Raw genomic sequence first — 72,089 nt, 5'->3', positions numbered from 1 at the left:
AAGGTTGTTTCAAGCTCATTAGTTACTCCTACTCTCAAGGAAGGTATAATCTCTTAACCTAGCATTATTATTGAATTTTAAGAGCTTATTATGAGTAGTATAGTTCATGAGAGGCATGATTATTGTGTATTTAGAGATTGGTTGGTTTTGTGATGTTTTTGGAGAAGTAAATCTTGATTATTAGTTAATGAACTTAAGTAAGCTTTTAGTTCATGATTGAGAAGTAGTATAAATTGGAAATATTGAGATGTTGGGGCTGTTGTAGTAGTGTATGGATGGAGTTTGGTTGTAGTAATGATTGTCGGTTGATTGTGGATTGATTTGGAGTAGTATAAAATTTGATAATCGCGTAAACATAGCCGTCGTAATACCCGATTTACCTTAGATTGCTTTTGTTCTTAACATTAGGACCCGTGAACTCACTGTTAGGTTTTGACCATTACCTGGATTAGATAGTTCATGTTACGAGCTTCATTTTTATATGTGGTTCGCTTGAATCCGATGTACGGTTTAGGAGAAACGACCGTTTAAGTAACGGCATTTCGCGACTGAACCATTACCCCTCGCCTTACTTTGAAACCTTGGTTAAGGCCCTTAAATGACTAATTGGAGTATAAAACAATTATGTAAAGTGGATTAGGCAGTTGGTAGGGTACTCGCGAACGAATCGCCTTAAAACCCTTAATGGTTAATTTATTAAAAATGGTGGAGCTAAGGGTACTCGAGCGACTTAAGTGAATCGTTAAGCGCAAAAGCGAACGTTAGGGTCTAATTGGTTAAAGTATAGATTCATATGCGAATTTGGTTTAATTCCAACCTATATGTTGTTTATAGGTTACCAGACTCATCCCAAGCTGTAACACCCCCGGATCCGGGTCAGGTATCCGGGTCATCACAGTCTTTCTTTCCACAATATCACTTCACTTAATTAATAATAAATAACCTTATGCTGTGACCCCATACTAACACACACCACAACCCGTTATAGTCTCAGAGATGAAATTGAAATAAGTACAAGTCCTTGAATCCACAATTAAAAGTTATTACAACCCAAAATGATTACTTGATAAATTTACAGTTAATTGCCATTATCTGCCACAAGTTATAATTATACATAATTTTGATTCTCAAAAGTAGAATGCCTGATCTACCAATAGATCTACCTCTGCAGCTATAGCAGCTACAACATCAACAGGAAGACGCGGGACGCTTCCCACGCGCTTGCGCTGGGTCTGCTGGAGTCTGGCCATCTTTCCTAACTGTTGTTGTGTGATAAAGAAATAAAGCAAGAGTGAGCCTTACAGCTCGCAAGATAATATATAGCGATAACAATAATACAAGTATCTAAATGGATACTTACTAGAATCTTTTATCATGTGTAAGATAATTACTTACTAGATATAAGTAAAAAGAAGGGATGAAGTTACCAAATACTTCACTATACTTATATCAATTATAAAGTTACTTGAACTACCACTGTTCAAAGTATAACGAGCTTTCAACAATTCATCATATAGATGAGACTACAAGACAGATTTGAATAGATTAAATCTTTGAAGTAGTATTGAAGGAAATAAAGTTATGATATACTTCATTAAGTTCCGATATATATATCCACATATACATCTTCTTTATACAGTCCCTGAAAACCTCTGTCATGTAAAGTATGAACAGAGTTTGTAACATTAAATGAATTTTTGGAAGGGAAAAAGAATTGTGGCATAAACCCGATATCTTGCTGATCAGGCAAAGATACCAATAAGTAACCTTTTCTACTAGTAGATGGACGAATTCCCCACTGGTCATCACCCTGGTCGCAATAGGACCTTATGCTGGACTGCCACTCAGCCACTTATACATTTGATGGACTCCCACTGAGCCACTTACACTATCATGGACGCCCACTGAGCCCATGTTGCTTATGCCGACTCGATAGATGGACTTACTTCCCGAACGTTGGGTAAGTAATCAATTCATTTACCAAAACTGCAACCTTGTTGCGAATGTAAAATACACCATAGAGCCGGATCCCTCAGGTTTTGATCGAGTATTTAAATCCCCTTTTTAAAAGGAAGATCTTAAATATAAAAATGAGTTTTGGGATCCGCTCTAACTTTTAAAAATCATTTTGAAGACTCAGAAACACTTTAAAGAGTGTTTGGAGTAATGCTGATTTAATGAAGTAAATCAGTCCCAATATATTTAGAAAATGTCTGAATATTATTATTTAAATAATATTCCCATAAAGAATAATCTTTATACAAATAATTGATGTAGAAGTTGTAAGACTTATACTTGAATGAGTATTAAATAACCAAAGATATACTTATACGAAAGTACTATCTTTATTTGAATAATCGAAAATAAGTTTGATTATCGAAACATTATTCTTTAAAAAAATAAAGAATATTATTAAATAACAAGCGGAGTCATAATACCTCGAATGAATATTATAAATAATATTCATTAAATAAAATAACGGAGTCATACATCCTCAAATGAATATTCAATAATAATCATTAATAATATAACTAAGTCATAAGCCCTCGAATGAATATTCAAAATAATATTCAATAATAAAATAAAGGAGTCATAAGTCCTCGGATGAATATTTGAAATAATATTCAATAATAAAATAAAGGAGTCATAAGTCCTCGGATGAATATTTGAAATAATATTCAATAATAAAATAAAGTTAAAGTTATCGAATAAACCTTATTCGATTAATAGTTTTGAAAACTATAACCATATATATAAAAATATATGTATTATACTCGGGAACATCGACTCCCGGTTTAGAAATATGTTCACCTTTTGATCCCCTATACTTATCTCTAGCATAGGTATTATGCAACTGTAAGCATTTTAACCAACAGATATATAATCCAAGAATATGAAACAGGCATGCATATATACCATATCACATGCTACAATATATCGCAAGAATTTGCTAATAACAAGTATGCATTTATCGCAAGATCATGCATATACACATATACATCACAACAACAGTATAACGGGTAGAAAACTTGCATGAGCGACTGGGGGTGATAAAAGGCTCGGGACGAGTCTTGTAACCTATAAACAACAAGTAAGTTGGAATTAAACCAAAGTCACTTGTAAATCTATACTTTAACCAACTTAGACTCTAACGCTCGTTTTGCGCTCACTAATTCTCTTAAGTCACTCGAGTAACCTCGGCTCCACCATTTTTAATAAATTAACCATTACGAATTTTAAGGCGATTCTTTCGCGGGTGTCTTACCAACTGCCTAACACACTTACCATAATTGTTTCATACACTAATTAACCCTTTTTGGTCTTTAACCTATGTTTCAAAGTAAGGCGAGGGGAAAAGTTTCGTTCACGAAACGCCGTTACTTGAAACGATCGTTTCTCCTAAACCGTACATCGGAATCAAACGAACTACATATCAAAACGAAGTCGTAACATGAATTATCTAAACATGGCAATGGTCATAATCTAGAAGGGAGTTCTCGGGTCCAAATGTTATGAACAAAAACAGTCTAAAGTAAATCGGACATTATGACGGCTATGTTTACGCGATTTCCCAATTTTAAACCATTCAAAAACCATCACAATTCAACCTCAATCCATTCATACAACCAAAGTCCATCCTTATCACATCATAACAGCCCCAATCAATTCAATATTAACATTTATACTTATGCTTAAGTTTGAGTTTAACTATACTTAAGTTCTTTTAACCAAAACAACAAGATTCACCATTCCATTTCACTACCACTCCAACCCAAACTCTAAACCACAAGCATTAAGCTACTATATCATCATAACAATCAAAATCATCTTATTATACAAAGGAATCTAGGGTTTGGAGATGATATACCTTCCTTGAAGTGGTGGGAGTAGCTAGGAAGCCTTAGGAAGCCTTGAGGAGTCTTAGGAAAGCTTGGATCTTAAAGGAAAAACAAGAAAATCAAGTTAAAATTCTTGAAGTCACTATTCATTGTCTTCTTCATTGATTTCTTGAAGAAGATTGAGAAAGAATTGAAGGCTTAAACTCATAATATAGCCATAACTATGCATAAGGATGACTAGGGAATTATCTTACCAATTTAGGAAGCCTTGATCTTGAGTTTTGAAAATTCTAGCTTCTTGAAAATGAAAAAGCCGAGAGCATGAAGAAAATAAAATGCCTTGTGTTCTTGTTTTGATGAAAAATGAATTGTTTGGCTTGGTTGGTTGAATATTTGATTTTTTTTGGTTAATTACCAATTTAACCTTGATTTTGTGTGGTTAATATTCCACCACATTTCCTTCCTTCCCATGTCATGCTTATGTCATGCTATGATGTCATCCTTCCCTCCTTGTCCTCTTCTCATTGGTTGGGTGATATCATCCCCACTAATCTCTTTGATTAACTTCCTAATTGTTTGCCTAATGACCGCTGATCTGTTATACGGTTCGCTTAACTTTCGTTTTCGTTTATCGTTTGAGGGATCACACCCGGGATCTTATTACTTAGGTTCCCTTAACCTTTCTCAATATATTATATTCCTTTTATGATCCTCTCTTATAATCTTTTAATTTAAATCCTTTTTATCCTGTTACCTTATACTCAATTCTTTCCGTATCTAGTGGATTTTCGGGAAAAATCAAAGTGTTCGGAATTGGATTCTGACGATCTTTACATACACTTATATACCATATAGAGTACTAATAAAATCTCAGAATATCCATAACAGAACCCCTACATAGTGTGACATGAAAAGTTTTTTCATTCAGCAAAAACACTATTCATAAGGGTTACAAAAAGTTGAAAATTTTGGGGGTTATTACAGTCTCCCCTCCTTAAAAAGATTCCGTCCCGAAATCAAATAGAAAATAAATGGGGGTACTTTTCTAGCATTGCGCTCTCTAGTTCCCAAGTTGATTCTTCCACATTATGATTCTGCCATAGTACTCTGACTAGCTTGATAACTTTGTTCCGAAGCACCTGCTCCTTCTTATCTATAATCCTTACTGGCTTCTCCCCGTAAGTCAGATCTGGTTGCATATCCACCTGCTCGTACTCCACTATGTGTCTGGCATCCCGATGATACTTCCTTGGCATTGACACATGGAACACATTATGAACTTGTTGCAAGTTAGGGGGTAAGGCTAGCTCGTAAGCTAACTTTCCAATCCGTCTTAATATCTCAAAAGGTCCAATGTATCTTGGGCTTAGTTTTCCTTTCTTTCCGAACCTCATTAATCCCTTCCAAGGGGATACTTTCAGCAGTACTAAGTCCCCTACTTCATATTCCTTGTCCTTTCGGGCTAGGTCTGCATATTTCTTCTGTCTGTCTTGGGCTGCTACAAGTCGCCCTCTGATAAGATCCACTATATCTTTGGTCCTTTGGACCACTTCGGGTCCGAGCATCTTCCGCTCCCCCACTTCATCCCAGTATAAGGGAGATCGACACCTTCTTCCGTACAGGGCCTCATAAGGCGGCATTCCGATGCTAGCATGAAAGCTATTGTTATAAGAAAACTCGATCAACGGCAAGTGATCATCCCAACTTCCTTTAAGGTCTATTGCACAGACTCTCAACATATCCTCTAGTGTCTGGATGGTCCTTTCACTCTGCCCATCCGTCTGGGGATGGTACGCGGTACTCATATTTAACTTGGTCCCCGCACATTCCTGAAAGCTCTTCCAAAATCTGGAGTTGAACCTTGGGTCTCGGTCTGAGACAATGGACGCTGGGACTCCATGTCGCGTCACTATTTCCTTAAGGTAAATGTCCACCAGTCTATCGACTGTGTATCTCTCATTGATAGGAATGAAATGGGCTGACTTTGTCAGTCGGTCTATAATTACCCATATGGCGTCATGATTGGTTTTCGTCCTTGGCAAGCCTACAACAAAATCCATCGCTATCTGTTCCCATTTCCACTCGGGAATCTCCAGGGGTCGTAAAAGTCCACTGGGTCTCTGGTGCTCTGCCTTTACTCTTTGGCAAGTCAAACATTTGTTTACCCATTCTGCTACGTCCCTCTTCATGTTGGGCCACCAGTAATATTCCTTCAAATCCCTATAAATCTTGGTACTTCCCGGGTGAATGGAATACCTTGAACTATGGCTTTCATCCAAAATCTCATTTTTAAGTTCTTGAACATTCGTAACCCAAATCCGGTAGGAGTACCTCATTATCCCTTTATCATCTTTCTCAGTATGGATCTCCTCTCCAGTCATTGACTCTCTGCCTTCATTCATTATTTTCTTTTGGCACAATCTGATCTTTTCCAATAACTCTGGCTGCATTGAGATCTCAAAAAGCTTTTCAGTTCCGGTTCCGGTTACCTTTACTTCTATTTCCATTCTCTTAAAATCCATTATCAATTCTTCCGAAGTCGTTATCATTCTGAGTCTTTCCTTTCTACTAAGGGCGTCAGCGACCACATTGGCTTTCCCCGGATGATAGAGAATCTCACAATCATAGTCCTTGATTAGTTCTAACCATCTCCTCTGGCGCATGCTGAGCTCTTTCTGCGTAAATATGTACTTGAGGCTCTTATGGTCTGTGAAAATCTCGCACTTCTCTCCATACAAGTAGTGCCTCCAAATTTTTAAGGCAAATACTATCGCCACGAGCTCAAGGTCATGAGTAGGATATCTAATCTCGTATTCCTTCAGTTGTCTCGATGCATACGCAATCACTCTACCGTGCTGCATAAGCACACACCCTAATCCTTTATGCGACGCGTCACTATATATCACAAAATCTCCTTTTCCGTCCGGAAATGCCAACACCGGGGCCGTTACCAACCTTTTCATTAATTCCTGAAAACTGTTCTCACATTTCTCCGTCCATTCAAACTTCTCTGTCTTACGAGTAAGTCGTGTCAAAGGGGCTGCGATCTTTGCAAAGTCCTGTACAAATCTACGATAGTAGCCGGCCAATCCTATGAAACTCCTTACCTCTGTGGGTGTGGTTCGCCTTTCCCAATTTGAGACCGCCTCTATCTTGGAGGGGTCGACCGATACTCCTTCTTTATTGATCACATGTCCTAAAAACTGTACTTCATTCCGCCAGAATTCACACTTCGAGAATTTGGCATATAACTGTTCCTCTCTGTGTATTCCTAGAGCTATCCTCAAATGCTCTGCATGTTCTGCCTCAGTCCTGGAGTAGATCAAAATATCATCAATAAAAACTATCACACACTTGTCCAAGTACTTCTTAAATACTCTATTCATTAAATCCATGAAAGCCGCTGGGGCGTTGGTTAATCCAAAGGACATTACCAAGAACTCATAATGCCCATACCTGGTACGGAACGCTGTCTTGGAAATATCTTCGGGTTTAATCTTTAGTTGGTGATATCCAGTTCTCAGGTCGATCTTGGAAAAATAAACAGCATCCTTTAGCTGGTCGAACAGATCGTCTATTCTAGGTAATGGATACCTGTTCTTTATGGTTAGCTTGTTCAACTCTCGATAGTCGATGCACAGCCTCATGCTCCCATCTTTCTTCTTAACAAATAAAACTGGTGCTCCCCACGGAGGCACACTGAGTCTTATCATACCCTTATCCAAGAGTTCCTGCAATTGGATAGCTAATTCCTTCATTTCTAATGGGGCTAACCGGTAAGGTGCTTTTGAAACTGGCGCCGTCCCAGGGGCCACTTCAATAGCAAATTCAATCACTCTATCGGGTGGTAATCCCGGAAGGTCTTATGGGAATACATCTTCAAATTCGTTGACTACTGGAATATCTTGTAAGTTGGGCACCTCCTTCTGCGTGTCCACCACATAGGCTAGGTAGGCCTCATTTCCTTTTCGTAGCATCCTTCTGGCCTGGGCCATAGTCAAAAATTTCTGCGTCTGCCTCTTTCCTCTAAATATAACTTCTTTCTTCCCTGAGATATTTAACTTAACTTTCTTCCCTTTACAGTCTATCTGAGCATCATTGCTAGATAGCCAGTCCATTCCCAAAATTACATCAAACTCCCCTAATTTAAAAGGAATCAGATCAACACTAAAAGATTGCTCCCCTATGCCTATCTCACAGGCGGGGTGAATCTGGTTAACAGGAATAATCTCATGATTGACTATTTCTACTTGTAAGGGTTCTATCAAGGGTTCAGCCTTAAGTCTTAACTTACGCGCAAGGTCCTTTGATATAAAAGATTTAGTTGCTCCCGAATCAAATAAAACGTTTGCACTGACTGAATTTAGAGAAAGGGTACCTGCTATCACATCTGAATCTTTCATAGCATCCTGGACTATCATGTTGAAAGTCCTTGCAGTAGGTGGCTTATTGGAGGCAGCCCTGCTTGCTCCCGAAGCTGCTGGTTTGTTCATTGGGCATTCCTTCTTCCAATGACCTGGGCGTCCACACTGATGACAAGTGGTGGTTGGAATGATGGTAGGGGTTGATGATGGGCACTTAGTTGAATAGTGACCTTCCCGACCGCACTTAAAGCAGGTTACTGGCTTTCCTTTACACTCCCCAGTGTGCATCCTTCCACATGTGTTACAGGCTGGCAATGGGGGTCGAGACTGGTTGGAATAGGACATTCTTGACTTCTGGCCGCTCTGGCTCACACTCACGCTTATTGGCCGCTTAAACCCAGTGTTCTTTCCCGGTAGGGACATTGCCCCTCGAGTAAATCTAGTTGGGAAGCTTCTTCCTGCGGAACCTCCACCCATGCTCATACTTTTCCTCTTTATTCCCTACTTCTCTCTTTCCTTCTGCATCTGTTCACTTTCGGCTTCTACAATCATTGTCTTTTGCACCAGAGTGGCATAGTCCGTAAGCTCAAGGATTGCCACCCTATTCTGAATCCACGGTTTCAGTCCCTGCTGAAACCTCCTAGCTTTCTTTTCCTCGGTGCTCACAAATTCCGGCACAAACCTTGATAACTCAGTAAATTTCGCTTCGTACTCTGCTACAGATAAATTATTCTGCTTTAGCTCCAAGAACTTGAGCTCCATCTGGTTTTCCATAAACCTCGGGAAATACTTTCCCAGAAACAACTGACTGAATCTCTCTCAGGTTATAATAGCATATGTCTCCATATTTTTCTTAGCCTCCCACCAGTAGTTAGCTTCTCCTTTCAGAAGGTAGGTAGCAAATACAGTCTTCTGTGCCTCATCGATACTCAGAATCTCAAAGGATTTCTCCATTTCCTTTAACCATGCCCTTGCCTCAACTGGGTCGGCTGATCCGTGGAACTCAGGGGGCTTAAGGGACTTAAAAGCCCTGAAAGAGTTTGCCACAGCATTGTTATTTCCTTGAGGGGGTGGGTTGGGTTGACGTTCCAAGTTCTGCCTTAGGAGTTGCATGAACTGGCCCATGGGATCCATGCCTGGGTTTGGTACTGGTTGCTCAACCTCAGTTTCTCCTTCTTCAGCCTCTATCTCAAATCCCTCAACATCATAGGTTTCCTCTTCTTCTTCATACAGGGAGTCATCCTGTTCCACATAATCCTCGTCTTCCTCTTCACTGTGTTCCTGGTTTCTATTGTCCTGATTATGGCTTCCCTGGTCCTCCGATCCAGGGTTCGCCCTAGTTCCAATCTTTCTTGGCGGCATGATACTGATAATAAAGAAATGTTTTTGGGAAAAAATCAACGTTAGGTCACAATCATACACAACATTGTGTCTTGCATAATTCTATAATGAGGAGAATGTATCTCGCAATTTTATTATTTTATGACAGTTCTAATATGAAGTGCAGTAATAATAATGATAAAAACAGTGATCTCGTCACTAAGGAACTGAACCGAAAGGAAATAAATATATACATAATGCGAGAAATACATAGTTTGATCTGGTCAAAAGTACAACAGTGCTACAGCCATCTGTCTCAAAAGTGATACACAAGAGTCTATCTGTCTAGTCAGAAAAAGGGATGCTATATACAAGTCAACTATCCCGGAAAATTGGCTCTTACTAAGGCCTCGGCTAACTAGACAACTAGACTATTCCATCGTCAGTCCTGAATCACACACCGGAGCGGGTCAGCTCCCATACCCTTTCCATCGCACGACGGAAGATATAGTCGGCCTGCCACCTGGAGATCCTACCATGCCTGTCCCCCTGGAGAGATCTGAGTCTTGCTCGGGATGTGAGCTCTATCCCCGTCAGCTCCCTCCTCAAGGATCGGGGTATAGCAGCCCTAGTCTCATAAGCTCGGGTACGCCTACCCGCCCTCTCCGCATCCAACTCCCTCCTGGCCTCATCCAGTCGGGCCTTAGCAACAGCCAATCGGGTCCTCAGTACATCCTGCAAATAGCCATGGGCTAACGAAGACTGCCTGTGGGCAGGGTCAGGAGGTGGTGAATCCGGAGCCGCTGGGGGTGCCTCTTCAGTCTGCCTAGGCTCGGAAGTATGGGTCTCTGAGCTGTCATCATAAGGGATCCAAGATAGTGGTGGAGGGGTAGGAGCTCTGACCACCGGAAGTGTGGGTAAAGGGGTACCAGCATACACTACCATAGGTCCGACACGCTCCTCAGCTACTGGGACCTCATCTGGGTTCTCCTCATCTGGAATAGCAATGACCTCTGTCTCAGACTCCTCTGAGGGGTCCTCCTCATCTGAAATAGCAATGACCTCCGTCTCTGACTCCTCTGAGGGGTGCTCCTCATCCTCCTCCATCTCAGGCTCCTCCTGATCCTCAACATCTAGCAGTGCCTCATCATGCTCATGCTCGAACATCTCAGGGTCCTCTATCTCAGGCGCCTACACATTAAACAAGCTAAGTTACTATCATGATACTTATAAGGGTTCCCGTAAGGGTTTTAACTGTCAGCACTACTTTAAGTAGTCCGACCATGAACTTGGCAAGAGTTCTTATTATCTTTGTGAGTTTGTTATTATATCGTCGCATCATCTCTGAGGTTTATAACGCTTAGCTCTGATACCATTTCTGTAACACCCCCAGATCCGGGGTCAGGGATCCGGGTCGTCACGGTCTTTCTTTCCACAATATCACTTCACTTAATTAATAATAAATAACCTTATGTTGTGACCCCATACTAACACACACCACAACCCGTTATAGTCTCAGAGATGAAATTGAAATAAGTACAAGTCCTTGAATCCACAATTAAAAGTTATTACAACCCAAAATGATTACTTGATAAATTTACAGTTAATTGCCATTATCTGCCACAAGTTATAATTATACATAATTTTGATTCTCAAAAGTAGAATGCCTGATCTACCAATAGATCTACCTCTGCAGCTATAGCAGCTACAACATCAACGGGAAGACGCGGGACGCTTCCCACGCGCTTGCGCTGGGTCTGCTGGAGTCTGGCCATCTTTCCTAACTGTTGTTGTGTGATAAAGAAATAAAGCAAGAGTGAGCCTTACAGCTCGCAAGATAATATATAGCGATAACAATAATACAAGTATCTAAATGGATACTTACTAGAATCTTTTATCATGTGTAAGATAATTACTTACTAGATATAAGTAAAAATAAGGGATGAAGTTACCAAATACTTCACTATACTTATATCAATTATAAAGTTACTTGAACTACCACTATTCAAAGTATAACGAGCTTTCAACAATTCATCATATAGATGAGACTACAAGACAGATTTGAATAGATTAAATCTTTGAAGTAGTTGTTGGGTCCCAATGTGTTTGTAGAAGGGGGGGTTGAATACAAACGTTACCAAATAATCGAATAAAATGCGGAATAAAAAATGTGAAACAAAATTCAAGTTAAATAAAAATATTATTAAACTTGAAATGTGTTACAACAACTGTATCGATTACAAGGTATTAATCTCAAATCAATTATCACAAATCTAGAATAAATTCGACATGAACTTTTTCTATTTTTGCAATAATTAGAATCAAATGCTAAACGCGATTTGAGATTAAGTTCTAGGGATTTTAATCCGCTAGATTGATATACAAGAACAAGATAAAGATTTCTAGTGGTTTAGATTTAACATTACAATCTAGAAATTATGATCTTGAATAAAGCAGATGAAAATAAAATGTTTTGCTGCGGCTGCTGTCTCTTGTTCTTGAATAATGATTGAGATGATTGAATGATATGCTGCTTCTCTGCTTCTATTTAAATCAACAAACGAATAGAATTGACTTGGCATGACAATCCTATAGCTGGCAAGACTTTCGGTGAGACAATTGAATGAACTAGCAAGACAATCTGAATGAACTAGCAAGACAATCAGAATGAACTAGCAAGACAATTACCCTCCTGATGTAACTTTCGGTGAGACAATTTAAAATGGCCTAGCATGACAATCGGTATGACAATCCTGATTGTCATGCTAGTTCATTTTCAATTGTCTTGCTGATTTAAAGCTTAAATTTAATCCAATTAAACTTCTGAAAATTCCTAAAATTCCTAGAATTAAATCAGAATTAATTAATCAATTAATTCAATTAATAAATAAATTATTCTTCGCAGATATAATTTATTTTCTTAATTAAATTAGATGACTCAATTAATTAATAGAGAATTAATTCTAGTCTTGAGCAGCAACCATTCTTCTGCAAATCTTCTGAAAATCACTGAAAATTATGAATCAATTCCACCACTTCAACGTTGACACTCGATGTACTGTCTGGTTCATGAGTGACTAACTTCCGTGACGTTTCTTCATGTCTTGACTCTGACACTTTGATTTTCTTCAGATTAAATTCCTTGTAATTTAATGATACCCTGACGAGATCTCTGTCACTTGATTAAATCCACGATCTTGATTTATATCACTGAGGCATGATCAACTTCTTGAACTTCTTCCAGTGAATTAATTCCTCAAGTCTGTAGATGAACCTTGTTTCTGAATCCTTTGACAGATATTACTTTGCGAGATCTCTCTGACGGTCGATCCACTATTTACTTATTACATTCTTATTTGAGTTGAGTTGAATCCTCGAATATACAAATAGGTCTATGACATATGACTTACAATCTCCCCCTATTTGTTTGTTAGACAATAACACACAAATACCTAGAGGATAACTCAACTAACAAATAAGAAAAAGATATAAACATACATGCAAAGTAAATAGCAGAAAATTTCTGGATGAGATTTAACATTTTCCAGATTCCAAGTAGATGTTCCTCTAGACTGAACATATCTTCAAGTAGTTCCATCTTCATTTGTACAACCACATTTCCTGTTGAGAAGCGTATATCTGTCTTGCTTCTCCCCCTATGAGAATCAACTGATTAAAGAAGATCACCTTCGTTTTACCACCTCTCCCGTACAATAGGATCCGCAGATAAAAACCAATGGTACTCCCCTAACAGCTTCTTCCCTTATCAGAAAATCACCTTGTGTTTACCACCTCTCCCGTACAATAGGATCCGTAGTTAGAAACAACAATGGTGTGGTGTAGTGTACATATAGGATCTTTTTCTTCCTCCCTGCTATTTCTCCCCCTTAGTTGAGGAATCCTCCAAACTATTTCTTAAGCTTTTATCTCCCCCTTAAAGAAGGAATGTATGCCGTCGTCTGAAGGAGTTCTCATATTTCACTTGGTTGGAAAAGAAATAACAAGTAGTTTCTGTTTCTTCCTCACTGTGAGTGTGTGATTGTGTTTTAGTGTACCTCACATGTGTTTCACTCTTCTCTCCACTCGTGTTTACACTCAATCTCACAAGTGTATCACTCCTCTCATAGCTCCAAAAATCAGCTGTACCTGCAAGGAAAATCACCTTAGCCATCCTTTAAGGAGGTCACAGGTGGTGCAATGGGAGTTCACAAATCCCCATCCTTGTAAAACTCGTCAGATAAATCTGAGTCATAATCTACAAGTTGCTAGTTTCCCTTTTAGGGTTCCAGATTTGAATTCTGGGAAGGTAAACAATGATCCAAAGAATTTAGCATAAAGATCAAGGTTCCCTTCTAATGTCTGTGAAGACATTTCCTTGTGACTCATCAGGTAATATTTGAATCATTGTCAACAAGTTGCCGATCTGCACCTATGTCAGATCCACTATCCGCAGATGCATCCAGGGGATTTAAGCCTGGGGAGGTAGACACTGACCACTGACATATGGCTTTTGGATCAGTATCCTCTCCTAACACCTGTAAAGGCAATTGGTCCACTAACGAACCTTGAACAATCGAATCTGACCTTAAAATGGTCGAAACTCTTGTTTCCGTCAACTCATCCTTTGTGTGTGTAACCTCTCCTTGTGCATCAAGAATTGATTATGTTTGAAGTGGTGACACTACATCGGATACCTTGGCCGACAGGCAAAATTCAATAGACTCACCCTGTTGAGAGAATGAATCTAGTAACTGTTTTTGTGCCTTTTTAGCCATTACATCTTTTTGAGAAGATGTATGGGGGCTAGCAGTTGTCTCGGTTTAAATACTACTCATCTATGTAGGAGACAGAGCTACTGGGTTGACTACAGAACCTTCCTTATGTGGTGCACTAGGCACTATCTCCCTCACGCTCATTCATACTACATTTAGTGGTAAGAGAGTGTTGGTTGGTTCTGTTTTTGTGTTTGTCTTTACAGTCTGGGATAGACGTTGTGGGTTTTCAACCTCATGACTGTCAATGAAAGAAAGTCATTGGAGACTGAACCTGTAACACAGAATATATGGTAATAGAGAGAAAATGATTTACAATAGTGATTTAAAAAGATTTTACATGAAATAAGAAATCACTAATGTAGAAAGAAGTTTGATTTTGTTTTTCAATATGAATGAGTTTTTGATAAAACATTGATCACTTAGGGTAAAGTCTAAGTAATTCTCATTCATGTCAAAAGCTTACAAATATCTGCAACATAATGTTAACAAGATATCATTGACCGATACTTGTCAAGTACTTTAGATACTAATTGTTATGTTGCATAAGCAATATACCACTGCACATATAAAACAATATGATTGTGCTTAGTGATAAGATAGTTATTAATATGACGACTCTACCAGTTCATATAAAATTACAACTTCTGTTAGAGTGCCATACCATGTCCTTGACGATTGCTTGAGCAGCATACTAGTTCATACCAACCTGAAGTGAGATTGTGAAGAAGAGATTGCATAGTCCAATAGATCTGCAACTGCAAAGTCCATGAACTGTGGTGCACTGACTTCCTCTTTTGACTCACCAACCAGGAGTACACTTGTACACATCTTACTAGAGTACAATTCCAAGTGTAATGTGCAGCAGGTGCCTGATATGTCGTAATATTCTCAAGTCTCGTCACTGGTGCTATATGTTTGATACTGCTTCCTGATAATAACCTAGCACAATATACAAAATTACAATGATAACATTCCCAGCTTGCAAACAGCCATATCCCTCGGATAAACCTTTGCTGTTATCTCCAAAGGTAACCAGGGGGCCAGCTTTCTCAATCCACATTTGATAGCAGGGCTCTATCTCCGGTCATATGTCTTGATGATCCACTGTCAAGAATCCACACTACCGGTTACACCTGTTTAATGCCCTGCACTACAAATGGATTAGACCTTCTTCGGAACCCAAACTTGGTTGGGCCCGGCATACTTGTAGAACTGACCTTTGTCAGGCAAAACAACATTTTTAATTTTAATTGTCTCAACTTTCTCAATGACTGAACATTTGACCTTGTAAACAGCCTTAACAAATTTCTGTTTAAGCTTAGGCACAAATGTCTCCTTTCTAGCCTTAGAAGGACTAGCAGTCTTAGACCTATCATGCTTCTTGTTATTCACATGCTGACGAGGAGTAGTCTTATCATTAGACACATGCTTACCATTAAAATAAGCATACATCATATTAAAAGCACAAGACATACAATTAGCAACACCACATGCTTTATGAGAGTGATTAATAGCAGGCAATTTATGCATGGTAGACATGGCATTATTGTTATCCAACTCATGTGTGTCTGAGTTAGTCTCAGTTGCTTTCACAACTTTGACCGGAACTTTCGACTCACTTGACTTGGAAACAATCTTCTCATTAGCATGATCCTCAGCACGTATTTCTTCTTGAATAACAGAAGAGGTCGCATCAAATGGTTCAGCAATTGATGCTTTATAGAGGGGTTCATCAACACCCTTAAGCACATGTGGTACTTCCCTCCCTTTAGCACATACATGAGGAGGGGAGTTTATGCCTAATTCTCCAATAGCAGCATTGTAATCATAACCTATTCCAGATGTTTGATTAACAGCTTGCTTACTGTAGAACTCTTTAGCCTTCGTACAAGAATTGAAGTAGGCTCTAACCTTAGTCTCAAGACCGGTGATCTTGTCTTTGAGAATAGTTTCGAGTTTTCTATAACAATCAACTCTATTCTCTAGAAAAGATACCTGTTCTTTTAATTTGTCTTGATTAATATGCACAAGTCTTAATTCATTGACCTCTTTCTCAAGGTCTGTGATCTTTAAACTTAACAGTTCATTATCACGACGTGCACAATCTAAGTTACCTCTTAGATGATAAACCATTTCAGCATCAGAAAGTTTTACCTCTATTCTTGACGATGAAGCTTTTCCATCAATAGCCATAAGAGCAAGATTTCCTTCATCTTCATCTTCACTGTCAGTATCATCCCAGCTTCTTCCCTTTGCCAGATAAGCCCTTTCAGAGTTCTTTCTTACTTGCTTTGGCTTCCTACATTCTGTGGCAAAGTGTCCCAACTCATTGCAGTTATAGCATCTAATGGTGCTTCGATCAACCATCCCTGTTTTGTACCCACCACTGCTGGTGTTAGAGGATGAAGATCCACCTTTCTGGAATTTGTTGTAGTTGGACTTGTACTTAAGCTTGGGATTCCTCCTGAATCTGACATGGGAGAATCTCTTGACAATTTGGGCCATTGATTCATCTTCCAATTGCTCCAGCTCTTCCAAGGAATAAAAATCATCACTTGATTGATTTGTAGTAGGAGGATCATATTCTGCTACTAACTCATTTTCCTCACCCTTGGAAAACTGTACCATTCTTTCTAATTGTTGAGATTGCTGTTGTTGTTGACCTTCAGCTACAAGTGCAGTAGATGTGATGACCATTCTATCCTTCCCGTAGACTTCCTTCTGTTGAATCTGCTCCAACTCATAGGTTTTTAACACTCCATAGAGCCTGTCCAAAGAAATCTCATTCAGATCTCTAGCTTCTCTAATGGCAGTGATTCTATGTTCAAGATGAGCTGGCAGTGTTAAAAGGAACTTTTTGTTGACCTCCCTGATTGAATAAAACTTTCCATTGATGTTCAGGTTGTTGATCAACGCATTGTACCTCTCAAACACTTCAGTAATTCCTTCTCCTGGATTTGATTTGAAATGTTCATATTCAGAGGTTAGGATTTCCAACTTGTTCTCCCTAACTTCCTCTGTGCCTTCATTAATCACCTCAATAGTTTCCCACATGTGTTTAGCATTTTTACAGTTCATCACATGTCTGTTCATTAGGGGATCAAGGGAATCAATTAATATTAATTGAAGGCTGGCATCCAAGGAGAATTCTTCCTTCTCAGCAGGAGTAAAATCTTCAGGATCTTTTGGATAGGTTCTAGCTTCAGTAGTCACCACACCATTTATTATTATCTCCGGTTCAATAACCATCGGAGTTTTTATACCCTTCTTTAACAAGTTTGAATATTTAGGATTAGCAACCTGTAAAAACAGTAGCATCTTCTTCTTCCACATAATATAATTCTCATTATCAAATTGTGGAATTTTAACGGTTCCAACTTTATGTGAAGTCATTATGAATTTTTGAATGAATAAAAATTCAAAGAGTTGAAAAATCACAAAAGTCTAGGATCTTGATTTGTTCGTTAATCAGAAGGCTCTGATACCAATTGTTGGGTCCCAATGTGTTTGTAGAAGGGGGGGTTGAATACAAACTTTACCAAATAATCGAATAAAATGCGGAATAAAAAATGTGAAACAAAATTCAAGTTAAATAAAAATATTATTAAACTTGAAATGTGTTACAACAACTGTATCGATTACAAGGTATTAATCTCAAATCAATTATCACAAATCTAGAATAAATTCGACATGAACTTTTTCTATTTTTGCAATAATTAGAATCAAATGCTAAACGCGATTTGAGATTAAGTTCTAGGGATTTTAATCCGCTAGATTGATATACAAGAACAAGATAAAGATTTCTAGTGGTTTAGATTTAACATTACAATCTAGAAATTATGATCTTGAATAAAGCAGATGAAAATAAAATGTTTTGCTGCGGCTGCTGTCTCTTGTTCTTGAATAATGATTGAGATGATTGAATGATATGCTGCTTCTCTGCTTCTATTTAAATCAACAAACGAATAGAATTGACTTGGCATGACAATCCTATAGCTGGCAAGACTTTCGGTGAGACAATTGAATGAACTAGCAAGACAATCTGAATGAACTAGCAAGACAATCAGAATGAACTAGCAAGACAATTACCCTCCTGATGTAACTTTCGGTGAGACAATTTAAAATGGCCTAGCATGACAATCGGTATGACAATCCTGATTGTCATGCTAGTTCATTTTCAATTGTCTTGCTGATTTAAAGCTTAAATTTAATCCAATTAAACTTCTGAAAATTCCTAAAATTCCTAGAATTAAATCAGAATTAATTAATCAATTAATTCAATTAATAAATAAATTATTCTTCGCAGATATAATTTATTTTCTTAATTAAATTAGATGACTCAATTAATTAATAGAGAATTAATTCTAGTCTTGAGCAGCAACCATTCTTCTGCAAATCTTCTGAAAATCACTGAAAATTATGAATCAATTCCACCACTTCAACGTTGACACTCGATGTACTGTCTGGTTCATGAGTGACTAACTTCCGTGACGTTTCTTCATGTCTTGACTCTGACACTTTGATTTTCTTCAGATTAAATTCCTTGTAATTTAATGATACCCTGACGAGATCTCTGTCACTTGATTAAATCCACGATCTTGATTTATATCACTGAGGCATGATCAACTTCTTGAACTTCTTCCAGTGAATTAATTCCTCAAGTCTGTAGATGAACCTTGTTTCTGAATCCTTTGACAGATATTACTTTGCGAGATCTCTCTGACGGTCGATCCACTATTTACTTATTACATTCTTATTTGAGTTGAGTTGAATCCTCGAATATACAAATAGGTCTATGACATATGACTTACAGTAGTATTGAAGGAAATGAAGTTATGATATACTTTATTAAGTTCCGATATATATATCCACATATACATCTTCCTTATACAGTCCCTGAAAACCTCTGTCATGTAAAGTATGAACAGAGTTTGTAACATCCAATAAATTTTTGGAAGGGAAAAAGAATTGTGGCATAAACCCGATATCTTGCTGATCAGGCAAAGATACCAATAAGTAACCTTTTCTACTAGTAGATGGACGAATTCCCCACTGGTCAGCACCCTGGTCGTAATAGGACCTTATGCTGGACTGCCACTCAGCCACTTATGTATTTGATGGACTCCCACTGAGCCACTTACACTATCATGGACGCCCACTGAGCCCATGTTGCTTATGCCGACTCGATAGATGGACTTACTTCCCGAACGTTGGGTAAGTAATCAATTCATTTACCAAAACTGCAACCTTGTTGCGAATATAAAATACACCATAGAGCCGGATCCCTCAGGTTTTGAGCGAGTATTTAAATCCCCTTTTTAAAAGGAAGATCTTAAATATAAAAATGAGTTTTGGGATCCGCTCTAACTTTTAAAAATCATTTTGAAGGCTCGAAAACACTTTAAAGAGTGTTTGGAGTAATGCTGATTTAATGAAGTAAATCAGTCCCAATATATTTAGAAAATATCTGAATATTATTATTTAAATAATATTCCCATAAAGAATAATCTTTATACAAATAATTGAAGTAGAAGTTGTAAGACTTATACTTGAAATGAGTATTAAATAACCAAAGATATACTTATACGAAAGTACTATCTTTATTTGAATAATCGAAAATAAGTTTGATTATCGAAACATTATTCTTTAATAAAATAAAGAATATTATTAAATAACAAGCGGAGTCATAATACCTCGAATGAATATTATAAATAATATTCATTAAATAAAATAACGGAGTCATACATCCTCAAATGAATATTCAATAATAATCATTAATAATATAACTGAGTCATAAGCCCTCGAATGAATATTCGAAATAATATTCAATAATAAAATAAAGGAGTAATAAGTCCTCGGATGAATATTTGAAATAATATTCGATAATAAAATAAAGGAGTCATAAGTCCTCAGATGAATATTTGAAATAATATTCAATAATAAAATAAAGTTAAAGTTATCGAATAAACCTTATTCGATTAATAGTTTTGAAAACTATAACCATATATATATAAAAATATATATATTATACTCGGGAACATCGACTCCCGGTTTAGAAATATGTTCACCTTTTGATCCCCTATACTAAGGGTAAACTCAATACCACTTATCTCTAGCAAAGGTATTATGCAACTGTAAGCATTTTAACCAACAGATATATAATCCAAGAATATGAAACAGGCATGCATATATACCATATCACATGCTACAATATATCGCAAGAATTTGCTAATAACAAGTATGCATTTATCGCAAGATCATGCATATACACATATACATCACAACAACAGTATAACGGGTAGAAAACTTGCCTGAGCGACTGGGGGTGATAAAAGGCTCGGGACGAGTCTGGTAATCTATAAACAACAAGTAAGTTGGAATTAAACCAAAGTCACTTGTAAATCTATACTTTAACCAACTTAGACTCTAACGCTCGTTTTGCGCTCACTGATTCTCTTAAGTCACTCGAGTACCCTCGGCTCCACCATTTTTAATAAATTAACCATTACAAGTTTTAAGGCGATTCTTTCGCGGGTGTCTTACCAACTGCCTAACACACTTACCATAATTGTTTCATACACTAATTAACCCTTTTTGGTCTTTAACCTATGTTTCAAAGTAAGGAGAGGGGAAAAGTTTGGTTCGCAAAACGCCGTTACTTGAAACGGTCGTTTCTCCTAAACCGTACATCGGAATCAAACGAACTACATATCAAAACGAAGCTCGTAACATGAACTATCTAAAGATGGAAATGGTCATAATCTAGCAGGGAGTTATCGGATCCAAATGTTATGAACAAAAGTAGTCTAAAGTAAATCGGACATTACGATGGCTATGTTTACGCGATTTCCCAATTTTAAACCATTCAAAAACCATCACAATTCAACCTCAATCCATTCATACAACCAAAGTCCATCCTTATCACATCATAACAGCCCCAATAAATTCAATATTAACATTTATAATTATGCTTAAGCTTGAGTTTAACTATACTTAAGTTCTTTTAACCAAAACAACAAGATTCACCATTCCATTTCACTACCACTCCAACCCAAACTCTAAACCACAAGCATTAAGCTACTATATCATCATAACAATCAAAATCATCTTATTATACAAAGGAATCTAGGGTTTGGAGATGATATACCTTCCTTGAAGTGGTGGGAGTAGCTAGGAAGCCTTAGGAAGCCTTGAGGAGTCTTAGGAAAGCTTGGATCTTAAAGGAAAAACAAGAAAATCAAGTTAAAATTCTTGAAGTCACTATTCATTGTCTTCTTCATTGATTTCTTGAAGAAGATTGAGAAAGAATTGAAGGCTTAAACTCATAATATAGCCATAACTATGCATAAGGATGACTGGGGAATTATCTTACCAATTTAGGAAGCCTTGATCTTGAGTTTTGAAAATTCTAGCTTCTTGAAAATGAAAAAGCCGAGAGCATGAAGAAAATAAAATGCCTTGTGTTCTTGTTTTGATGAAAAATGAATTGTTTGGCTTGGTTGGTTGAATATTTGATTTGTTTTTGGTTAATTACCAATTTAACCTTGATTTTGTGTGGTTAATATTCCACCACATTTCCTTCCTTCCCATGTCATGCTTATATCATGCTATGATGTCATCTTTCCCTCCTTGTCCTCTTCTCATTGGTTGGGTGATATCATCCCCACTAATCTCTTTGATTAACTTCCTAATTATTTGCCTAATGATCGCTGATCTGTTATACGGTTCGCTTAACTTTCGTTTTCGTTTATCATTTGAGGGATCACACCCGGGATCTTATTACTTAGGTTCCCTTAACCTTTCTCAATATATTATATTCCTTTTATGATCCTCTCTTATAATCCTTTAATTTAAATCCTTTTTATCCTGTTACCTTATACTCAATTCTTTCCGTATCTAGTGGATTTCCGGGAAAAATCAAAGTGTTCGGAATTGGATTCTGACGATCTTTACATACACTTATATACCATATAGAGTACTAATAAAATCTCAGAATATCCATAACAGAACCCCTACATAGTGTGGCATGAAAAGTTTTCTCATTCAGCAAAAACACTATTCATAAGGGTTACAAAAAGTTGAAAATTTTGGGGGTTATTACACAAGCCTTTTATCACCCCCAGTCGCTCAGGCAAGTTTTCTACCCGTTATACTGTTGTTGTGATGTATATATGTATATGCATTATCTTGTGATAGATGCATGATTGTTATTAGCAAAATCTTGCGATATATTGGAGCATGCTGATATGGTTTATATGCATGCCTGTTTCATAATATTGATATCTAATTTTTGATTCATGCTTATAAGTTGCATAATACCTATGCTAGAGACAAGCAGTAGTTGCGTATACCCTTAATAGAGGGGACCCAAAGGTGAACATTTTCTAAAACCGGGAATCAATGTTCCCGAGTATATTATATATATTTATATATATATAGCTGTAGTTTTCAAAACTATTAATCGAATAAGGATTATTCGATAACTTTATTTTTATTAATGAATATTACTTTGAATATTCATTCGAGGACTTATGACTCGGTTTATTTTATTTAAGGAGTATTATCTTGAATATTCATTCGAGGACTTATGACTCTGTTTATTCTATTTAATGAATATTATTTTGAATATTCATTCGAGGACTTATGACTCCGCTTATTTATTAAGTAATATTCTTTATTTTATTAAAATATAATGTTTCGATAATCAAACTTATTTTCGATTATTCAAATAAAGATTGTACTTTCGTATAAGTATATCTTTGGTTATTTAATATTCATTTCAAGTATGAGTTTTAAACTTCTACTTCAATTATTTTTATAAAGATTATTCTTTATGGGAATATTATTTGAATAATAATATTAAGATATTTTCTAATATATCGGGACTGATTTATTTTATTAAATCAGTATTACTCCAAGCATTCTTAAAAATGTTTCGAGTCTTCAAAATGATTTTTAAAAGTTAGGGCGGATCCCAAAACTCATTTTATATTTAAGATCCTCCTTTCGAAGGGGATTTAAATACTCGCTCAAAACCTGAGGGATCCGGCTCTGTGGTGTATTTTATATTCGCAACAAGGTTGCTGTTTTGATAAATGAATTGATTACTTACCCAACATTCGGGAAGTAAGTCCATCTAATTGAGTCGGCATAAGCGACAGGCCGGGGTATGGTCTATCAAAGTGTAAGTGGCTGGGTGGCAGCCCATCAACACGTAAGAGGCCGGGTGGCGGTCCAGCACAAGGTCCTAATGAGGCCAGGGTGAGGACCGGTGGGGGGTTCATCCATCTACTAGTAGAAAAGGTTACTTATTGGTATCTTTGCCTGATCAGCAAGATATCGGGTTTATGCCAAAATTCTTTTCTTTCCAAAATTCATTGGATATTACAAACTCTGTTCATACTTTACATGACAGAGGTTTCCAGGAAATGTATAAGAGATATATATGTGTATATATATATCGGGACTAAATAAAGTATCTCGTAACTTCATTTCATTCAATAATATTTCAAAGATTGAATCTATTCAAGTCTTAACTTGTGGTCTCATCTATGGGATAAACTTTCGAAAACTTATTATACTTTGAACAGTGGTAGTTCAAGTAGTTTTCTAAAATGGTATAAGTATAGTGAAGTAATTGATAACTTCATCTTCCTTTAAGCTTATATCCAATCAGTAATTACCTTACACTTGATAAAGGTTTCTAGTAAGTTATCCATTTAGATACTTGCATTATTGTTTACACTATATATTATCTTGCGAGCTGTAATGCTCACTCTTGCTTCATTTCTTCATCACACAACAACAGTTAGGAAAGATGGCCAGACTCAAGAAGACCCAGCGCAAACGCGTGGGAAGCGTCCCATATCTTTCCATTGATATCGTAGCTGCTATAGCTGCAAAGGTAGATCTATTTGTAGATCAGGCATTCTACTTTTGGGAATCAATTATGTATAATTATAACTTGTGGCAGATAATGGCAATTAACTGTAAACTTATCAAGTAATCATTTTGGGTTGTAATAACTTTTAAATTGTGGATTCAAGGACTTGTACTTATTTCAATTTCATCTCTGAGACTATAACGTGTTGTGGTGTGTGTTAGTGTGGGGTCACAGCATGAGGTTATTTATTATTAATTAAGTTAAGTGATATTGTGGAAAGAAAGACCGTGATGACCCGGATCCCCGACCCCGGATCTGGGGGTGTTACAGTCTCTCCAAGGTGAACTCCTTGTAATCCTGAGAATTTCTCAATGAAACTGTCATTGGCTTCCACTCTTTTGGAAGAGATCTAAGGAACTTGAGGTTAGAGTCTTTTGTTTGATAGAATCTTCCATGAAACTTCAGAGCATTTAGTAGCTTTTGAAATCTACTAAAAAATCAGTGAGAGACTGTAATAACCCCAAAATTTTTGAACTTTTTGTAACCCTTATGAATAGTGTTTTGCTGACTATGCTGAATAAGAAAACTTTTCATGCCATACTATGTAGGGGTTCTTCTATTGTTATTCTGAGATCTTATTAGTACTCTATATGGGATATAAGTGTATGTAAAGATCGTCAGAATCCAAATTCGAACACTTTGATTTTTCCCGAAAATCCACCAGATAACGAAAGAATTGAGTATAAGGTAACAGGATAAAAAGTCTTTAAATTCAAGCATTATAAGAGAGGATCATAAAAGGAATATAATGTATTGAGAAAGGTTAAGGAAACCCAAGTAATAAGATCCCCGGTATGATCCCTCAAACGATAAACAAGAACGAAAGTTAAGCGGACCGTATAACAGATCAACGATCATTAGCCAAGTAACTAGGAGTTAATCAAAGGGGTTAGTGGAGGATGATGTCATCACACCAACAAGAAGAAGACAAGTGTGGGAAGATGACATAAGCATGGTGACTTAAGCATGACAAAAAGGAAAGATTGGTTGGTTGATTGTGAACCATTCATTCTTTACCATGGTAAAAAGTTAATTAAACAAACAAAAGGATATCAACCAAGCCAAGCAAATCATAACACAAAACTTCACTTTCCCATTTCAAGAGGAAGCTCTCGGCTTTTCTTGTTTTTCAAAGAAGAAAATTTCAAAATCCAGGATCCAACCATTGTTAAATTGCAAGGTAATTATCCAAGGTTCCTTATGATTAGTTATGGCTATCCTAGGAGTTTAAGCTCCAAATTCCTTCACAATCTCTTTCAATAAATCATTTAAGAAGAGAGTGAATAGTGTTTTCAAGAAATTTAAATTGTTTGATCTTGTGTTTTTGGTTAGATTAAGCTTTGGTAAGGACTTTCAAGGGTGATTCCAAGCTCCTTAGTTACTCTTACTCACCAAGGAAGGTATAATCTCTTAACCTAGCATTGTTATTGAATACTAAGAGCTTATTATGAGTAGTATAGTTCATGAGAAGCATTGTGATTGAATATGTAGAGATTAGTTGGTTTTGTGATGTTTTTGGAGTTGTAAATCTTGGTTATTAGTTAATGAACTTAAGAATAGTTTTAGTTCATGTTTGAGAATAATATAAATTGGAGAACTTGAGGTGTTGGGGCGGTTTTAGTAATGTATGGATGGAGTTTGGTTGTATGGTTGAATTGTGGTTGATTTGTGGTTGATTTGGAGTAGGATAAAATTTGGTAATCGCGTAAACATTGCCGTCGTAATGCCCGATTTACTTTAGACTGTTTTTGTTCTTAACATCAGTACCCGAGAACTCACTGTTAGGTTTTGACCATTGCCATGATTAGATAGTTCATGTTACGAGCTTCGTTTTGATATGTGGTTCGCTTGAATTCGATGTACGGTTTAGGAGAAACGACCGTTTTAAGTAACGGCGTTTCGCGAACGAACCATTACCCCTCGCCTTAATTTGAAACCTTACTTAAGGCCCTTAAATGACTAATTGGAGTATGAAACAATTATGTAAAGTGGACTAGGTAGTTGGTAGGGTATTCGCGAAAGCGTCGCCTTAAAATTCGTAACGGTTAATTTATTAAAAATGGTGGAGCCGAGGGTACTCAGTCGACTTATGTGATTTGTTAAGCGTAGAAATGACCATAAGCAAACATTAGGGTTCAATTGGTTAAAGTCTAGTTTCTTAAGCGACCGTGGTTTAATTCCGGCTTATGTTGTTGTTCATAGGTTATCGGACCCACTCTAAGCTTAAGTCTATCCGGGAACACTCAGACAAGTTTTCTACTCGTTATACTGTTGTGGTGATGTATATATGTATATGCATTATCTTGTGATAGATGCATAATTGTTATTAGCAAAATCTTGCGATATATGGGAGCATGCTGATATGGTTTATATGCATGCCTGTTTCATAATATTGATACCTAACTGTTGATTCCAATGCTTATAAGTTGCATAATACCTATGCTAGAGATAAGCAGTAGTTGCGTATACCCTTGGTATAGGGGACCCAAAGGTGAACATTTTCTAAACCGGGAGTAGATGTTCCCGAGTATAATATATATATATATATTTATTTATATATATATATATATAGATATAGTTTTCAAAACTATTAATCGAATAAGGTTTATTCGATAACTTTATTTTATTTAATGAATATTATTTTGAATATTCATTCGAGGACTTATGACTCCGATTATTTTATTAAATGAATATTATTTTGAATATTCATTCGAGGACTTATGACTCCGTTTATTTTATTAAATGAATATTATTTTGAATATTCATTCGAGGACTTATGACTCCTCTTCTTTTATTAAATAATATTCTTTATTTTATTAAAGAATAATGTTTCGATAATCAAACTTATTTTCGATTATTCAAATAAAGATCGAACTTTCGTATAAGTATATCTTTGGTTATTTATTATTCATTTCAAGTATAAGTTTTAAAACTTCTACTTCAATTATTTTTTATAAGGATTATTATTGTGGGAATATTATTTAAATAATAATATTCAGATATTTTCTAATATATCGGGACTGATTTATTTTATTAAATCAGCATTACCCCAAACATTCTTAAAAATATTTTCGAGTCTTCAAAATGATTTTAAAAGTTAGAGCGGATTCCAAAACTCGTTTTCAAATTTAAGATCTTCCTTTTGAAGGGGATTTAAATACTCACTCAAAAAAATCTGAGGGATCCAGTTCCGTGATGTATTCTTATATTCGCAACAAGGTTGCTGGTTTGATAAAAGAGTTTTTGATTACTTACCCAACACTCTGGAAGTAAAATTCTTGGAATAAGTTAATCCATTAACAGGCATCGCCTGGGATATATCGGTGAGTTTTTCTTTCCAACTAGATGCGACTTCTTGGTGGAGTCGTATCAACAAGTTCCTACTTGGGGAGAGGGGAGACGAGCTTTATGTTTTAGAGTCATGTATTTCATCTGAACTAGGAGTGGCGTAAGTGGTCGAGTGGCGCCGACCCAACATTATTTATTGGCCCAAATGGCCTGGAAGTTCCGTTAAGACGGTCCATTCCTTAGGAGTCCAGGGTTTGGTTGACAAGTAAATCCGACTGTTCTCCTCTACATGTAGAAAATGGTGGGGTTGCACTACTGCGACTGATCATCGTAAGTGGTCTTCCGGGCGCGGCAAACTCCCGTAATGAGTTCATCATCCAATTGGATATTTCTACAACACTACCCAGAGCACTTCGATAGAAAGGCTACGGCTGGGCGATTGTTAAGTGTTGGCAGGGTCGAGTTTTCAAAATGATGTTTTCATCAAATGAAGTATCTCGTAACTTCATTTCATTTTGATGATATTTCAAAGATTGATTCTATTCAAGTTTCGTCGTGTGGCTTCATCTATGGGATGAACTGATTATACCTTGAACGGTGGTAGTTCAAGTAGTATTTGGAAAAGATATAAGTATATTGGAGTATCTTGTAACTTCATCTTTTCAACTTATATCTAGTTAATGACTATCTTATGAATGACAAAGGTTTTCAGAAAAAGGTTGAGACAAGGTTAGATATATGGGATCACCTTGCAATGATATTTTTATACAGTTATAAACTGGAACTATGTGTGTATCTTGCATGGCAGAGTATTTCAAAGATTTTGAAAAGTATATATATATATATATATATATATATATATATATATATATATACTGAATATTTTGCGACTTGGTCGCGTTAAGATATCAACTTAGTTCATTTCTTCTTAACCAAAACTTTCTTGAGTACTATGAGAATGCTCATATATTATAAATTATTATACATACTATTTCGGTGGGCTTGTTGCTCACCCTTACTTTCTTTTTTATCACACAATAACAGATAGAAAAGATGAACAGGACCAAGCTTCCAATTCGCAAGCGGTTAGGAAACGTTCTGCCGTTTTCTGGAAGCGTTGATGCCGCCGTAGCTGAGGTAGGAACTATCAATAGGCTAGGCTTTCAACTATTGATGAACCAGACTTATGTATATTATGAATTATAATAATGGCAAAGAATATGTAAATTATTCAGAAACCCTTTTGAGGTGAAATGGTTTATAATTGTGGAGTAAAATGACTTGTGTTATATTTGGTATTCATCTCTGAGACTATAACTTGTGGTATGTGTGTGTATATTGTGGGGTCACAGTACGCAGCAGTTGGTTAATTGTTAAGGTTATGTATTATTAAGGGAAATGGAACTCGTGATAACCCAAATCCCCGACCCTGGATTTGGGGGTGTTACAGAAATGGTATCAGAGCTAAGCGTTATAAACCTTAGAGATGATGTGACGTTAAGATAATAAGTTCACTAAGATAATAAGAACTCTTGCCAAGTTCATAGTCGGGCTACCTAATGTAGTACTGACAGTTAAAACCCTTATGGGAACCCTTGTAAATATTATGATAGTAACATAGTTCGTTCTCGTATAGGGTAGCGGGGCACCGAACCCTGAGGTTCAGGAGCATCACCATGAGGATGCTTTATTATATATTGGAGATCAAATTGTGAATCCAATAGAGTACCCTAATGAGGGACCGGATGAGATTCATATTGAGAATGTTGCGGTTGAGGATGTTATCCCAGAAGGGATTGTTGTTGAGGAGGATCTCGTGGAGGATCCTGACGAGAATGAAGAGAGGATCGCCGAGGAATTGATGACCGTAGTCAGGGCGACTACCAGAGCTAGAATGGCCGCGAGGGTGGCACTAGAGGATGAAGAGTTACCAAGGGCACAAAGGATAATGAGGGAAGAAGGAGTGGGGCCTTCCATGACACCAATTATACCAGTATCAGACCCTCTTCCAGAGGTTCCTGTAGACATCCATGAGGTTCCACCAATTCCTGTTCCCTCCCTTGTACAGAGCCTAACACCTACTGAGGAAATGCCACCTTTATCTCTAGCACCATTGTCACCTGATACCGTGCTTGGTTATCCATTTGGATCTCCTGGGTCTGCACCACCTGCACCCCATGGACTTCTAGATGCTACCACTCAGGCTTCTCTTATCGCCAATTATCATATGACTTTGGGTGGCCTGTCTGAGGCCCGTAATGTTAGAAGTGATCTGTTGGACCGACTTACTGCACCAAGAATTGAGGGCGGGGTACTTCCGGCAGGATTAACTTATAGCATGGACAGGATTGAGGCTACCACCCGAATTACAGCTAGAGGCCATCTTGAGGGTCAGGTTGATCCAGCTCTACTTACGACTATCTTAGACCTCATCACCTCTGTGATGGAGCAGATTAGGGATGTCGTGCATGCCCGCATTTCTTGATCCATGGTAGTGTGCAGAGCCAGAGCGATCAGACAAGGGTTTCATGTAGCACCACTTTTGGAGGATTAGCCTAAGTTATGAATGATTAGTTTTAATGACTAGATGATTATTTATGGTAGTACTTTTGGGATAGAAGCGATCAGATCAAATGATGTAATTCTCTTTAATATGTTCAGTTGTTGTACCCTCGAACAAATGGTTATGTATATATTCGTTAATTTCAGTTCAGATCAGTTTGTTTGTGATAAGTTCATATTGTTATTTGCACTATTAACACTTAAGAGAGTGTCATGAAGTTTATAGAACTTGAGAATTCATAATTTGCAATCATGCAAGGACTGAATGAGGGAAAGACTTAAGCAAAGTAAGTGAGACAAATATCCAGAGATTCTTAAAATTTTTCCAAGCATTATGCCCAACGAGGAATAAGATTAGGGGCAAACCTTGAATGTGATAATCAGGGAGGTCGCAATTAAGATATAAGGAACCCAGAATATAATGAAGTGGAAAATGAGGATTTTAAATTAAAAGATGACCCCAATTATGGGGAGTAGGAAGATATATTTAGACTGAGAAAACAGAAGTCGAGCAAGATAGGAAGAACCAGGATGGTACTCCTATTAGGCAATCCATGGACCTGCCTAAAACAAAACTTATACTTTTACCTCTAACCACCATCTGGAGGAAATAATGTGGTGTGAAATTCTTTCAGGACCTTTAAGTCGCTAAGCTCTAAGAGTTCCAAGGAAATAGCTGACCCAGTCGAGGCAAGAGCCTGGCTAAAGGAAATAGAGGAATCATTTGAGATTCTAAATGATTGACGAATCACAAAAGACTGTTTTTGTCACTTACCCTCCTAAGAGAGAGACCACCCGCTGGTGAAAGACCAAGAAAGGCACGAAGCCAGAGGTTATAATAAAATGATTAAAGTTTAGTCAATTGTTTTCGGGAAAGTACTTCCCAAGGTTATAGAGATAGTGTAAAAGCTTTAGAGCCAGATCAAAGGCGGACAAGTATGATGAATCATGAATCTAGGTTGTAAAAGTCGTCAAGGTTCGTCTGAAGGACACGAATCCAGAATGACGGGATGTTTGAAATCAATGCTTATGTGGTGTTGGTTCATGAAATAGTTGTAATAGAAACAAAAATAAAAGAAACTGAAGTGGAAAGGAAAATAAAGACAATAAAGTTTGAGGAATGATAAGGGAGTTGGGTATGAGGAAACCCTAAAGACTCGTAGCAATAGAAATAGAAAAGTATGTAATCATCAGGATAAGGGTGATTCACCATGAGTTAAAGTTGATGGTTAAAGGCATAAGAGATATATATATTGTACCCCTTTAAGTTGGGAGAATTCGAGGAAACCTTGATATAGTTCGAAGGATAAACAATGAGACGCGGATAGACTGAGGAGACAAGAAAGTAAGAAATTAGGAAAATTAGATGAAGGAAGTGACCTTCAAGAATGTGAAGTGAAGACCGGGGGCATGATACCCAGAAAGGGAGACACCAGGTATGAAAGATATCCCAACATTGAGATGACTGTTGAGATAAACAACAAAAGTAAATAAGGATTTATTAAGAAGAAGTTCACGTTGAACACGACCAATATCTTCCAGGACATCCCTGTTGTCATTACCAAACTAGGAAAGAAAAGCGGGTAACCATTGTTATCTTTTGAAGGCCATATGTGTTGACATCAGTTTGAATAAGGATGCTATTGTGAAATTGGTATAGACTATCTGGGTGGGAATGATTGAATAAGATAATCTATCAAGGATATATGACTTGATTTATCCATGGAAGGATGCAAGTACCTTTTTAAAGGTGGAATTAAGGATATAACTTCGATAACTTGAGATGAACCCTAGGGGAATGCATAAAGGTTGGCATTTCACCCTTAATAGGGACAGTATGAGTTTTGATAGTATGGAATGAAGGATTAAGGAAACAACAATCTTTAAAGATCAGTGGAGAAAGTTTTCAGAAGTATATAGACAATGATTCTGGTATTAGTAAATGGTATCTTGATATGCCCTGTCCTAGGGTGTACCTGATGAAGGATTTATGGATAACCTTAGAGGTTTTACAAGGAGAAAGGTAATATTCAAAGTTCTCAAGAATATAAATTTTGATAAAGGAAATATGACGTAATTATAATAATACCAGGTGGGGCACGTGTTGAACCATAAGAAAGTATAGATCGATCCAATGAGGGTCGAGATTGGTGAAAACAAGAAGGACCCAAGATAAGAGACGTCCTAAGTATGATCGAGAGTTAGTCATGGCAATGTTCACATCTAAAGACTAAGGAAATAACTTATGGAAAAATGGTGATTTTTTTTCTCACCAGAGCTTAAGGAAGAGCATTTTCACACAAGCAGTGGTTGGAAATGAGATAGAAAATTTAGTTGAAGATTGTTCAAAAGACATTGATTATAAGGAACTATCACTATCAGGAAAGTCCAATGAGGTGGCCGATACTTCAAAGGTAAGAGGATAATTATAGGCGCTCGTGCCAGAGGAATACAGTGATGATGGTTGAAGCCATGAAGGTTGTATTATGGTTTGGAAGATTGACATTCCTTCTGATGACTGTGCAATACCCAACCATAATAGTAGTTTGGTAAAGATTTAATTCATGTAATCACCGTGAGCGGGCTATCTATCTTAGAAGGTCCTATCTTGAGAATAATCCAGGACCATGTTTCAAAAAGGACTAAATGAACCTTTGAGTTAAGTCTTCTATTGAAGGCATATGATTAAGAATGGTATTAACCTGCTATCGTTGCTTTGATTGAAACTCTTCTGCAATTTAATCTGCTTCATGTCATAAAAGTACGTCAGCATCTGGAGTGTTCTTCATGAATTATGAATGGTGATTATGTTAACTCCTTAGAAGAATTTGATACGACAGGTATGGACTCCGTAGGGTTAGCTATTAAGATTCTAAGGAAAATGAATGATGACAGTAGGTCAGTGGTGGACCATAGTAATGCAGCAACGATTCTTTGAATAATGAGCCGATTACAACCGTCAGAGTTGTAGTGTAATGGATGTTGAGATTAAGTACCCCTAATCGGGTTATGGTGATGTATAATTTATCGTTGAATAGACTGATTAAGTAGATTATCTACCTATTGAATACTTATTCCTTCTTATCAATAGAGAGTCGTATTACTATACAAGGAAGGTTGGGTGCAAGCATAGGATTTTAGTAACGATGATATCTAGAATGAGACCCCAGATTCGATTTTCGATGTCGAGGGAGTTCAAAGGTGATTGTGTATAAGCTCGAGGAAGAGCATGGGTCCATAAAAATGATGGACGGAATAGCAAAAATATTTACGTATGTGAAATGCGATGCCATAATATTGGATATTGATATAGATACATATATTTTGTTCTCCTATGACAAACCTCCATAGTTCAGAGGTAGATTCCAAGCCAGATATTTGTGGCAGTATTTTTTTTCATATATAATTCTCTTCAATTCGTTCTTTTCTCTCCTTTTCATTTTGTATAAGCTGAGAAGAACAACCCTTCCAGAAGGGGCAGTATTGCCGAATGACTATCTATCCGTGTGATAGAAGCCGAGTAGGATACCATCTATTGTTTAATTGCTTGTCAAGTACTAAAGGCTGGCCACCTTCTGTACTAACTATGCAATGTAACAAGTGTTCATGATCATAGTGATCCCTCAATAAATTCTTTTACTTCTATATGAAGGACCAAGCTTTCAGAGATGGAGGCAGCTAGAGATGAAGTGGTACCAAGTATGGTGGTATTCCAATTCTAACGCGTTCGTGATACTAAGGTTGACGTGATTATTAAAAGGTTATAGAACGCTAACGAGCAAAAGTGTAATCAGTATAAAATTTGGTACGAAAGATAGTAACGATTACGAACTGGAAAAGAATGGGTATTGAGAAGCAAAAGCTGTAGATTTAGATGAGATCATGAGAGTCTGTACAACAGACTTGAAAGAAATTTGGAATGATCACTTAACGCGGATTAAGTTTTCTTACGATAATCGATCGTATGTCAGTATCGAGGTATCGCCTTATGAGATCCTTGAGGGAAGACAATGTCGATCTCCCTTATGTTAGGATGAAGATTGCAGAGCGCAAGATGCTCGGACCAGCAGTGGTCCAAAGGACCAAGGATATAATAGACCTAATCAGAGGACGGCTGGTATTAGCCCGAGATGGACATAAGAAGTATGTTGATTCGACATGAAAGGACATACGTTAGGAAGTAGGGGACCTAGTGTTGTTATAGGTATTCCCTGGGAAAGGATGGATGAGGTTCCAAAAGAAAGGAAAGCTAAGCCCTCGAATTGTTGGACCCTTTGAGGTATTAAGACGTGTTGGGAAGTTAGCATATGAGCTAGCCCTACCCCGAACCTGTAGCAAATTCATAACGTGTTCCACGTATCAATGTTAAGGAAGTATAATTCGGATGCCAGACAAATAGGGGCATATGAGCGCATAGACATGCAACCAGACGTAACCTATATTGAGCAACCGGGAAAGGTTATAGATTGAGAAGGAACAAGTGCTTGGGAGAAGGGTTATTAAACTAGTCAGAGTTTGATGGTAGAACCACAATGTGGGAAAATTAACTTGAGAATTAGAAAGTGCAATGCTAAGAAAGTATCCCTATTCATTTTTATCTGATTCCGTCGAGGGGAGACTGTAATAACCCCAAAATTATTGAACTTTTTGTAACCCTTATGAATAGTGTTTTGCTGACTATGCTGAATAAGAAAACTTTTCATGCCACACTATGTAGGGGTTCTTCTATTGTTATTCTGAGATCTTATTTGTACTCTGTATGGGATATAAGTGTATGTAAAGATCGTCAGAATCCAAATTCGAACACTTTGATTTTCCCCAAAAATCCACCAGATAACGAAAGAATTGAGTATAAGGTAACAGGATTAAAAGGATTTAAATTCAAGGATTATAAGAGAGGATCATAAAAGGAATATAATGTATTGAGAAAGGTTAAGGAAACCCAAGTAATAAGATCCCGGGTATGATCCCTCAAACGATAAACAAGAACGAAAGTTAAGCGGACCGTATAACAGATCAGCGATCATTAGCCAAGTAATTAGGAGTTAATCAAAGGGGTTAGTGGAGGATGATGTCATCACACCAACAAGAAGAAGACAAGTGTGGGAAGATGACATAAGCATGGTGACTTAAGCATGACAAAAAGGAGAGATTGGTTGGTTGATTGTGAACAATTCATTCTTTACCATGGTAAAAAGTTAATTAAACAAACAAAAGGATATCAACCAAGCCAAGCAAATCATAACACAAAACTTCACTTTCCCATTTCAAGAGGAAGCTCTCGGCTTTTCTTGTTTTTCAAAGAAGAAAATTTCAAAATCCAAGATCCAACCATTGTTAAATTGCAAGGTAATTATCCAAGGTTCCTTATGATTAGTTATGGCTATCCTAGGAGTTTAAGCTCCAAATTCCTTCACAATCTCTTTCAATAAATCATTTAAGAAGAGAGTGAATAGTGTTTTCAAGAAATTTAAATTGTTTGATCTTGTGTTTTTTGTTAGATTAAGCTTTGGTAAGGACTTTCAAGGGTGATTCCAAGCTCCTTAGTTACTCTTACTCACCAAGGAAGGTATAATATCTTAACCTAGCATTGTTATTGAATATTAAGAGCTTATTATGAGTAGTATAGTTCATGAGAATCATGGTGATTGAATATGTAGAGATTAGTTGGTTTTGTGATATTTTTGGAGTTGTAAATCTTGGTTATTAGTTAATGAACTTAAGAATAGTTTTAGTTCATGTTTGAGAATAATATAAATGGGAGAACTTGAGGTGTTGGGGCTGTTGTAGTAATTTATGGATGGAGTTTGGTTGTATGGTTGAATTGTGGTTGATTTGGAGTAGTATAAAATTTGGTAATCGCGTAAACATAGCCGTCGTAATGCCCGATTTACTTTAGACTGTTTTTGTTCTTAACATCAGTACCCGAGAACTCACTGTTAGGTTTTGACCATTACGATGATTAGATAGTTCATGTTACGAGCTTCGTTTTGATATGTGGTTCGCTTGAATCCGATGTACGGTTTAGGAGAAACGACCGTTTTAAGTAACGGCGTTTCGCGAACGAACCATTACCCCTCGCCTTACTTTGAAACCTTGGTTAAGGCCCTTAAATGACTAATTGGAGTATGAAAAAATTATGTAAAGTGGACTAGGCAGTTGGTAGGGTATTCGAGAAAGCATCGCCTTAAAATTCATAACGGTTAATTTATTAAAAATGGTGGAGCCCAGGGTACTCGAACGACTTATGTGATTTGTTAAGCGTAGAAATGACCATAAGCAAACGTTAGGGTTCAATTGGTTAAAGTCTAGTTTCTTAAGCGACCCTGGTTTAATTCCGGCTTATGTTGTTGTTCATAGGTTATCGGACCCACTCTAACCTTAAGTCTATCCGGGAAGACTCAGGCAAGTTTTCTACCCGTTATAATATTGTGGTGATGTATATATGTATATGCATTATCTTGTGATAGATGCATGATTGTTATTAGCAAAATCTTGTGATATATGGGAGCATGCTGATATGGTTTATATGCATGCCTGTTTCATAATATTGATATCTAACTGTTGATTCCAATGCTTATAAGTTGCATAATACCTATGGTAGAGATAAGCAGTAGTTGCGTATACCCTTGGTATAGGGGACCCAAAGGTGAACATTTTCTAAACCGGGAGTCGATGTTCCCGAGTATAATATATATATATATATTTATATATATATATATAGATATAGTTTTTAAAACTATTAATCAAATAAGGTTTATTCAATAACTTTATTTTATTTAATGAATATTATTTTGAATATTCATTCGAGGACTTATGACTCTGTTTATTTTATTAAATGAATGTTATTTTGAATATTCATTTGAGGACTTATGACTCCGATTATTTTATTAAATGAATATTATTTTGAATATTCATTCGAGGACTTATGACTCCGTTTATTTTATTAATTGAATATTATTTTGAATATTCATTCGAGGACTTATGACTCCGTTTATTTTATTAAATGAATATTATTTTGAATATTCATTCGAGGACTTATGACTCCTCTTCTTTTATTAAATAATATTCTTTATTTTATTAAAGAATAATGTTTCGATAATCAAACTTATTTTCGATTATTCAAATAAAGATCGTACTTTCGTATAAGTATATCTTTGGTTATTTATTATTCATTTCAAGTATAAGTTTTAAAACTTCTACTTCAATTATTTTTATAAGGATTATCCTTGTGGGAATATTATTTAAATAATAATATTCATATATTTTCTAATATATCGGGACTGATTTATTTTATTAAATCAGCATTACTCCAAACATTCTTAAAAATATTTTCGAGTCTTCAAAATGATTTTAACAGTTAGAGTGGATCCTAAAACTCATTTTCAAATTTAAGATCTTCCTTTCGAAGGGGATTTAAATACTCGCTCAAAAAAAATCTGAGGGATCCGGCTCCATGATGTATTCTTATATTCGCAACAAGGTTGCTGTTTTGATAAAAGAGTTTTTGATTACTTACCCAACACTCGGGAAGTAAAATTCTTGGAATAAGTTAATCCATTAACAAGCATCGCCTGGGAAATATCGGTGAGTTTTTTTTTTCCAACTAGATGCGACTTCTTGGTGGAGTCGTATCAACAAGTTCCTACTTGGGGAAAGGGGAGACGAGTTTTACGTTTCAGAGTCATGGATTTCATCTGAACTAGGAGTGGCGTAAGTGGTCGAGTGGCGCCGGCCCAGCCTTATTTATTGGCCCAAATGGCCTGGAAGTTCCGCTAAGACGGTCCATTCCTTAGGAGTCCAGGGTTCGGTTGACAAGTAAATCCGACTGTTCTCCTCTACATGTAGAAAATGGTAGGGTTGCACTACTGCGACTGATCATCGTAAATGGTCTTCCTGGCGCGACAAACTCCCGTAATGAGTTCATCATCCAATTGGATATTTCTGCAACACTACCCAGAGCACTTCGATAGAAAGGCTACGGCTGGGCGATTGTTAAGTGTTGGCAGGGTCGAGTTTTCAAAATGATGTTTTCATCAAATGAATTATCTCGTAACTTCATTTCATTTTGATGATATTTCAAAGATTGATTCTATTCAAGTTTCGTCGTGTTGCTTCATCTATGGGATGAACTGATTACACCTTGAACGGTGGTAGTTCAAGTAGTATTCGGAAAAGATATAAGTATATTGGAGTATCTTGTAACTTCATATTTTCAACTTATATCTAGTTAATGACTATCTTATGAATGACAAAGGTTTTCAGAAAAACATTGAGACAAGGTTAGATATATGAGATCACCTTGCAACGATATTTTTATACAGTTATAAACTGGAACTATGTGTGTATTATGCATGGCAGAGTATTTCAAAGATTTTGAAAAGTATGTATATATATACTGAATATTTTGCGACTTGGTCGCGTTAATATATCAACTTGGTTCATTTCTTCTTAACCAAGACTTTCTTGAGTACTATGCGAATGCTCATATATTGTAAATTATTATACATACTATTTCGGTGGGCTTGTTGCTCACCCTTGCTTTCTTCTTTTATCACACAACAACAGATAGAAAAGATGAACAAGACCAAGCTTCCAATTCGCAAGCGGTTAGGAAACGTTCCGCAGTTTTCTGGAAGCGTTGATGCCACCGTAGCTGAGGTAGGAACTACCAATAGGCTAGGCTTTCAACTATTGATGAACCAGACTTATGTATATTATGAATTGTAATAATGGAAAAGAATATGTAAATTATTCAGAAACCCTTTTGAGGTGAAATGGTTTATAATTGTGGAGTAAAATGACTTGTGTTATTTTTGGAATTCATCTCCGAGACTATAACTTGTGGTATGTGTGTGTATATTGTGGGGTCACAGTACGCTGTAGTTGGTTGATTGTTAAGGTTAAGTATTATTAAGAGAAATGGAACTCGTGACAACCGAATCCCCGACCCCGGATTTTGGGGTGTTACAGAGACTCACTTTCTTCACAGTGGAAATGCTCATATTGCTGAATCAGTAGCTGCATCTTGTTCTCCCTTACTTGCTCAATACCATCACAATTAATCTAGAATGTGTCCCAAACCTCTTTGGCTATTTTACATTTAATGATGTTATCAAACATATCACCATCAAATCCATTGAACAAAATGTTCATGGCCTTCTTATCTTTCCTGACTTGCTCAATATCAGGATGTGACCATTCATGCCTAGGTTTAGGAATAGATGGTTCATTGCCAGTTGCAGCTCTTATTGGTACATGAGGACCTCTCTCTATACAATCCACATAGGCCTCATCTTTGGAAAGAAGATGTAGGTGCATTTTCACCTTCCAGTGGTGATAATTATCTTTGTCCAGAAATGGAATTTTGACTCCAACATCCTTCTTATTCATCTTGCTGTTTGTTGTGATCTTTACACTCTTTGTACTTCAAGACTTGCTCTGATACTACTTATTATTCCCTAACAATACAACAAGAATTACAGAAGGGGGTTGAATGTAATTCTGGCTACTTTTTCAAGATTTTAAAAACTGTTCTAACTGAATATATATAAGTATTTGATTTGCAGAGTGCGGAATGAAAGAGTTACATAAATCAAAACACAAAGTAATAAAAGCACAAGCTTTTAAAACTTTCTGGTGGATTTGAATGTATCCACCATATATATATATATATATCAGTTTGAGAACTCTGTGTAGCTTAGAATGATTCACAGCTGCTTTATAAGTAGAATAAACAAACTACAGAGAAATTCTTGACAAGTACAGCTTTTTCTATCTCTCTTTAAAATGTGTTTGCTTAGTTGAATATTCTACTAGCTACACTTGGTTTATATATCACCAAGTTTAGATGACAATAGGACAAGATAATAAAATAAAACATATCTATTCTAACTCCATGCTGCTTCACTACTCTATTCCAGCATCTTTGAATATCTTCACAATTGCATGGAAATGGTAATGCTTCTTTGTTCTCAAATTCCTACTTAACAGGATGCTACATTCCATTTGCAAACACCCAACACATGTGACTGTGTTGTCACTGTCAACAGATATTGGAATTTGATCATCTATCGGGTACATATTTGTCATTCGTCGAGTAGCTTTGTTGATCATCCGTCGGGTAGCTATTTGTCACTTGAATCCATTTCACTTATACAAAATTACAAGACATCTCATATTTACAATTAATCAACCTATTCTGCATATCCACTAGTAGTTAACATGACTCATATACTCCTACAGAATCTACACAAAGTTGTTTGCAGAAATGTGCTACAATTCTTATTATTATATAAGCTACTCACTCGATGGATGTTAATCTGTGATCCGTCGGGACTATAAGGTTTATCCGTCGGGACTATATTAGATCATCTGTTGAGTGCTACAAAATTCACTAAGTTAAATCTACTAAGGTGATTTGTTTAACTTATCATCAAGTTCACAACATATTCCTGACATATAGAATATAATTCCTTCATATTAAATTTTATACATTACTTTTTGGCACGCTTTTTAATACTTCTTTAAATCATATTTTTCTAAAAACAAATCTGAATGAAAGTTTTATGTTTTTGTGTTTGTACTCACAAATGTTTTTACAAACAAAAAAGCAGTTTTCATTAATTTGAACATAATACAGCCAGGATAAATCCTAAACTGTCAATCTAATCAGGTTGGAAAAAAAATTAGGGATTCGTATAATGTATCCCAAACTTATGTTACTTTACAAATATATCCCTTTTTATTTAGTAATTATAAAAATGTCCCAAGGTTAAATTGTAACTCTAATATAACTCATATACATATAATTAATTTATATATTTGTTTACTTAAATTGACTAAAATATTCTCAACATTTTAGAGATAAGTTAATAAACTAGAGATGTGTTTTAAGTGATCACGTAATATGACCCGCCACAATTTTTTATGTTAGGTGTCTACTCCCGCCTTTACCTGCCAGTTATTTTTTTATAAAGTGGCCCTTAATCTCATAATTTTAGAGTAAAATGCCCAAAATATCACAACATGAATTAATGGCCCTTTGTATCACAGAGAAACGGATATAAAAATTGTGTTTATAGTTTTACATGGATTGTGTCGTTGGTTCAGTGGTTATGCGGTGCAATTAAGAACTCAACGCGCAGAGGGTTGCAGGTTCGAATCAAACGTACTGCTATTTCTATTTTTCTAACACTATAAACACATTATTTTTATGCGTTGCTCTCTAAACCCACGCATCCAAGTCATGTGTTTCCTTACTAACGCATTCTTTACATGCATTTTATTGTTTATTTATTTATTTTTTCAATTTTGTTCTATTTTGGATATTGTTAATTTATTGAAACCCAATTCAAAAATGCATTTTGTAAAAACGCAAATTAAAGATGTGTTGTTTCATGATATAAATGACCATTTTTCCTAATTATGAGATTTCGGGCCATTTTGTTTCAAATTGTGATATAAAGGGCCAACGCCCGAAATATTTCTTTATTGTTTACTTATTATTTTCTTTTGTAAAATATAAAATTCCTAATCGATTTAATAATATAATTGCCTTTTGTTAATTATAACAGAGATTCAAGATCAACCTTGATTTGTAACTTACAAATTAGGTGTGTAACTAGGGTTGAGCATTCAGCTGGTTCGGTCAGAAATCGAACCGAACCGAATTAACCGAAAACCGAATAGCATATTTTTTTCTTACCATACTGAACCGAACTTACTTATAAACCAAACCGAAAACCGAATTGAAATATTTTTATTTATTCAGTTTCTAAAACCAAAATATTAAAAAAAACATATGTGAATAATTACAAATAAATTTGAGAAATTAAAATAAAAAGATGCGGTATAACGACTCGTATATATTCACATTATTTAAATGTGTATTTATTGAATAATTCAGTGAATAAACTATCTGTGTGGATTCTGTCAGTGGGCTATTGTTTTGTTATTAATTATATGTGATTATTGATGATCGAGAATCATTTGGGTAATTAGTTATTGAGCTGCGTTGTTTTGTTTTATATTTAAAATTGATTTTATTTAAGATTTATTTTCATAAATGCCCGGATTATCTCTAAAATCATTTTTATTGCTTCATAATTTTATTTATTATTTTTAGGAGTTTATAAAATTTAGAAACCAATATTTTATTGATTATTTATCTTTAAATGATTTTCTGCTTGCATTTAATTGTAAAATCAGTGTTTAATTTCATAATTCTTCAAAAAATACGAAATTCATATGTTATTAAGTTCGGAATATTTCGAGAATTTTAAGATTATTTTGGTAAGTGTCGGAATTATATTTACCCGTAATTGGCTCGTTAAAATTATTAATTACGGGTATACAGTGTGATTCAAAAATGAGTTGGAAATTATAAAAATTTATTTTTAGTAACTTTGAATTATTTATGATATTTTAAAACAGTTTTGGTAAATTACGGGATTAATTTTTACCCCTAGTTCTTCGTTAAATTGGTTCATGTCGGTGCAAATACAAATTTTTTGGAGTAATTAATCGGATAAGTATACTCTTTCTTTCCCATCTCCTGCTCTCTCTCTCATGCGTATCTTACCTCTCTCTTGGTTCCTCTCTCTCACACTTCTCTCTCGATAGTTTTTTCTCTTCATTAATTCTCCTAATCTCTCCATGTGTTCTTCTTTTCCCATCCTTTCGATTGCCTCCATTTTTTGGTAAATCCTCTTCTGATGTTGCTTTGTTGTGGTCGCCGCCCTTCACCGCTCCGGCGAGGTGGTGGCGCATGTGCAGCTGTTTGCGCATCGGGTCCTCGTGTGTGTATTCATCTGTGTGCGTGTGTGTATCGTGTGGTATGTGTGTGTGTGTTTATCTGTGTGCATGTGTGTATCGTGTTGTGTGTGTGTGTTTATTTGTGTGTGCGTGTACTGTGTAGTGTGTGTGGTTCAGGGTGGAGATGGTTGTGGCTTCGCGGCTGTTACTCTGTTTTTTCGGTTAATTATTCCGGCTTCTTGTGTTGTTTTCTGATTAGAACTGTTGGTTACTGTTGGAATTATTTTATTTAATTTTCGCAAAAATTATTAATTTTTATTTATAAGATGTATCTACATCAGAGATGGTACATTTGGAAGGTCCTGATGATTGGGAAGAGGTATTTATATTAAAGGGTTATTATATTAAATCATATAAGCAATTTGTTAGAATAACTAATAGTCATTTTATTTGTTTATGTATCCTGAAGCAATTATTGTCCCACCTTTGCTGATTAGAAAACAAGGCAGACCTAGAAAAAATAGGAGAAAGGCTTATGATGAGAAAAAGCAAGATGTTGCAGCAAGTGTAAGCAACCTGGCATAACAAAACTACGCGTGGTGCTGGTCCCATAGGCTCTAAGGTTAGAGTGGAAGTAGATAGTTGAATTAATTTGTTTGGATTGTTGATTTTGTTCCATAGTTATGTTAATTATTTTTGAAACTTTTTTTATTTTGACTAGATTTTTCACGTGATAATGAACATCTATATATTTACTTTGATGAGGAGAATGATATTAATAATTTTTAGTTCAAACAATCAGACACAATTAAAATAAATAGTGTTAGACATTATTAAAAAGTTTCATGAAAAGAATATGTTATAACTTGAACTAAATAATTAAGTATTCTACCTTTGGATAATTTCAAAATAAGTATAGTAACATTTAAAAATATAATATTTAAGAAGTTAAGTTTAAAGGTTACATATGTCATACAAAAATGTTAAATAGTGAAGTTAAGCATGGCAAACTAAAAATTGTCAAAAATTTTGAAAATAGGATATGTTTATAAATAAAATTATAAATGGATATTTAAAGTGGGATATATTAACAAAATACCCAAACAAATAATATACTAAAAACATTTGAATAGATGATTTATTTCCTCATTGTTTAACACACAAAATTTAAAAATTCTTGTTATGAAAAATGAAATCAAAGACATTCAAGCGATCCAAATTGCCATTTAGTAAATATAAAGTCACCTACATTATTATATAATTATCAAAAATTAATGAATGTTAAGTGCGGTGTAAATATCACTCACTTTTAACTATGATAAATTATATAAATATTTAAACCATTCTGAATATAACAATTTCATGCGCACACTTAATAAATATCTTTTAATATAATACCCCATATTTTATTTGGTACATTGTTGGTGCAATAACTTAGTAAATATTTATTAATTGATTTTAAAATTCAAAATTATGGATAATATTTTATGTAGATAATAGGCTGTTAAAAATTTGAATTTTGTAAGCTATCTTTTAGTTGTTTAAAATTTGAATATGAGTCAAATCGGGTGATAGTTTAATAGTTTGTTGAGCTACTTATTATATAAACAGAGTCATATATAAACAGAGTCTGTTAGTGCTTTCACACAAAAAAAACTTATCTTAGAGCGACAGCTAACAAAATGGAAAAATAGTTGTATTATATAACTTATGAGTGAGATAGAAGAGTTGGTGCATGAGAAATGAAGCTTTGGATCTACATGTGGAAGAAGGTTAGAGAAGAACTAACTGGAGTGTCACTGTTAAAATATTGGGTTATTAAAGATTAAGAGAAGGAGAAATAGATTTTTGGGTTATTAAAGATCAAGAGGAGGAGAAAGATAGCTAGGTCGGCCAAAACTTTCAGAAAAGTGTACATCTTCAGAGGTTTATTTAAAATTTGATTATGTAATTTAAGATGATTATTATTTATATTGTATACTAATATTAGTCATTATATTTTCAGGTTTATAACTATTTGTACACATTTTGTACATAATATATCAGGCTCTAAATTTAGGTAAGTTTTATCAAATTATTATATTATTTGTTTATGTGTTTATATATTGTGTTAGGTTATTGTTTAATGCATGTTTAATTGATTTAATTGATTAATTGTTATTTGTACTGCTACAAGATATTTAATTAGTAGTACTCTAATTAGTCATGTTCCCTGTTATTTTTGTTTATAATCTGTATGTCATTTGGTTGGTTTAATAAATTATATGATTCTCAGGTTTTTACATTTTATTAACCGGATGATATGATAAATTTTAATATTATTAATATCTGGCTAGTTTTGTTAATTATTAATTACTAGTTATGTGTGTGAGTTGTTTACAATAATTATCATGTTATATTGTGCTAGTTTGTTGATATGTAAAAGTATTTGTAAAATAAAATCTATTTTCACAAGATTTAGTTTATTGAGATTTATTAAAATTGACAAACTATGTATTTGTAGGACTAATGATATGCATAGTATTTTATTTTACAGGAGATATGTAGTCAAAATATTTTGTTAAATAAGTTAAGTAATTAACAATTGGTTGTTTGTTTATCTAAAATTATAAATTGTTTACATTTGTTAATCTTATTATATTTTCCTCATAACATATTTGTTACTTTTTTTTACCAATATGTTATTAATTAATAAATGTGTGAGAGGTGGATTTGATAAATATTGTCGGTATGTGTTGATAGACAGAGAGCATGCTATATTTATTTTTATCATTTTCTTAAATTGTTGTTACAATTTAATGTGTTAAATTAATGTATAATTTAAGTTTGTCTACTTTTATAAAGTCATATATTTAAAGTTTTCTATATTACTTTTATAAATTAATAAAATATATTTTATATTTTGTGAACCAGCTTGTATATTATTCAGATTATTTGTTAGTTATATGTTTATACTACTCTAGCATGAGATGGTGATAATCAGTATTAGTTGTGGTAGCTGTATAAAATATTATAATTTTGTTAGCTTACTTTTTAGTGGGTTTTAGAGTTTGGCGTTTATAAATTATATTTGTGTTGATATTATAGATTGGTTTGGAGGTTGATTTGGAGCTAAGTAGTGATTTAATATTTTAGACTCATTCCAGGTACGAGTATCTTTCATTCTCTCTTCATTTAAAATATATTTTCTTCCCCTGTACTTATTGTCCCATCATATTTATCTTATCAAATTTTATTTTGTTAAGCGTATATGTACACTTGTTAATTTTTGCTCAGCCATCTTTGATCCATGTTGTTGCTTAACCACTTTTGATCTATGTTGCCTATCAGTATACTTGATTTGTCACATGCAACTTTTATTTTTAATATTATTGGAAACATTTTGTAACCATTTGTTATGGGCTCTTAAACTTATCTGTGTGGGTAAATCACAGACGAGGCACATGGAGTTTTTGCAGTCTTTGGTGATCTCGGCACTAACTCGTATCAGTGTTGTGAGTATACGAGCATGTCTCTGGGGTATGAGGCATGATTAAGATCATGATCATTTTGTTTGTTTGGGAAATATTTTATACATTTCATTTTATCCTTCTTGTGGATAACCGGAGAAGGAACTGTTTGCACTGTGTTTTGCTTGGTGTTTACTAGCGAGCAGATGTTTTATAAGATGCCCTTATTAGTACCTACCTTACTTGTTCTCAGCCATTTCTTTGATTTTGTTTGGATTAGTTGGTTCCTTGCTTCTAAATAATTACTGTCATATTACTCATCTTCTTGGCTAATTATTAAAATTAAATATATTCTTTTGCTTTACCTTTTAATGATATATTCGTACTGGGCATTTGCCTCACTCATATTTATTTCTTTCCACAGGTAGTCGGGGGTAAAGCGAGGGTGTGATGAGTGCTGCCCAGATTTTAGCTTGTTATCTAGTTGAAAATAAAGTCAAGGACATGTTTTATTCCATATTATTTTGGATCTTGTTAGAGAACTTTATTTTGAAGATTTTGAACTTTTATTAATTTAATAAATTATGTTTAGCTTGTTTTGCTTTCATTAATAAATAAGACTTAGCTTGTGCAACATCTACTTGTTTAAGTGGGGTCTTACAACGTTGGTATCAGAGCTTAAGTTATAGTTTCTGTAGACTGTCCTTTAGGATTTGACCTGTGAGTTTTGGGTTGACTCCATACGGGTAGATTTAAGATTTTGGATATGATTTTATGATATATGTGTCTGTGCACTCATAAAATTTTGTGCAGGATGGCAAGAGGTAGCAGTAGTCGAAATACTGGGGGGAATGATAATCAGCAGATTGTTATGGATAGGAGTACTTTTATGGAGATGTTGCGGGAAGTTCAACGTGGACAGAATCCCACTGCTAACGGGCAAGATCGAGATGGTCAAACTATGTTTGATCATTTTATGAAGCAAAGACCCAATTATTTTAAGGAGGCCAAGACTCCCATGGATGCTGAAGCTTGGATAGATCACATGGAGAAAATTTTCAGGGTCTTGGAGTGTTCAGAGGTGGAAAAGGCTCGATTTGCTACTTATCGTCTTGAGGGGGATGCTAATACTTGGTGGAAGTCTGTGGTAGCGTCGCATGCACCTGGCTATGAAAATACTCTTACTTGGCAGGTATTCAAAACTCAGTTTGACCAGAGGTATTTTCCAGTCAGCATACGTGAGGAATATGTAAGGGAGTATCAGAGTATTACTCAGAGAGATGATGAGTCGGTGGCAGACTTTCAAGTCAGATTTCAGAGGTTAGCTGGTTATGCAAGATCTGTGGCTGGGTCAGAAGCGGATAAAATCATGAAGTTTAAGTGGGCATTGAAGAATTCCATCCGCAACCATATTATCTCTAACCGCTATACATCTATGGACACCTTGGTTGACAGTGCCAGAGATCAAGAGCTTCATCAGGCTGACTTTCTCAAGAAACGAGACATGCAAAATCAGAAAAGAAAAAGAGAAGATGACTTTTCCGAGCGTCGACATGGATTTCAGAAAAATGGTGGTTCTTCAGGTGGATTCAAACCAAATGACCAGAGGTATAATACTCGGAATTTTCAGCAAAAGAATGGAAATCAAGGAAATGAGCAAAAGAGGTCTTTCAACCAAACTGGAAATAAGGAAGCATCTAAGTGTGAGCATTGTGAAAAGATGCATGGAGGAAGCACTTGCTATTGGGCTACTAGAGCATGCTTCAATTGTGGAAAGAAGGGTCACACTATTCGAGACTGTCAGATGCCACCAAAGAAGCCTTGGGATCGTAAGGATCAGGGAGAGAAAAGCAACCAGAAGACTTCCGGTCTTGTGTTTTCCATCACTGCAAAAGATGCTGCAAGTACTCCAGGTACCATTTCAGGATCACTTTCTATCGGTAATGGATATGCATAGTCTTATTTGATACTGGAGCTACATATTCATTTGTCTCTACATCTTATGCTAAACACTTAGACATTGCATCCACTGCACTTATATCGGATTTTTCTATTGGCACTCCTATGGGTGTAACTATACTTGTAAATTCTCAGTATCTTGATTGTGTAGTTAGAGTAGATGATAGAGAACTACTTGTAGATCTCTTACCTATTCAGATGAGGGACTTTGATATCATACTGGGGATGGATTGGCTGGAGCGACACAAAGCTACAATTGATTGTCCAGGAAAAAGAATAATTTTTGGTGACTCCAATTCGCCCGAGTTCGTGTTTCAGGGTTCTAAGCCTAGTGGTTGTGGAAAATTCATTTCGGCCATCAAGGCTAAGAAGATGATTGCTCAAGGATGTGAAGGATTTTTGGCTCATGTGATTGACACGTCCAAGGTGCAGCCAGACTTAGAAGATGTTCTTGTTGTTCGTGAGTTTTCAGATGTATTTCCCGACGATTTGGAAGGTCTTCCTCCAAAAAGAGAGGTGGAATTTTCTATCGATTTATTACCAGATGCACAACCTATTTCTAAGGCACCTTATAGAATGGCTTCGTTAGAGCTACAAGAGCTGAAAGAACAGCTGGAGGAGTTACTTGATAAGGGTTTTATTAGACCCAGTGTTTCGCCTTGGGGAGCACTAGTTCTATTTGTGAAGAAGAAGGATGGTTCGATGATACTCTATATTGATTATCGAGAGTTGAACCAAATCACAGTGAAGAATAGATATCCATTACCGAGGATCGATGACTTATTTGATCAGCTTCAAGGAGTAAAATACTTTTCGAAGATTGATCTACGGTCAGGTTACCATCAACTAAGAGTGAAGGCAAGTGATATTCCGAAGACAGCATTCAGGATTCGTTACGGACACTACGAGTTTCTTGTTATGTCTTTTGGATTGACAAATGCACCTGCAGTTTTCATGGACCTAATGAACAGGGTATTCAAGGATTTTCTGGACAAGTTTTTGATTGTGTTTATTGATGATATATTGGTGTATTCAAAGTCAAGGGAGGAACATGAAGAGCATCTTTGAATTGTGTTGGAAACACTACGGAATAACAAATTGTATGCAAAATACAAGAAGTGTGAATTTTGGCCTGATCAAGTTGCATTTTTGGGACATATTGTATCAGCAGATGGAATCAAGGTGGATCCAGCCAAGGTTGAGGCTATTACCAATTGGCCAAGACCTAGCACTGCGACGGAAGTGAGGAGTTTCTTGGGACTCGCGGGCTACTATCGCCGATTTGTAGAAGGCTTTTCGACAATTGCGATGCCATTGACACAGTTGACTTGAAAAAGCAACAAGTTCATGTGGACCGATGAGTGTGAGACTAGTTTTCAAGAATTGAAGAAGAGACTTGTGACATCACCAGTATTGACACTACCATCAGGATTGGGAGGCTATGTGATTTATAGCGATGCTTCGAAGAAGGGACTTGGCTGTGTATTGATGCAACATGGAAATGTGATTACCTACTCTTCAAGACAATTAAAGCCTCATGAGGTGAATTATCCGACACATGACTTAGAGCTTGCAGCCGTCATTTTTGTATTGAAGATATGGAGACACTATTTGTATGGTGATAAGTGTGAGATCTTTACTGACCACAAGAGTTTGAAGTACATATTCACGCAGAAGGAGCTTAATATGAGGCAAAGACGATGGATTGAATTATTGAAAGACTATGATGTGAGCATTCAGTATCATCCCGGCAAGGCTAATAAGGTTGCAGATGCTTTAAGCAGGAAAGATTTTGGAAATTTGGCCGCTTTGGTGACGCAACAACAACCTCTTCAACGTGAAATTGAGAAATTTGGTTTGGAGTTTTATCATCAGAATACAGTTGGTATGGTAGCAAGTTTGCATGTCGAGCCTAGTCTTATCACTAGGATTAAGGTAGCTCAGGATGGAGATGGAGAATTGTGGTCTTTTGTCCAGAATATTGATCCTGAAAAGCAACCAGGATTTCATTTTAATGATCATGGCATTCTATGGATGTATAATCGTCTATGTGTGCCTGCTAACAAGGAACTCAGGGAGGAATTGATGGAAGAGGCTCATAGATCACCATTTTCTATTCATCCAGGTGAGACAAAGATGTATCGAGATTTAAAGGAACACTTTTGGTGGAGCGGCATGAAACGAGATATTACCGATTTTGTTTCGAAGTGTTTGACTTGTCAACAGGTGAAGATTGAGCACCAGAGGCCAAGTGGCTTATTACAATCATTGGAGTTACCTACTTGGAAGTGGAAGAATATTTGCATGGATTTTATCATAGGACTGCCTAAGACTTTTAAGAAACATGATGCGATATGGGTGATTGTAGAAAGACTCACTAAATCTGCTCACTTTTTGGCAATCCGTGAGAACATGAACTTGGAGAGCTTAGCGCTATTATACAGGAATGAGATTGTTAGACTACACGGGATTCCAGTTTCGATTGTGTCCGACAGAGATCCCAGATTCACTTCAAGATTTTGGAAAGGATTTCAAAAGGCATGGGGCACCAAGTTGAACTATAGCACAACTTTTCATACTCAGTCGGATGGGCAGTCAGAAAGGACAATTCAGACCTTGGAGGACATGTTGCGAGCATGTGCATTAAAGTGGTATGGAAATTGGGATGACTATTTGCCTTTGGTTGAATTTTCTTATAATAACAGTTGGCAGAGCTGCATTGGTATGGCTCCTTTTGAGGCACTATAAGGGCGCAAGTGTAGAACACCTATTTGTTGGAATGAAGTAGGAGAGAAGCTTTTAGAAGGTCCCGATCTAGTCCAAGTCACTACAGATAAGGTAGCAGTTGCTCGAGAAAGACTTGAACAAGCTCGATCTAGGCAGAAGAGTTATGCTGATAAGGGTAGGCGAGAATATGAATTTAAAGTAGGAGACAAGGTCTTCCTTAAGGTATCTCCTCAGAGAGGCATTCAGCAATTTGGTCAGAAGGGTAAGCTAAGTCCGAGGTATATAGGACCTTTTGAGATTCTTGAGAGGGTTGGAGCTGTGGCATATAGAGTTGCTTTACCGCCACAATTGTCACAGGGGCACAATGTGTTTCATGCATCGATTATGAGGAAGTATGTATATCATCCTAATCATGTTGTTCAATATCCCTTAGATGCATTTCGTGAAGATTTATCTTGTGAAGAAGAAGCTGAAGCTATATTGGCGAGGGAGGAGAGAGTGTTGCGCATGAACACGATCCCTTTTGTTAAAGTTTTATGGAAAAATCATGATGTTCGGGAAGCTACTTGGGAAATCGAGGATTCAGTTCGCGCAAAATATCCGTACCTCTTCGAATCAGGTACTTCACGAGAATTTCGAGGACGAAATTATTTGAAGGAGGGAAGAATATAATACCCCATATTTTATTTGGTACATTGTTGGTGCAATAACTTAGTAAATATTTATTAATTGATTTTAGAATTCAAAATTATGGATAATATTTTATGTAGATAATAGGCTGTTAAAAATTTGAATTTTGTAAGCTATCTTTTAGTTGTTTAAAATTTGAATATGAGTCAAACCGGGTGATAGTTTAATAGTTTGTTGAGCTACTTATTATATAAACAGAGTCACCCTGTTAGTGCTTTCACACAAAAAAAACTCATCTTAGAGCGACAGCTAACAAAATGAAAAATAGTTGTATTATATAACTTATGAGTGAGATAGAAGAGTTGGTGCATAAGAAAGGAAGCTTTGGATCTACATGTGTAAGAAGGTGAGAGAAGAGCTAACTGTTAAAATATTGGGTTATTAAAGATTAAGAGAAGGAGAAATATATTTTTGGGTTATTAAAGATCAAGAGGAGGAGAAAGATAGCTAGGTCGGCCAAAACTTTCAGAGAAGTGTACATCCGTTTATTTAAAATTTGATTATGTAATTTAAGATGATTATTATTTATATTGTATACTAATATTAGTCATTTTATTTTCAGGTTTATAACTATTTGTACACATTTTTTACATATTATATCAGGTTCTAAATTCAGGTAAGTTTTATCAAATTATTATATTATTTGTTTATGTGTTTATATATTATGTTAGGTTATTGTTTAATGCATGTTTAATTGATTTAATTGATTAATTGTTATTTGTACTGGCTACAAGATGTTTAATTAGTAGTAATCTAATTAGTCATGTTCCCTGTTGTTTTTGTTTATAATCTGTATGTCATTTGGTTGGTTTAATAAATTATATGATTCTCAGGTTTTTACATTTTATTAACCGGATGATATGATAAATTTTAATATTATTAATATCTGGCTAGTTTTGTTAATTATTAATTACTAGTTATGTGTGTGAGTTATTTACAATAATTATCATGTTATATTGTGCTAGTTTGTTGATATGTAAAAGTATTTGTAAAATAAAATCTATTTTCACAAGATTTAGTTTATTGAGATTTAATAAAATTGACAAACTATGTATTTTTAGGACTAATGATATGCATAGTATTTTATTTTACAGGAGATATGTAGTCAAAATATTTTGTTAAATAAGTTAAGTAATTAACAATTGGTTGTTTATTTATCTAAAATTATAAATTGTTTACATTTATTAATCTTATTATATTTTCCTCATAACATATTTGTTACTTTTTTTACCAATATGTTATTAATTAATAAATGTGTGAGAGGTGGATTTGATAAATATTGTCGGTATGAGTTCATAGATAGAGAGCATACTATATTTATTTTTATCATTTTCTTAAATTGTTGTTACAATTTAATGTGTTAAATTAATGTATAATTTAAGTTTGTCTACTTTTATAAAGTCATATATTTAAAGTTTTCTACATTACTTTTATAAATTAATAAAATATCTTTTATATTTTGTGAACCAGCTTGTATATTATTCAGATTATTTGTTAGTTATATGTTTATACTACTCTAGCATGAGATGGTGATAATCAGTATTAGTTGTGGTAACTGTATAAAATATTATAATTTTGTTAGCTTACTTTTTAGTGGGTTTTAGAGTTTGGCGTTTATAAATTATATTTGTGTTGATATTATAGATTGGTTTGGAGGTTGATTTGGAGCTAAGTAGTGATTTAATATTTTAGACTCATTCCAGGTACGAGTATCTTTCATTCTCTCTTCATTTAAAATATATTTTCTTCCCCTGTACTTATTGTCCCATCATATTTATCTTATCAAATTTTATTTTGTTACACAAATAGTGGCACTTAGGCAAAAAATGAACACACATTATACCTGATCAATTATGTATAATGTACATATATATTAAGTTTAAGATAATATTTGACAAAAAAAATACATATATAAATCTATTTTTGAAAGTATCATAATTTTATAAATCATTGTATTGATCCCAACATTAGTAACATGAAGCGGAACATGTATAAAATAAATATTCATAAGAGTGATTATAGTACATTAATCTATATTATTATATTAAAGATGAAACATTAAAAATTTGGTTGTTGGTCATTGATCATTCAATCCAGAGTCGTCAGATCAAATCTACCAGAATAGTTAGATTTATTCTTAAAAATTAGTAATATTTAAGAGATATAAGGTTTGAATCCTGCTAGTAACATATTAAAATTATAAAAAAAATAGTGTTATTTAAGAGGTATAGGGTTCGAATCCTGTCAGCAACATATTAAAATTAGAATTTACAACATATAATGATAAAAACAACTGTGTATTACACAGTTATATACTAGTAATTACTAAAATCATTACTTAACAATGTTAACAAAACAAAACAAAGTAAGAGGACAACTATCAAAATTCAAAGTTATTCATCATATGAATTTAATAATAACAAATTTTTTAAAATTTAAACAAAGTTTTAATATCACTTAAATTAGCTCCTAGCAAACCCTATTTAAATAAGTTTCTTAGTTTAAAGACCTCTCTACAATCGTTAAAGCAACCAACTTAACAAACCTAAAAATACTTTATAAAATATTCTCATTATTAATATACCCAACTATAAATAAAGTTTTCAAAATACCCCATTAATAATCAAAATAAATTTAAATATAACTTAGAGACAATATCTTTATGATCGTATTCATTGTAACCATTTTTCACAAGTCAGCACTATTACAATTTATACAAATCTAAACTTCATCTTAAATTAAAGTGACAAACTTAATAACTCTTTAGGAAACATCTTTAAAAATTATTTAAGAACTAAATAATACTCACTATATAATTCCTAATACAATTTAAATTCATAAATTTGTCCTGCTTGTAAATCCAATGCAACTAGTACTCCTCTTAGCTTATTATCACGCTAATGTTACTTTTTCATCTTTAAAGATCTATCAATTTCCAAATCGATTAACTATACCACAATATTAACCTAAACCTTCACCTTCCCAAATGTTAAACTAACTAATCTATTTTAAAATTATGCTTCACTATCAAAATCTAATTACCTCAGACTATATAGTAAATAAACGCTCTCGGACTAAACAACCATACATTCAAACTTTCGTTAACAGTAAAAAGACACATAAAAAAATTGATCTCGATAGAACCAAAAACTCTAAGATTCGGAATTTAAAATCAAATAATAGATGGAGTTAAAATTCAGTCAAATAATACTAAATTTCATGTTTTAAACAAATAGGATCCACAACACCAAATACAAATATAAATAGAGTTCACATGGAACAGATAAAAACGTAGTTTACGAAAATCACAAGAGTTGAATACATATAAAACAATTCACGACCTAACAAAGCTTTTAACAAAGTACACATCATAATATCTACCAACCTCGCAGTTCAACCTAAGTTGATTTTCTACAAAAAAGAACCTAAACTCTGATACTATCTTTGAAAAATCCCACTACGTAAAAAACTGGAATATACATCGGTTATTAGCCGATGTAAAAAAAATCCTGACCAATGTCTTCGTCGGTGTAAAGAAAGGTCTCCCCCTTTGACATCGGTTTTTAGCCGATGTAAAACATAGCTTTCCACATCAGTTTTTTTCTAAAAAATGATGTTTACTAAGACTATTAACATCACCCCCGTTTAAAAACTGATGTTAAAGATTAACATAGACATCGATTTTTAGCCGATGTCTATACTTTACAACGGTTGTTCATTCAACCGATGTTAAAACACATTTTACACATCAGTTAGTAACCGATGTAAAAAGTATATAATTTTTCTTAAGGTCAAAGACATCGGTTTTGAACCGTTGTCTAAAGTATATAATTTATGTTAAAATCAAAGACATCGGTTCAAAACTGTTGTTTATTTGATTTAACATCAGTTTGGAATTGCTTTGCCTAATGTTATTGAGTTGTATATACATCAGTTTTGGGTACAAAAGAACACAATATGCCTGTTGTTTTTTATTAGCATAGACATCGGTTTTTACATTTTCAGTGATGTGTATTATTCACATATTCAACTAGCCAAAAATTACCAATCGCAAACCAATCACAAACCAAACCAATCGCAAACCAAAACTAGGAAAACTGAAATTGACTAATTGCAAACCAAAACTGAAATACTAAAAGCTTTTTAGCTATATATCAAGCACCAAACAAGCACGTAAATGCAACAAAAGTTATTTAATAACTTGCAAATCATCCAACAAAAGTTATAACAATCAATTAAACAAGTCAGACCGAATATCCACAATTCATGATCTGCCATAACTAGTCTAATTACGCAAGTCATTTCCAGCAAAGCGTGGTACTATACCACGCTGCTTTGATCTGTTAAAAAATGAAAAAATAAAAATGTTCAAAAAAATAAGTGCAATACTATACTAAATTTCAGAGATAGCAAAAAACCCGTACTTCATCTTCCTCCAAACCAATATATCCTTTCCTTGAGCTTCTAATGCATCCACACGGCGGACATCAACATTTAGTAAATCATCTCTCTTTCTTGGCATTGAACTTGACCTGTCCAGCAACAAGTTTACCTTTCTCTCTAGCTCATGAATTTTTGGGATAGGATCAGAGTGCCTCTTTTCTCCAAAGGAGTCAGTAGTTTGGGGATCATAACGTTCTTCAATATCTACTAAATCACGAGTCCGTGTTATAGATTTCAGGGCTGAAATTGCAGGTGCACATATCATGTTCATCTGAGATATTATTGAGCAGATAAAAGGGAAAATTCCCATGTAGACGAAAATAAGTACAGTATAGAATGAAGCAAGAAGTCTTCTCAATGCTGATGCTCTTGGCAAATGAAGCCCTTCTGCATACCATTGTAAAAAATTTAAAATGTAAAATATGAAGCCCTTTTTGCATAGCATTGTAAGATTTTTAAAATGTATAATATGGTCTGTACTATAGACGGAAAACCCGGCTGAATTGAACAATGATGAACATTTACAGCATGGGCAATGGTTCATCAGGCATTACATAAAACTAAAAAGCGTGCAGTGTTAATGTTGGGATAATTGGAGATCTTTCTTCAGAATCATCAAATTTCTCACTCACTAGTGCGGATGAGAGACTTTTAAGTATCATGTACACAGCCATCATGCATAGTTGAATTTCTCGCTCACTAGTGCAGATACAAGACTTTTCTCTACATGAAGTTTATTTATTTATTTATTTTGAAGGAAGAACTCAACTCTGTACGAAGTGTGCTAGAAAACCATTGCAGGGGGGGTAAATATGTTGTAAACACAACATCTTGAGGCTTGATTATAGTGGTGACTGAATTGGTTGTGGTACAAGTTGCATTTAAAACTATTTTAAGCCTTATACGCACATGAGCATACCCACAAGTTCAGATGCTAGCTTCACAATCTACAAGAATTGTATACAGTAGAAATTATATGATAACAACAAATAGCAAGATAAAATAATTAAAACTCAAGGGGATAGTTTTCTGACCTTTCGAAGTGTGGGATACTTAAAATCCCCTACCTGTTATTATAAAATCACCTTTTATTGTGCTTCCTATCTGTCTAGAACTTTGTTCCTCAATGCCCTGATCCATGTGTATGATAAATAATATGAGGTTTGGAATATACCAAATTAAGAAATACAATTATGGAAAGAGTGTCTCCTTACCTTTAATATATTAGGATCATTCCATGGCCCTTTATCGGATCTTAAACAGCCTCCTTGATCCATACACGTACAACAACCACCTAGAAACTCTGGTAACTCGCTAACAACAAGTATCAGCAGTAGGTGAAGAATGATTAGACTACTAAATGAGAAGAAGTTGGACAAACAACATATGCAACCAGGATTATATGTAAGTTACCTCTTGTCTATCACCTCAAGCAATTTGTTCTGGTATTTTTTGCCAAGAACCTGATAACAACGAAACTTAAAAGTTATACAGCGAGAGAGAACAAGATATATGGGGAAAAAAAATTCTATTCTAGCAGTTTAACATTTGAAAGAAATGAACTCCCCTACATGCCTGAATTTTGGTGAGGGTTTTAGGATCAACGTATCTTTTAAAAATGATATTCCATGCCATCCAAAAGATAGGACCAACATTTATAATAAACATCTGATGTAGTGTCTGCATAAATTTTTTTTACAATAAATATCCGAAAACAGATTAACATCACGTAATGATTACATACCACTTGACAGAATTTCTTATAATAATTACTTCAGGATAATAATTCGTGTCGATCAACCTCATCCTATCCATAATGACTCCGATACAACCAGCAAACTTCTTTGGATCCTGAATGATAAGATACCAAAAGCATGTGATAAAAAAGCTAATGTAACAACACTAAAACTTGGCTATGTATTTCTGTATAAATAATGAAAAGGAAAATACCGCTCCTTGAACATCTAAAATGACTGTACTTGAATCTATATTCCTTCTTGCAGATATCGAGCATGCTGGAAACTTTATTAAAACCCTTTTTTCAAAGTCCTGCACATGATACTTCACCAGGCGATCCCAAGTTGTCACCTGCATAAGCTTACTTGCGTCAACTTTACCTACTCTTTCGATGTAAACAGGTCTTCCTTCCTTATCAACGCCATGGTGGCCATGACAATAGTATTTTCGAACTTCATCTAACTCCACAAAATTAAAATCCTGATAAAGACATCAGCACATACATTTAGAAACACCGGAGAACTCTCAAGTCCTTGGGGTGAGAATTCATGATACAAACTACAGGATTGATATCATACTATAATATAATTAAGTAATAAGTCAATGTAAGAGGAAAACTAAGTTTATCTGGTTATGTGAAATATTCTTTGGCAGGGGCCTTGAAAACACATTTTCTTGGTATGAGGTAAATACTTGGCTACGGTATCGTCGCCACAAACTGGACAACACATATCCTCAAAATCATTAACATCTCTTCTGTATTTCACTAATTTTATACCTTTTTTAACAAATATCTAATTAAGCTTGTGAACTTGTTCTCAAGCTCATACACAACACAACTGCCTTCCATAAATTGCACAGTTTCTATAAATAAAAAAATTGTAAAGCCCCATATCCGCACAAACAGACAATCAAAACAGAAAGAGGATTACTAAAATATATACACATTTTAAAATATTCAATCAAAAAAGAAAGAGGATTACAATCATTTTAAATAACATTGGCACAAATATATCAACAAAGCCCCATTTCACACAAGTAAAAACAATGCATACACATCAATTCACAAAGATACACAAATTCAGTAATAATCTGACTATAAGACACACACACACCAATCAAAAGTCCTAAAAAATCAAATTTAATTGAAAATACACTTACAAATTAGGGTTCGATTTCGGTGATACAGAGCTCTATTTGTGTAAAACTTGCTTGATTCGGGTTGTATGAACACTTCTCAGGGCTGCATATCAACCTTCTTGCTCGATCTGTAATTAGAGGGTTTAACTTTATTTTAGGGCTTGTAACGGGTAGAGGTAAAAGAGAGGGGAGAGTGATAGTTGAGAGGTGAGAGACGGAGACGGAGATGGAGAGAGAGAGAGAGAGAGAGAGAGAGAGAGAGAGAAGTCGGGGAGGAAGAGTGTACCGAGAGAGAGAGGTCAGGGAGGGAGAGCAGTGAGAGAGAAGGGGGGAAATGAATTTTATTTAAGTAAAAATTTCCCCCGTGTTTTTTTAGTTGTAAAGGGGGAACAATTTGTTCCGTGTTTTTTTAATTTTTTAAAAAGCAGTTATATACAACGGTCGGCCATGAAACTGATGTGAATAATGTTGTTTCACATCGGTTTGAGAGCAACTGATGTCAAAAATTATTTTTACATCGGTTTTTTTGTAACTGATGTAAAAAGTGTGATGTCAATTCCAGTTTTTCACGTAGTGCCCATTCCTATAATAAAAATGAGATATTATTTATAATACATTAACCTGTAAACAGAGCACTAATATATTTTCCAATAATAATTAAACAGTTTAAAAAAAATCTCCAAAATAATATTAAATTTTCAAACCGATTAAACCAATAATATAAATGCTAAAATCTCTAATACATAATTACGTCTAGATAATAAGGATTAAACCAATAGTTCTCCAACACACAGTCCCAGATCCCCTAAGCACATGGCAGAAAAAGAATACGACATGAGCCAAACACCCAGTATGGATTTGGAATACAATTTATAAAATAGGAAAACAGATAGATAATCCACAATTTATAATAAAATAATAAATTTTAATAATAAGTACGGCTGAAACAACGAAAGGTTAGGATATTTCATACCGAGATAAGAACAGATACATATACATACATTATAGGTACCGTAATTAATGTAACAAATCGGATAACGTGCACGGCATATACATCTTCACCGCCAAATCAAATCAAATTAAACTCTGGGTGCACCCACGTATCTTGAACAAATATCAAATGCGCAAAACTCCTCCCAAGAACTAACAAAAGGATAAGACGTGATCAATCACACTGTCATGGAAGTGTCGTGTCACTGGTGTTGTAATGACATGGCTGTAGTACCTCCACAGCTGGTTAAGTCGGTATACCCTATATTACTATATAAAATAATTTCCCAAAATTTAAAATCATCTGATGCAGATATATCAAATATTCGAAACAGATTTGTAACATGAATACATTCTAAAATCATTGAAAAAAATATTCAAATACTTTGAAACAGAAATGAGACCATTTAAATGGTTCACAACAAAATTAAACGGATACTTTAATATTTTGAAACATAACTGAGAAAGATAATTTTAAAAAAGAACAAAAAGATATATTCAAATATTTTAAAAAGATTATTTGAGATTTATATTTTTTTCAAAATCACGGATGAAATAGAGTTTTAGATATTTCAAAACAGGTTTTAAAATAATTTTAAAGAATCAAAACATTTGAGACGAATAATAACGGGGAACATAATAAAGAACTGTAAGAGTAAAACATATTTAAACATAATAAGAGCAGCGCTGAATAAAAAGAGGACATAATACGTATCTCAAAAATTACAAACTAAAATGTTAATGAAATCCGCAAACGATCCTCTGGCTCTCAATCTAATTTACAAAATATATTTTATTATTAATACATATCCTCTTTATTTATTCCAATACTTAACCGTCTCTGGAATTAGCTAACAACATCAGTTTCACGATAATTATAACCAAGACATTTAAATACTAAATACTGCTAATGCTTTCTAGTCACCTAACTTTGTTTTAGTCCACACGCTGACTAACAAACATGGAATGAACCATTTTACATTATCAATGTACTATATCCTCGACATCCTTTCTCAATACTTTGAAGTTTAACAAACTAAAAAGACACTAAAATATTAATCATACGACATCACATGACTTGTCATTAATTAAGATAACTTAATAAATACTAAAACATTACGTATCATCTAAAATATTATAAAAACTCTAGGTACCAATTAGGTATATGCAATATGCGTACGGGAGCTATTAAAACAGAGCATAGTTTCTTTATTGGACCAGGACAAATATTATTAATGAATTTCATATTAATAACATGTATAATAACGTATTAAAAATTTATAAAAAGATAAATAGTAGATATTAAAATTCCAGGACTCCATAACACAACATGCATATAGAGCTTCATTACCAGCACCACAACGCAAAGCAAGCAAAATTAATATAGTTATGTGATTGTATGGTCTAACAAAAGTAACATAAAATAGATCACTTATATTATAAAAACAAAATTCACACTTGAATACCTTACTAGCAAACAGAGCAAGGGAGTCATGAAATCATATGAATATTAAATTAAATTGATCAAAGTCAGAGCAATGAAAATAAAGATATTTTTTTGTGTTGGTGCATGGATGACCCAGACACCTCCTCCTGCTAGTCATGTCCCTTATGCTCCAGTTTCTTGGTTTAGGGTGTTGATAATACCCCCGTGTGTGATATATATTTATATATATATATATGAGTCAAGTTCTATGAAGACCATATTTTTGTTGGAGACCTTTGAGACCACTTATGTTCAGTAACTAAAATCTTGCATAAAAATATTACAAAACGTAATATTTTTTGAATTATGTTCTACAAAGATCATTATTTTATTGAAAATCTTGAATATCATGCATATACTGCATGTACAACATTACAAATTGTTTTATTCCGCGAAACATGTTTAGTTTGCAGAACTTTTGTTTAAATTGCAGAACATACACATTATATTTATTAAACTTAAAAGATCTTCAACAATTTTAATGAATTAGTGATATTCGTAGAATATACTTCACAAAAAGTATATTTCATACTGTTTTGAATGCAGAACATAGCTGGTCTCCGAGGTATCCGATAAAAATGTGGTCTCCATAGAACTTTTCTCATATATATATATATATATATATATCCAGAGAACAAATATAAATAGGACTCCAAAATAACAAATATAATATAAGTATTGTTGACGGAGGAATCTGCTAACAACAAAGTTTGAGGTTTCTCGCCGGCATCAAGATATGTTGCCCAGTGAAGATACAATTGTTTAAGGGGGGGTTGGATACAATTGTATAAATGTTTCGAACAAGTAATAAAATATAACAGCTTTTTATATTTCTGATAAAAAACTGTTATAAAATCCTCTCAAGAAATACTGATGTTCTTGAGAGCTGCTAGGTCGAATGATACTCGAGATCGATTCTCTAAGTGATGACCTAAACTGTGTTTATATACTACACAGCTACAACAAATCAATCTAAGATATGCATTATCAAAAACTAACTGAAACTGATACATATCTTCAACTGAATAGATAAAGTCCTATAACTCAGACGTAAAAGATATCTGCTCCACATTACAAGGAACAAAACAAATCCTTTAAGCAGACTGTCTTCAAATACTGATGACATTCAAATGCTGATGACATGCCAAATCCTGACGACACATCAGTTCCTGATGACACCCGAACAGCCAGATCCTGAGCTTCTTTTGATAATTGAGAATTCAATATGTAACAAGATCTTTGACGGTGGTTCTTCACCGGAAAATAAAGCGGTGTGTGGTGGTTTGTGGTTGTTTTAGGCTGAGATTGATCAGAGTAAGTGGTGGCTCCCTTATCAGCTCTCAACTTCTTACTCCTCTCAATGTGCCTACGTACCCTTTATATAGAGATCAATCCTGACGTAGTTCTTGGGGAACAAGAAATCTAATGAGCCTAGACTTCTTATTCCTAGGACCGGTAGAAGCCCATCCCGAATCCATCTTCCGCTAGCTTTAGGAATGTCCAACTATGAGGCCCAACCGCGAAGGCCCAAGGCTTCTTCATAATCGTAGGACTTCATGGATAGTACATCTCCCTGCGCAAGGATAACACTCCGCTACATCTATCTCCCTTGATTTACGGACGCAGGTATAGCCACTGTTCACCCCAAATATCAGACGCGTCCCTGTCCCCCGAATGAGGATAACCCACCAGATAGCAGGACAGGTCATCCCAAGCTCTTGGGTGCAAAGTGCAGGATGACTCCAAAGTTCCAACAAGGACACCCGTTGAATACAAGAACAAAGTTCCCAAAGCACACACCAAATTTAACCCCGCATCCCCAACGAGGACACCCGTTGAATACAGGAGGAGGCCTTTAATCATCAGGTATACCCCTGTGGCCTTCAAGCTTTTCACGAACATCCCCCTCCTTGACCGTCTCAAGGAGGGAATTCTTCAAAGAGTACCTGCAACAAATATGTTAGTAGAAATAATCATCCATTGCTCCTTCTCATGCATGCTTTGTCCTGAGCTCACCCTTAAGAATGCATTTTCCAAACATAGGACACGTCCTAGAACAAATTGGCGCATCCTGTCCTTCATGAAGACCCATTCTTCCCCAGCAAGCACCTCTCAAAACATTCCACAGAGACGGGATGCATCCTCAACCTCTAGGCGCGTGCTCCAATCTTGATTACCAAAGGACCACATTTACTAAATACTTCCACCATGATGGACGCGTCTTCTATTCCTGGACGCGTCCTACACCAGACAGGTGCTTTCAAACCTCCCTACCATAAAAGTAACCTTAATAAATATTCCCACGAACAGTGGGCGCGTCTTCAGCCTTCTTTGCCAAATGATCACTTGTTGAACACTTCCACCAAAGTAGATGTGTCCTACAGATTTGGGCGCGTCTTCAACCTCTTTTACAACACAGCGCGGAGTTTGACCTCAATTAATCCGTATTTGACCCGCATTGATCCAATAACAAATTTTGGGTATAACAACTACCCCCCAAATTCCATTTGTATTTGAAAACAAAATTGGAATTTTACTTAAAACCATAAGAAAAATTTTGGATTGTCTTTCTCTTAAATATTAGGACGCGTCTTGAACACTAGACGCGTCCCAAATTCATTTTTCCAAATTTGAACGTTGCGTGACAGCTGGCGTACACGTCAGCCATCCCCTTTTCTATAAATACCCTCAAAACCAAACCTACATCATCACTTCATTCCCTCTCAATAACGTCGTTGCCGTCGCTCAAGCAAAAGTTTTAAGTTAAAAAATCCGGCGATATAACTGTCCATTCTCCGAGTTTTTATAGTCAATCAAATCCCCTAGTTCCAAGGTACACGAATCTTCTTTCATTTCTTCATTTCATCGAATAAATCTACTGTAACGAGCAAAATATCGTTCGTGTTCCCCCTTCTCACTTTACTGTACTTCATTTTCTTCTATATGTATATGTGTATGTATATAATAAAGTACTATCCTTTGCCTTTTTGATTCTCAGTTAATTGTTTTTAGGGTTTTATGAATTTCCCACAAATTGATTATAGCAGACTATAATTCCACTATATTGTAACCATTTTGGACGCGTCTACCATAATGGGCGCGTCCTGTTGGCTATTTTTAACATAAATAGAGTAGACGCACTGTCACACTAGGACGCGTCATATAATATTTCGTCTTAGTTAACTTCCTACAGTAGATCCTGTAGGACACGTCTTTTCAAAGTATATCACTTGCTTTCCCATGTGTATATGTTTCTTTTGTTTTCCTAATTATATATCTCAAGGACGCGTCTTTCATGTAGGACGCATCCTAATGCCCGTTTGCTGCATATAGATTAGGTACACATGACTATACATGGACGCGTCACATAACAACGACACGTCTTCGTAATGAATCCCTTAATTCCACTTTCTTTATTCCTTCTTTTACTATTTTATTCTTTAAGTCATGGATGCGTCCTCAAAACCTTTTCCCTTCTTGTTTCAGTTGGAGGATGCGTCTTCAGCCTCTCCATTTCACCCATTCAAGTCTTTCAACACACGCCTTGGGCTTGATTCTCCACCTCCCCTTACCTTTGATCCTAAACCCCCTGTGTATCATATGACAGATTCCTTCCTTGAAGCAAAAGCTCGTGCCTTTGAATCTCTCAAATCAAAGACTTCAATCATGTCAAATTGGAATTCTGAATCTATGGACAATGTCCCCATAAGTACAAGGATTGGCAAGAAGAAACTGAAACATAAGAGGACTTCCCAGACTACAAGAAACTCGGTAATACAAGACTAGACTGAAGATGAAATTATCCCGTCATCCAGTAAACCCCAACAACACAGGGCCATTTCTGATGAGGACGCGTCTTCACCTGCTCAAGCAGCATCTCCAGCTAGGGATGCATCTCCTGTTGAGAACGCGCCCTCTCCTCATAGTGAGGGTGAATTTGGGAAGAGAATCCTTTAGCCTGACAAGTACCCCATCTCCCCTCAACAGTCTGTCTCTCCATTAGAGCATGGGAACCAAGCGATGTAGAACTTGATTTCGATTGGAAAGAGCTAGAAGACCTCCCCGAGACAGAGAAGAATTTCTGGAGGAAGAAAGAAAACAAATTTGCCTGTGTTGGCATGAAATCTACCGCAACAGATCTGGAGATTGGGTGGACAATGAAGTATTTTGACATGGAGGGCATCTGGGCGCGTCCTCTTAGAATGATGAGACCCATATCTTTAACCAAAAGAATCTAAGGATCCCAAAGATGGTCCTCACTCCAAAACTCATCTCCTTGGGCGTGGGCGCACCTTTACACCCGTACATCAAGAAAATTATGAAGTGGTATGATGTGGCTCCAGTCCAACTGTCTCCAAACTCATACAAGCTTGTATGGGCCTTATACATTATGTATCATAATTTGGAGTTGGGCGCGCCTTCCATGAAAAAATTCAGCTACTTCTTCAGTATCAGAAAATCCATCCCTGGCTACCACTTTTTTGTTGTCAATAAATGGTTGAACAATAAAGGGTTTAATGAAGGCAAGATCAGCCATGAACGAGATTGGAAAGAACCATTTTTCTATATCTATGATGTTAAAAGGGCTTGTATTCATTTTAACCTAGAGCTAAGTAAGTATGATATCTAGGACGCATCCCCTTCTACAGGACGCGTCCTCTCTTTCGTTATCTTTCCCTTCCCCCTTTCTTTTGTAACCCTCGTCTTTCTTCCTTAGATAAAAGAACTCAAAAAGAGCTGACAGGAAGGAAGAAAAAGAGAGCAGAGAAGGTGTTGAAGTATGTTGAGAAGCATTTTAACCTTAAGGATATAATCACAGAGGTCAACCTTAAGAAGATTGGGGCTTTGTCCGAAAGAGTTGGATCTCTTTGCAAATATCGAGATTTTTTAACGGAAAGCCCGTCCTCATGGCATCTGAAAAAGCTAGAGGGCTTAATTCCACAGAGTTGGTTCAACTGGACATCAGTAGACAAGTAGATTTAGAACAAGGTATGAACATAGGATGCGTCATCAGCTTATGACGCATCATGCGTGTGCTCAATCTTCTTTTGACTTGCACAACTTTTATTCAGCATGATTTATATATGTTTCCGAAGTCCGTGTTTTTTACTTTGGGCGTGCCTTAGTTTTAGGACGCGTCATGGGATTACGACACGTCACGGGCTCCTTGCTTGACATATATACATGCATTTTCATGCCTTTATATGCATTTTACATGACATACACACATGTATTGCCAATTCTGTACACTTTGCTCATGGCGCGTCTAGCTATTAGGACACGTCTTATTTTCCTTTTTTATATAAAACCATTATGCGCACTTTATCATTTTAATATTACTATCATATTCCCTAGGGCGCGTCCTCTTAACTTGGCGCGTGCATGACTAATATTTCTTACCATGTTTTATGTCATAGATATGACTTCTCTTCCCAAGGGATTTGCCATTTGGGCCACTAAAAAGCTGAGAGCCAGGAAGCAAACTCCTGTTAAGCCAGATCCGAAGGTTAAAGATCCCTTGCCTGCTGGCACTCCTCCCCCTCCACCAAAGATCATTGGCACCACAATGTCAGACATCCCTGATAAGGAGGACGCACCTTCAAAGCATCAGAAGACAGTGCCAGATGAGTGCGCGTCCTCGACTGGAGCCTTCACTGAAGATGAAGTTCGAGACTGGACTTTCAGGACAAAAGAACAAACAGAGCAAGCCATGGTGAGAGCTGCAGCCGAGCTCCATTTGCACGCTAGGAAGAGTGCCAACATGGCTGCTAGACTCAGGGCGCGTCTTGCTATCACTGATACTGCTAAAAGCCAGGCTGAAGACAAGATCAGATATTTGGAAAAGAAAACTACTTTGCTCATACAAGAGAAAGATGCTGAGATCAAGCGGCTGCAAGAAGACATGACGCGTCTTGAGGGCGACAAGGCGCAACTTGAAGGTAATGTTACCTCTATGGAAAAGGCCATTGAGAGTGTTGTAACCTTGAATTCCACCATGTAACTAGAGCTGGATACTCTAAACGATGACAGGTTGCATGGATGTAAGGAAGAGAAAAAATTGGTTTACCATAATGCTTTTGCAGCCGGGTTTGAGGAATGGTGTTCTGGGTTCATATCCAATGATCCAGAATACACTTTTTCCAAGTACGATGAGGATACCCAAAAGTGGGTAAATGATTTCAGAACTAGGGCTGCAGATTCCATAAAAAATAAAAGGATCATCCTAGGCTTGGAAAAGGAGAAGCGTCCCCAACACCTTCTCCACTTCAGACTCAGCCTCCTCCTGCTTCCCCAAAAGACCAGGACAAGCCTCAAGACGGGCCCCCTGTCTAGGACGCGTCTCATGTTTATTTATGAATTTTTATATGAACTGTCTCAAGGGTGCAGGCCCTTTTAAGCCTTGGAAGTTGTAAACTTATGATTATTGTTTCCTGGACTTTATTTGCTTATATTTTTACAATGCTTTTCTGCCTTAACTATACATATTTTGCTTTCTCATACTAAGGGCGCGTATTCTGCTCAGGACGCGTCTTCTATTGTTTTTGATTGCTTTAACATTATCATCCAAAAGGGGGCGTCCTAGTGTTTAGGATGTGTCTACCTTATGCATTGATTCACTTCCAGCCCCCATAGCCATGTGGACGCGTCCACATGTTTTGAATTTTTAATACAAAAGGCAAACACATGCACAATCCTGGATGATGCTCCTTTGGGCAAAACGCGTCTTAATTTTAGCTTTACCTCATCATTCTGTTTTCAAATACATAGGGCGCGTCTTAAGTTTCAGACGCGTCTTATTTTGCTCAGTTCTTGTATAATTTTTCCTTAGTATGATAACATGCCATACAATTTTGTATTTAGGCAAAGCAAAATACAAATGGGTGTGTCCTAGTTTTTTGACATGTCTTCCTTTCATTTTTAAAGATAAGTATTTTCGGCATATCAGGTTGGATGCGTCCTTAATAAAGACGCGTTCTTATTTTCAGTTATGGAGTGCCAAAATTGCAGCATAAAATTAAAGGGGCATCAACCAAGGTTACTTGGGCGCGTCCTTAGACCCGAGACGCGTCCAATTCCATTTTTACTTGGGTTTTCTTCAGTGTTCCCTTTATCAATCGTGCTCCAATACATATAGAACAACTTCTCAAGGTGCATCTTGAGGTTAGGACGCGTCATATAACTAAGCAATTCAAAAAACAAACAGCCTTTGGAATTTTTTAAAGTTTTTATTAATAATGCGCTCTGGTGTCAAAAGTGCACCAGTCCTACGACCACTATACTCTGTGGGGAATTTATTTCAAAAAAATGATCCTTCAACTAGTTCTAAGGTAAGTAGTACATGCACTACCCCCCTAGGCTAGGAGGAATTTTATTGCTTCTAGTCTATAATTTGGGCACAACCATATATAATGTAAACATGATAGGTAAGGGGCCAAAGCCACGCCTTACTGATAATAATTTCGAAGACGCTCTGAGTTCCATGCTCGCGGAACCAGCTTTCCTTCCAAATCTTCAAGGTGATAAGTACCCTTCCACAAAATTGCTTTAATCTTGTATGGTCCTTCCCAATTAGCTCCAAATACTCCATGTTGGGGATTCTTTGTGTTTGGCATCACCTTCCTGAGTACCAAATCTCCCACCTTCAACAGCTGTCCCTTTACTTTCTTATTGTAATATCTTGCGGCACGTTGTTGATACGTCGCAAGTCTTAACTAGGAGTTTTCCGTTACCTCTTCTAAGAGATCCAAATAAAGCCTCTGGTTAACTTCTGCATCTTCCTCCCTGTAACGATCTCTACGAAGCGACCCTGACCCAACCTCCACATGGACCATAGCTTCATATCCGTAAGTCAGCATAAATGGAGTTTCCCCCGTAGTAGACTTTGGAGTAGTGTTGTGATAACCCCAAAAATTTTGGACTTTTTGAAACCCTGATGAATAGTAACTTTTGATGATGATGCTGATTAAGGAAAATTATCAGACCACACTATATATGAGTACTGTTATGGAAATTCTAGGATCGTATTAGTATTCCATAAAGTAAATAAGTGTATGTAAAGATCGTCAGAATCCAAATTCGAACACTTTGATTTTTCCCGAAAATCCACCAGATACAGAAAGAATTGAGTATAAGGTAACCTGATAAAAATGATTTAAATTCAAGGATTTTAAGAGAGGATCATAAAAAGGAATATAAAATATTGAGAAAGGTTTAGGGGAACCCAAGTAATAAGATCCCGGGTATGATCCCTCAAACGATAAGCGAGAACGAAAGTTAAGCGAACCGTATAACAGATAAGCGATCATTAGCCAAGTAATTAGGGGTTAATCAAAGAGGTTAGTGGATGATGATTTCATCACATTACAAGGAGAAGACATGTGGCAATTGGATGACATAGGAAGGATGACATAAGCATGACAAAAAGGAAGTGTGTTGTTGGTTGATTCTTGGCCATGCAAAAGTTACCATGGTAAAAGTTTAATCTATTTCCAAGACAAAAGAAAGCAACCAACCAACAAATATCATAACACAAATACAATTTGAAAATTTACTTTCCCATTTCAAGAAAAGCTCTCGGCCCTTTCTCTTTTTCAAGGAGAAAAAAATCAATTTCCAAGATCCAAGCTTTGATAATTTGTGAGTTAATTATCCACGGTTCCTTATGCATAGATATAGCTATCCTATGAATCTAAGCTTCCATTTCCTTCACAATCTCTTTCAATAATTCATGGAAGAAGAGGGTGAATAGTATTTTCAAGATCTTGAAAATTTTGATCTTATGTTTTTGTTTAGATATAGCTTTTGTAAGGATTTTCAAGGGTGGTTTCAAGCTCCTTAGTTACTTCTACTCACCAAGGAAGGTATGATCTTATACCCTAGCCATACTTTTGAATATTTAGAGTTTTTATGTTTGGTATAGTTCATGAGAAGCATGATTCTTGTATACTTAGAGTGTGGGTGGAATTGTAATGAGTTTGAGTTGTAAATCTTGGATTATTGGTTAATGAACTTAAGTATAGCCTTTAGTTCATGTTTGGGGATAGGATAAATCGGAAAATCTTGAGATGTTGGGGCTGTTGTAGTAGAGTATGGATGGAGTTTGGTTGTAATGATGATTGTGGGTTGATTTGTAGATTGTTTGGAATGGTTTAAAACTTTGGTAATCGCGTAAACATAGTCGTCGTAATGCCCGATTTACCTTAGACTGTTTTAGTTCTTAACTTCAGGACCCGTGAACTCACTTTAAGAGTCTGACGATTACCATGTTTAGATAGTTCATGTTACGAGCTTCATTTTGATATGTGGTTCGCTTGAATCCGATGTACGGTTTAGGAGAAACGACAGTTTTAAGTAACGGCGTTTCGCGAACGAACCATTGCCCCTCGCCTTACTTTGAAACCTTGGTTAAGGCCCTTAAATGACTAATTGGAGTATGAAACAATTATGTAAAGTGGATTAGGCAGATGGTAGGGTACTCGCGAAAGAATCTCCTTAAAATTCTTAATGGTTAATTTATTAAAAATGGTGGAGCCGAGGGTACTCGAACGACTCATGTGATTCGTTAAGCGTAGAAGTGACCATAAGCGGACATTAAGGTTCAATTGGTTAAATTCTAGTTTCTTAAGCGGCCGGGGTTTAATTCTGACTTATGTTGTTGTTCATAGGTTATCGGACTCACTCTAAGCTTAAGTCTATCCGGGAACACTCAGGCAAGTTTTTTACCCGTTATACTGTTGTTGTGATGTATATATATTTATGCATTATCTTGTGATAAGTGCATGATTATTATTAGCAAAGTCTTGCGATATATTGAAGCATGTGATATGACATTTATATACATGCCTGTTTCATAGTCTTGATATTTTATTATCAATTCAAATGCTTATAAGTTGCATAATACCTATGCTAGAGATAAGCAGTAGTTGTGTATACCTTTAGTATAGGGGACCCAAAGGTGAACATTTTCTAAACCGGCAGTCGATGTTCCCGAGTATAATATATATTTATATATATATAGATATAGTTTTCAGAACTATTAATCGAATAAGGTTTATTCGACGACTTTATTTTATTTAATGAATATTATTTTGAATATTCATTCGAGGACTTATGACTCCACTTATTTTATTTAATGAATATTATTTTGAATATTCATTCGAGGACTTATGACTCCGCATATTTTATTTAATGAATATTATTTTGAATATTCATCCGAGGACTTATGATTCCACTTATTTATTAAGTAATATTCTTTATTTTATTAAAGAATAATATTTCGATAATCTAACTTATTTTCGATTATTCAAATAAAGATCGTACTTTCGTATAAGTATATTTTTGGTTATTTATTATTCAATTCCAGTATGAGTTTTAAAACTTCTACTTCAATTATTTTTATAGAGATTATCCTTTATGGGAATATTATTTAAATAATAATATTCAGATATTTTCTAATATATCGGGACTGATTTATTTCATTAAATCAGCATTACTCCAAACATTCTTAAAAATGTTTTCGAGTCGTAAAAATGATTTTTAAAAGTTAGAGGGGATCCCAGAACTCGTTTTCAAATTTAAGATCTTCCTTTTTGAAGGGGACTTGAATACTCGCTCAAAAATC

The 72,089-nt window shown here is 35.6% G+C and overlaps 1 protein-coding gene and 1 pseudogene across 1 annotated transcript; one reads left to right on the top strand and one right to left on the bottom strand.

The window, feature by feature from the left end:
- Positions 1–47,110: 47,110 nt before the first annotated feature.
- On the top strand, positions 47,111–52,383 carry LOC141688844 (uncharacterized; annotated as a pseudogene).
- Positions 52,384–57,648: 5,265 nt separating this feature from the next.
- LOC141688833 (phosphatidylinositol/phosphatidylcholine transfer protein SFH6-like) lies at positions 57,649–63,538 on the bottom strand. Its single transcript, XM_074492953.1, has 5 exons — positions 63,415–63,538; positions 58,631–58,716; positions 58,066–58,332; positions 57,889–57,966; positions 57,649–57,795 (listed from the first exon to the last, which is right to left on the bottom strand). The coding sequence occupies exons 1-5, from the start codon at positions 63,536–63,538 to the stop codon at positions 57,649–57,651; spliced, it is 702 nt and encodes a 233-aa protein (XP_074349054.1).
- Positions 63,539–72,089: the final 8,551 nt, after the last annotated feature.

Source organism: Apium graveolens, chromosome 2 (assembly GCF_009905375.1).
Source record: "Apium graveolens cultivar Ventura chromosome 2, ASM990537v1, whole genome shotgun sequence".
NCBI lineage: Eukaryota > Viridiplantae > Streptophyta > Magnoliopsida > Apiales > Apiaceae > Apium > Apium graveolens.
The sequence above is the reverse complement of the archived record's forward strand: the minus strand, read 5'-3'. Positions and strand labels throughout refer to the sequence as shown.

Excerpts from the sequence above, each read along its gene's own strand:
- LOC141688833 (XM_074492953.1), bottom strand. The coding sequence starts at position 63,538 with ATGCGCCAATTTGTTCTAGGACGTGTCCTATGTTTGGAAAATGCATTC. Across the intron at positions 58,717-63,414 it reads TACTAACATATTTGTTGCAG|AAACTGTGCAATTTATGGAA; the intron begins GTACTCTTTGAA and ends TTTTATTTATAG. Across the intron at positions 57,796-57,888 it reads ACACGAATTATTATCCTGAA|ACACTACATCAGATGTTTAT; the intron begins GTAATTATTATA and ends AAATTTATGCAG.